This window comes from Agelaius tricolor, unplaced genomic scaffold (genome assembly GCF_023055355.1).
Source record: "Agelaius tricolor isolate 1412-34295 unplaced genomic scaffold, bAgeTri1.0.p SCAF_3, whole genome shotgun sequence".
Lineage (NCBI taxonomy): Eukaryota > Metazoa > Chordata > Aves > Passeriformes > Icteridae > Agelaius > Agelaius tricolor.
The window spans coordinates 39,515,163-39,587,251 of NW_027269263.1; the positions used below are offsets into that span (position 1 = coordinate 39,515,163).

General features: G+C 40.5%; 1 protein-coding gene across 2 annotated transcripts; it reads left to right on the top strand.

Annotated features, from left to right (window-relative positions):
* Positions 1-7,840: 7,840 nt before the first annotated feature.
* SLC38A4 (solute carrier family 38 member 4) lies at positions 7,841-41,027 on the top strand. Of its 2 annotated transcripts, none has more exons than XM_071423544.1 (16): positions 7,841-7,950; positions 23,709-23,939; positions 24,726-24,816; positions 26,101-26,216; positions 29,130-29,203; positions 29,328-29,420; positions 30,990-31,071; positions 31,163-31,245; positions 31,356-31,414; positions 31,793-32,071; positions 32,190-32,269; positions 33,361-33,461; positions 34,439-34,563; positions 37,139-37,283; positions 38,256-38,353; positions 39,747-41,027. In XM_071423544.1, exons 2-16 carry the CDS (start codon positions 23,821-23,823, stop codon positions 39,846-39,848), a joined length of 1,647 nt encoding a protein of 548 aa, XP_071279645.1. In that variant the 5' UTR covers positions 7,841-7,950; positions 23,709-23,820; the 3' UTR covers positions 39,849-41,027. The 2 variants fall into 2 exon arrangements, with proteins under 2 accessions (XP_071279645.1, XP_071279644.1); XM_071423543.1 differs by lacking the exon at positions 7,841-7,950 and adding an exon at positions 19,560-19,904.
* The last annotated feature ends 31,062 nt before the right edge of the window (positions 41,028-72,089 follow it).

Consider the following 72,089-nt stretch of genomic DNA (forward strand, 5'->3'; position numbering starts at 1 on the left):
CAGATAACAGCAAGTAATAAGTCCAAAAATCTGAGATGGCAATAGCAAAAGATTCATGGTACTCCTCTGAGCCATATAATGCTGAAATTTCATTTTTACAAAGCTGATGATTTTTCTTCCTATTAAAAAAAGTTAAGAAACTCAGTTTTAAGAAAAATAAAATGTTAAGCACTATAAAACAATAATTTTAACACCAGGTTGCAATATGTAGAGTAGATTGCTTCCATCAGGACTAAGGCAGGTGGGGAAAAGTCAAGATGAAATACATTCTTGTGAGGAAAAGATAATGAGGGAAGGGGATGTGATTTTTTTCTAATGAATTGGGTTCACCCAATATCTACAACATGTATTGCAGGAAGTCATGAGCTATTTCCACAGCTCTGTACGTGGCTGTTGTTTTGAACAGGGAAAAGGCCGGGTGTGGGAGACAGGCAGTGCTCTCCCTAGTGCATCCAGAGACCAAAGCTCTGGCCTGTCCTGGTGCCAACAGCCATTTTCAATAAATAGAAATAGTTATAAATAGAAACTCTGTTGAATGCAGGGTCTCAAAGGCAGCTGAACATGATGCTGGCCACATCACACCCATGACTGTCACTTGTTTCAGAAAATGGTACTCATTGATCATGGTAATTTGGAGAGCCATGTAGGCAGACATTTGACTCATTTTGATACAGTTTGATATAGTGAAGGGTTTAGTGATCTGGAGTTACAATAGCAAGTGCAATAGTTAATCAGAAAGGTCTCAAGCTAATATAAGAAACTCAATGCCATGGTGACTAGGCTATTTCCATCAGTTAAACTGAAGTGTGTAAACCTGGGTCATGAGAAGTAATCTAGAAGGTTATTGTTTTATAAGTAACATATTTTGGCCATATTATTATTATCATTTCAGTCATCTGAGGACCACAGCCAGCAACTCCTTGTTTCAGGAGCTCGTAAAGTTGGGATAGGTGTATTCCTGAACCAATCCGCCAGGCAAAAAACCAAACAAAAATACAACTACAAATAAGCCAAAGAAAACCTAGGAGCACTACAGATATAAAGAAGCCAAGGAAGAGCTCAAATATGCTGTGACAACCTCTGCCAGTACAGAGTCACAATTAACATTATCCCTAAGCTGAGCAAAGGGACAGTCAAAACTGAGCACAGTGAGCTGCTTAAAGGAAGTTTTGAATGATAGCTAAGGTGGAAATTATCACACAGCTTCTCAGGCAGGCATTTTGTGGCTGGGTTTCACCCGTGCTGACTGAACCACCCCTTCTCACCTGAGCAGCTGCATGTTTTGCACCAATAGTTAGCCATGACAAGTAGATAAAAACCAGAGATGAAACATAGCTCCTTGCACAGCTCATCTGGGAGGAGGCCACCATTCATAGTGGGACTATAAGTCAAACACCTCTCCCAGGCCCTGGGGCAATCGGTCTCAACTCCCACCAGGATCAAGGCCCCATCCCAGGGAGCACAGAGCCAGGGCAGGAGCTCCACCAAGCAGCACTTGGACCCCAACTCATGGGTAAGGTGAGCCCTTGAACCCCATCATAACCAGGGTTACCTGGGACCAGGTCAGGTCCCAGGTAACCCAGAAACACCAGGGACCAACCATGCAGCCACTGTACATCATCCCTTACCCCAAGTATAAATAACCGTCTGTGAAAAAATATGGTAAACCAATGGGGAAATGGTGTTGAAATAAATATAAATTGCAAATAGGGGGATGCATTTTATCAGTAGATTTTTAAACATTTTTTAACATCCTCAATGAACAAACTTGTTAGTTTATAAGAATAAAAAACATTTCCTTCCGATAAAATGTAGGTATGCAGATTGACAATGAGGTTTTTGGGCTTAATAAAATGCTTTGAAGTTTTAATTAAACCTCTGTTTCTGCTACCAAAAATATTCAAAATTTATTTAGAGTTCCTGCATTTTTGTACCACAGAGACAAAACCTTGAACAGTAATGGAAGAATGTATGGAGACAATTTTATGTGGCAGTCCAGAATACTTGTTGTCTTCTTTATCAGTCATCTCAGGCAATGTGAGAAAATTGGTGTTCCCCCTCTACAACTGAAATCTGGGGAGAGACAATAGCGCTGTTTAACATCAAGAAAAAACCCAAAGCAATATGATCACTTAGTTCTCCTTGCAGGACTCAATTCTGCCATGAATTTTTGTGTAAAAGCATAAGATACAGCAGAAAAAGCTTCATTTTCAGCAGTATAGCAACCCACTAGATATCATCAGAATCTCACCTTAGGTACTGCCCAAGTGGTTTAAAGGTGAAAGTGAAAACATTTAAGGAAAAAAAAATCAGTAAGTTTGTAAATACAATGCAAAACAAGAAAGCTAACGTGAATAAAGATAAATTGAAGGGACATACATTAGCTGATAAAATTCAAGATGCAGAGGGATACTGAAGAGGAAACAGTAAAGTGTTTAAAAGCCAGGTAAAATGTCTGTTTAGAAGAAAACTTACTTCCAACTCTAACTGTTTTCACAAAATTCTGCTGAATATCTTATGGTGAACATTAGTATTATTGCAAGATCTCAGAACATCAGCAGGAGGTGGTTCAAAACAGACAAGTGAGTTTCCTGGATTCCTATTGAGTGTAAGGCTTCACAGCAGTATTTTTGAGGACCAATATTGTGTTTGTCACTATTTTTGCTATAGTGAATTGGATAATTATCTAAGCTTATACTTTGAGCCAAAAATTGTAACACAATGAATATACCATCCAGTATTTTATAATAAATAAATAATAATAGTAATTCATATAATACAATAATATAATCCAGTAATACATTAAAATTACAGAGCATCAATTTATGCTGCATTTTTGTTATGCTGTATGGCAAAGTGTTTTTGAAACACAATTTGAATTGATAGATGTTTACCTCATATTCATGTGTATTTCTTCAGAAACATTTGCCGTATCTTAGAAGCAGCATATCTGCAATGTGATGCAGGGGTTGCTATGGTGAGTTCACATCTCTTATTTAATCCTGTACCTGAGTAAATATACATTGCAACAACCTCTGCTAAAGGTGCTTTTAGTAAAGTTATGTCAGCATTTCTATGAAAAATACTTGTTTTCCTGTTATGACTTGGCCAAAAAACAAAGTTATTCCTAAACCAAATCCCCAGAAGTCCTTTGTATTCTTCCAGTGTATTTTTAGCACAGCATCAATACCTTTCTGATGTCTTCAGTCTTAAAAATTAAATCAAAAAAAGCAATGCATTTGTTTCTACTCTTTAGTAGTTAGTAATTTTGATTACAGTTATGGTATTTCTCATTTAGAAAAATGTTTAGGAAAGTTGGGGGTTAGTTTTCATTTCACTGTTCCAGTTGGTACCAGTGGTCAATCAGTGGTCATTCACTGCCATACCAGTGATCAGGCATTCATTACTGCACTTGTTTTACAGCCCATCTGTACTGCCAGAGTCACATAAAGACACTTCTGTATAGAGGAGAACCAGGTCCTTAATTCTTGTATTTAATGATTCAATTCAACTAAATGGCATCAGAAGTATAACATGTAGACTCCAGTACATTTTTTTGAGCAATTATTTGAGTGACTTTCCAGCCTAACACTTGTGAAATGAGTGCTTAGTTGGAAGTAATTGAATACTTTTATCTTTTGGCACCTACTTACTGTCCTAATCATTTGCTTTGAAAAAGAGTGAGTAAGTTTCTGAGAATATTTTTCTCCATGAGCTACACTGTGTATGTCAGGACAATTCTTGTATACATTTTTAGGTTTACCTGATTAAATGTTTTCCTTTCATTGGCGTTTTTTACAAACTTTTGTGGGAAATGTCTATATTTGACAAAATCTCTTACAACAGGTAATAATATTTTTGAAGCAAAACTGCTACAAAAATATTTCTAAATACATATTTCACTACATTACAGTGTTCACTCAAACTGTAAGTTTTAAGGACCGGGGTGGAAAAGTCAAAATTTACCATAAAAAAAAATAAGTTTATCCAACTTGTCCATAAGGTCTGATTATTATCCTGGGACTTGCATGTATGCTTTCATGTTGACCTTGTAAAAACTGTACTTTTAAGTGAAACGCTTTCTTCTGTGCTTCATGTCAGCCAGTAAGAGTGGATGGTCATTTATGAGTGGATAAACAGTGTGGCTGAACAAACACATCTTCCTCAAAAGTCAGGAAAAACGTGGTTGGGTGGAGAAACTCAGATCATAAATGTACATCATTAGCTGGTAAGGAGAAGGGAAGGTTAGTTTTAGAGAATTTACTCCAATATTCCAAAAGGGAGAGTTGTGACAGGTTTTAGATGTTGCCCTGGCATAAACCATAGAAGCTTGGTCTTTCACACAGCTTAAATTAGGGCCCTTCACATTAAATGGAGTCATAGCTATCGTTGAAATAATGCTGATGGTGTTCTGGGGAGTGGCTCCACATTTTCAATGCTGCGACTTGTGGATGTTACTGCCCAACTTCAGTTCCTGTGTAGGATAGACCTCAAGCTCTACAAAACCAAATACTACAGCACTAGAAGATGAGAAGTCCTTTCAATCTTCTGCTGTAAGGCCTTCATTCCAAAGACAAGCCAATATCTGACATTGCACTATTAGGATCAAAAGCAGCAACACTAAAAATTTTAGAAAATACTGTTCAATAACACAAAGAAAGGAATAGCAGAACAGAGTGAATTTTACTTTTCTTGTGATATGTGCCTATGAGTACAACATGACTAAGGTACCAGCCTACCCACTTTTCAAAAGAATTATCACTAAGACTAGTAATATTTTTTTTCTTTTATTGGGATGCTGTATTCATATTTCCCATGCCAATTATCTTCAGTTGTATTAATGTACAAAGAAATCCTTCTTTGGACAATAAGTCAGCATGTTGTTCCTTTCCCTTTCTCTTTCTTTCACTTGTGCATAAAAGAACTGGAGCAAAGCAGGACTGGAATGAATGAAATAAGTTCTACATTTAAGGATTTTTATTGGAAAATTTTCACAGCCCAAAGGTGAATAGTCACTCATGTGATATCAGCAGGGTAAAGCCTGGTAGTTCTGTCCATCTCATGTATGATGAGACACAAATGAGTTTTCCAAATAACAGATCCCAGAAAACAGCACTCTGCAGAAAACCAGGGGAAAACAGCATGGTTCACCAGAGCAACGTGCTAAGAGCCACCTCCCACCATCCCTTAGGCAGTCAGTATGTACCAGTTGGAACAGCTCTGGCTTCCTTGTGGCCATTACCTTTAGAATACATTCAAAGTATAACCTTGAGATGATAAAAGTATAGAATAGAATACATGGAAGACATTTTAAAAAATCTTGGTCCATGGTTAAAAATTTGTACCAGCACAATAGCATTTGTTGTATGTATCACTTTTCTCAGTCACAATAAATTGTTTTAAGGTTATCAATACATATCCATTGCTTTTCCTTAGTGGTAAGTCCCAAACTTCTTAGTTAAATTCATTGGTGGCTAAAATTATTTGATGTTACCTTCTTTATTCTTATGACAGAAAATTTCAGGTAAAGTTAGAAACACAAATTCCAGGCCTTGGAAGCTGTGGAACAGACACCCTTGGTGCATAATTTGACATTATTTTCATCTACTACTGTGAACTATTAGAACCAGAAAGCAAAAAAAAATACTGTATGATGATTTTTATCTTCATCCACACATGTAAAGTATAGAGAAGGAAAAAATTCATCATCTTGTCAAAATTTTGAATTTCACTTTCCTATCATGGAAAACACAACCTTGTGTAAAATAACAGATGCTATATCACATCATGCTAAAGCATTCAGAGTTTGAAGAAAGAAATAAAAAATATGAGTTATGTAATTAAGAAATTTATAAAGAATGTTTAAGAATATTGCATTAAGTTCAGTTATCCAATTAAAAGATGAATGTTCATTAAGCATGTTATCCAGTCAAAAAATTCTACAAACACTAACTGATTTTTGTAAAATCATTGTGAAATGTATAGAAAATTATAGTCACACTTTCCTTCTCATCAGATCTGAAAATAAGTCTTAAAACATCTCTCACATTACTACCTCTGATGGGTCTTGAAAATAGTAGTAATAATAGTCAAGATTATCATCCGGTCTTGATGATTCAGTTTGGATTTCATAGCCACCATGGACAGTTTCTCTATGCACTATGAAACCATCAATTTGCTTCAAGGCAAAGTTTTCTTCAAAGTAAATAGAAAATTTCAAAACATTGCAACAAAAGCTATAACATCTTGTTTTCCTAGAGATCTAAAAATTGTGATTCCTAATACAGCTCATTTTATCTTTTTTTTTTTTAATTTATCCAGAAATTGGATCTAAAAATTTAGAAGTAATTTTTCAGAAATTATTGTTAAAGTCATTGCATGGGATGAGAAAAGATGGGGTAAGTTAGCCAGAACCAGAAAATTCCACTATGAAACTAGACTGATATCTAAAGAATAAACCTGTGTTCCTCAACTCACCACAAGTCTTGTTAGAAAGCATGGTTTTACCTTTCTTCTTCTAAAGCAGATTAGTGGGTAATGTTCTGATTATTGAAACTGAGAGAAGCAAAATTGCTGAATGCTGCAGGAATTTGATTTTTTTAGTGTATTTCCTTTTTACAGTAAAAAATTTGGGGACGACAAGGCTAGTCAGGTAGACCTTTGCCAGTCATAAAACCCTAATCTGAATAAACATCTCAGGATTCAGCCCATGTTTTGACTTTATGATTTATTGCCTACAAACTCCAAAGCAAGTGAAACACAGAGCAAATAGAAGTCTAAGTGGCTGATGGGCATTTTTAGTTTTGTTTGAAACAGGTGTCACAGGACTTCCCGCACCTTAAAAGCATGACTCATCTTGTACCTTTTTGTTTCTATTTTACAATGGAAAATATCATTCCTACTCTGAGAAAGTTTATTTTTGTGTCACTCAGTGTACCCTCAGATAAGATCTTTCTCCATGCCAGAGTGAAGTTTGTCACATGCAGAAATGCTGCCCACAGGAGTAGGAGGGACTTTGGGTCAAGTCCTTTCTGACAATTTACGCCATTGGCCAGTGGTGGAGGAGATGACGCCACCTCAGCTATGATCATTCCCAATTCCTTTGGTTTTGGAGATAGAATGATTGTAGAAACAGTTCTAGGAGAGCAGGAGCACTTTAGAAATTTCTTCTGCCAATTAAAGTTGTTCACTGGGTGAAGGGATTCTTATCCAGAAAATGGCAGAGGAAAGGCTAAAACAGAGTCCAAGAAGAAAGTGTGAAACGTGACTGGCTCAGGAAGCACAGATTTTCCCTCTAAGTGAAAGCATCAAACTTAGCACAGAACTGGGACATTTGAAAAAATCTCTATTACCACTGTTCCTATTCAAGATGCTGCATGAAACTTGGTGGTAGCTAGTCCAGCTGCACATATCATAAAACCCATATTAAAAATCTCAGCTGTTTACAGCTTAACATAAATCAGAACCATATTGAAACGCATTGTATAGCTTGGAGTTACAGCCTCAATACAAGAAATACTTGTTTCCTCTTCCCAAAGTGCTGAAGCTAAAGTAGCAGATCTTTAACATCAAGCCAAAAATGGACAAGAAGGAGCTCTATACACAAACACTTCTAGAAATAGAAGTATATTAATTTTCAGATAGAAATATCACTAAGCAGTACACACAGACATTGCATCTGTACACCTTCATAATTTTCTCACCTTCATAATTACATAGGACTATAGAAAGAAAATTGCTCACTTACCACAAGGCACAACTTACAATAACAAAACAAATTTTATCTTCTGAGTCTCCTTATTTTGCTGGAATGGAGGTGGGGAAAAATCCAGCTCAGTTCATCAGCATGTTTAAATAGTGTCTTTGAGAAAGGATTCAGAAGCAAATATGTACCCTTGCACTGGGCAGCTGCTCTTGTGGATTTCCAGTTAAACAAACATCTATTGCAAGGTATGTCTCGTAAAGAGGTTGCTTTCTCTAGGCTTTTTCTAGGTTCATGGTCACCACCTGGGAATTGTGGTTTTCAGATTTATGAAATTACTAGTGTATATTTGTGCACACTTGCAAAATAGTATAATGAACAATAGTGGTGTACAAATATGCAGCACATAGAAGCAGAACATCAATTTCCTGTGGGAATTTTTGTTTTCCAGGTTTTACTTCAGACTCTACTAAAGAGAGTCAAGCAGAGTAAGCAACTAAACTGGAGGAATGGAAGCTCATTTAGAATTGCTCTCTGTAATTTTTGCTGCTGGATCTAAGGAGGTGCTGAGAGTCTACATTTACCTCTGCCCTCTCCACCACCCCTGCCTCAGCTGTTAAACAGTTACCAGAATGTTAAACAATTTTTAACATTTGAGGGGAAAAAAAAGAAATGGAAACCCATGGTGACAAAATCAATATATAATACAGCTTTTTATATAATACAGCTATTTAATTTCTGATTATTTTCAACAGGAGCAGGGTAAAGAATGATGAGTCTTTGCAGGAATGGTGCCTGCTCATTGCAGTGGGCTCACAATCTTCCCTGTCATGTTCATTTAATCTGTTGAGCTACAAAAAAAGCTTTACTAATAAGTTTTGACTAAAAGAAATATTAATTGTGTACTGGAAGTCAGGAGCCACCTTTAGTACTTTGGGGGATTGAAAAAAAAAAAAGCTAATATACTGACAGATTTTTCTCATTAAGTACCATTTTAACCAGCATGGTAAATACAGTTGTTTTCAATGTCAGAAAGACAAAACTCCCCAATTTAGAGATTTTTTTTTTTCCTGAGGGCTTCTACAACTGTACAGAATTACAAGGCCTCAGCTACTGCCAAGCCTCTGTACTCACTTCTGAATTAGTGCTCAAAGTGGAGTGAAGTGTCTGGCTTCTTTTCTCTGATTTTTAGCAGCTGTGTTTGAATTGGAAGTTTGATTGACAATTATCTCACTTTGACAGAAGCTTGATTACTTGGACTATGAAAAGATTCTTTATGCTGTTTTGTAATAAAGAGTGGGTTTTTTGTCACAGGTTTTTAGCATTAACTCTTACTTGTTATTGACTAACCAAAACTACTATATTTTTAATTAAACCTAAAATATTAGGGATCTGTGCCTTAGTGTCTAGTTACTTCTTGGATTTTCTTATTTTGATGAAGTTTTAGCACAGGTAAAATACAAAATCAAATTTTCTCCAAGAGTTCTAGTGAGGAAGGACTTTGATAAATTCTGTTAATTTAGGATTAAAGACAGAACTAAAAGCCCAGAGTAAAGGCCCTTTGATAGCAGTGGGGGATGAGTAATGGAAAATGTTCTTGCTGTGGACTAATCAGAGTGTAATTGCTAAAGGAACCAATCTTTCATTAATTGCAAAGGAAGTAAACTCAATCAGTCATAATGTCAAAATATTGCAGTTCAGTTGAAGAATTTTATTGAACTAATTGATTTAATTGTTTTAAGTAATGCCATTATGAGTCATTATTAAGAAACATTATTCTCAATATAATTTTATAAAACATAAAACTTTTTATGAGGCAAATGATTTTCATTTCAAAAAAAGGATGAGACAATGGTTTTGATTTAAAAGAGCATCTTGACTAGGCTATGTTTTGTTAGAAACCACCAGTACTTGATTTTGGATGTCATCATAGATAGTGTGAAGCACTTTATAAGTAAGGGGTTCTTTAGGTACATTTAGCCTAGTTTAAACAGGTCTGATGGCACTTTCTGAGTCAGAAAACTTGTTTAATCTAATCCAAAGATAATGGACCAGGGATGTCTGCCTTGTGCTTTTGCACACCCTCCCTTCACTCCTGCTTAGCCATGAGTGTACTGCTGTACTGTACTTGTACTGCTTGTACAAGTGCTGTAATTTTCTTGCAAGTTCCAGAATTAGAAAATCCATTTAAACTGTAATAAGCAGTCCTGGCTTACCTTCCAGTACTGTGCCTGCTTATTGCCATTTGCATCTCTCCCTCCCATCTGTCAGATGTTCATGCAGCCACACAATGAGTGAGAACAGGACAACACTCTGGGTTAAAACTTACCTCTTTTTTTTCCCCTCCCATATGTATATATGACTATTTACAGTCACTGAGAAAGCAAAGAGAGTGAAAACACTGATTGGACCAGTGGGAAGTTGGCACTGCCTCTTTTAGCATCAGCATTTGCTTTTGTTGACTTAAGGGACTTGTGGGACTGCAGAATTAGCTTTACTCCTATGAGGCTCAAACCCAGCTGGGATCTGTGGAGCAAGAAACAGGAACCCAGATACGTCAGCCACAGTTCCCTTCCTCTCCCAGCAGTGTTCAGGCTGAATGAAAAATTCATCTCATTGGCACCAGTTCTGATGCAATATCTCCTAAATTCAAAGCCAGAGGGAGAGTGCTGCGTGTAACCCTGTACGAACTGCAAGTGCAGTATCCTGGCTGTATCTGTGTAATCTCTCTGTGTCTGTGACAGTGACAATAAATATTGACATCATTTCAAAGCCAAGCAAAGTGTTTGGGAGGTTTCCGTGCAGCCATGAACCCTTTGCATGTTTCTAGCAATATCCCTCTGGTCATTGAGTCACAGCAAACCCAATGACGTAAGTTTTTGAGGGTAGGTAATGTAACTTATTAGAACCAATGGTAGAAAACAGGAGGAAACAATCACATTTCTAGATGTCCAAAGGTAGAGCTAGTTAGTCTTTCAGAAGTGGTACAAAATCAAGGAGGGAGCAGCAGTGATTGAGTTCTTATAAGATGGCTTTCTTTGACTGTTATTTGTGTTCAGAATGTCACTCGACAGACTTCCTGCCATCAGGTTATGGAGTCAGTGTAGCTCAGAGGTTCAAAAGCCTTTGGCCAAAATGCCTTAAAAGCCTCTTGACTGAAATTATGCAGAAACTCACTGCAGCTGCAACATGAAAATAGGGTTGTCATTACTGTTGCTTTATCACTGCTATTTTTAGTATTACATATATGTCTCCTATGGCTTTACTTCTCAATCAAACACTATTATACTGTAACAACATACAGGCAAGTAGTACTTTTTCTAATTTGCTTTTTTTGAGGAATGAATAGAGCTTAAAACTTGGGAAATCTTAGGATTGGAAGTCATGAAGGCACGTCCCATGAAAGGCCTCTCAGGATTAGGTGTGGTACTGAGAGGGAGAGGACACTGCTGGGTCAGATACAGGCTGCCACCACACGAGGCTGCTAAACTCGGTGAATCAGTGGCTCCATCAGAGAGAGCAAAGCCTTGCAGAATTTTCACAATTTGGTCAGTGCAAAAGTATGTTTTGCACAAGGTAGCAGGAGGGATATAAAAACATGACAGTGTAATAAACATGTTTCAGCTAGTATAATAAACAGAATTTGGAGCCTTCAGAGCTGAGCCAGATTTCTCCTACAAAAGAGGAAAAGTGCATAGCCAGGCATTGTCTCATATGACAAATGATAATAATGAGCAATAACAATAACATGAATCACAGTTATAAGTCATCTGGTGATTTAATTTTTTTTTACAAACTATAAAGCATTATAGAAAGTCACTACCATGGGGTGTGGTGTACTATCAAAAGAAATATGTGGAACTGATAGAGACAAAGTTTTTCTAGCTATGAAGTTTCAGAAGAAAAAATTATAGGAACAAGAACGTGTCACATAAATTATGTTTTTAATCTTTTTTGCATTGCCTTTTGTTTCATGTGACTTTTTTACATCACTAAATAGCTAATAAATTGCAGACAGTTTTTTTTCCTAAGGACTTTGCATGCTCCTCTGCTGCTCAGCCTTGAATGTACTTATCCCTATGATGTCCAAATGAAACAGAGATGCACTAGTTTTGCACTCTGAGGGCTGTGGAGCAGAGAGTGGATTAAATTCACCAAGGACATTGCAGCACCTGATCCTGAGCTGTTGTGAGTTTATGTGAAAGGTATGTTTTGGAAGACATGCACCAGCACTGCCCATGCTCAAAGTCCAGCTCATGGAACCCTTAGTGCAACAGAGAAGAACTGAAACTTTGTCAGGCTGTCACATCCCACACCAGCAGGTGTGTGCTTGGTGTCTTTTGGTTGCGTAGATTGAACAGTGAAAAAGCTTTGACTTTAGAGAGGCTGAGTTGCCCAGGTATTGAGCTGCTTAGCCCTGCCCAGCTAGTGGCCATGCCAGATGAGACTCTCTCTCCCTGGGGAAAATATCAGTGCATAGCACACCGGAGTGTGAGCACTGGCTGCCACTCTGGTGCCTAAGCTCTCCATGAATGTTGCCTTAGAGCTGTGTTCAATAAGGAAGAAAAGTCTGCGGCAGAACCAAGAATTAAGGTTGTATTTTTTTTCCCTGGAGGAACTGCATGACCCCTGGGGAGTGCTCTGGGAGTGCAGCATATCACTCTCACTGTCAGAAGAGTGTAATGGGCTCAGGCTCTGCTGGGACAGAAATGTATTGGCTTCACCTCTCTGTCATTGATTTTAATAAATGGGAAATTGTTGTAAGGTGACAACACCCATGTGTCTCCAAAGGCATGCTCTTAGCCTTGTGTGAAGATAAACCTTTTTAAGAATCATATCTCATTGTGGCTGCTTCTAAGGAGCCTACTCTGTTTTCAGGGTTTGAGAAATATTGTTAAGTGGTGCAAAGAATTATACAGTGTTTAGACAGCACAATTAGTAATACTGGTCTCCCACAAAGTCTACTAACGAAAGAGGAATCTGATTGTTTTCTCAGGCTGGTTTTAAATGCATCTAGTTTGCATTAACATCTTGTTACTTTTATAAACAGAACTGTAGGACTACTGATGAAACTTAGTTATCAGTAGCTTTCTTTATATGTTTTATAAAACTTGTGCCTCTCTGCTTCCAAGGAGAACCTGTCTCTCTTCTCATATTCCCATTAGGTTGCTGTAGACAGCAATAATATCTCTACTTATCCTTTTTTCTGCAGGCTAACTCCTTCAACCTTACCTTGTATGCCTTGTACTCCACCACCATCTTGTACTCCTTCCTGGGGGAGCAAAACTCAAAATTGCCTGATGGAGGAGAATAATCTCTTCCACCCCTTTGACCTGCTGGCTGTGCTCCAGCTAATACAATCCAGATGGTTTCATGAGAAGTCTTCCAGGCCTTCCCTCTGTGACCATGGGGTTAGGAGTCATGATGGCCAGGCCTTCCACCCCAGCACATCATTCTGGCACATACAGAGGCCTTTGAGAACTGTACACCACTAAGCAAATATAGGCTCCTCTGGCTCACTAAACATGAACAAAAATGAATGTATATGTTCCATGTGTTCCCTATTAAATAATGAACAGTGAGCTGTGGGACTGGCAGTGCGCTTATCTCATGTAGATAACTGCAGATAGAAGCTATAGTGGACACATCTGGTCATGCAATGGGACAGGCACTGAGCTCCAGTGAAGAAGGATCCATAAGCAGGCTAGCCTAGAATGTAATACTGCTGGAAACCTTTCCTTACAGCTGAAGGGCCTCAGTGAGAGGTGGCAGCAGAGGTAGAAACCACTTAGATGAAATGTTCTGGCAGGTTGGATCTAAGCTGGGCCAGTTCTGAGGAATTATTCGGGATTTAGTAAGTTATTGCAGCTGCTGCAAAAATTAGCCTCCTAAAATAAGGATGAAGATCAAAATATTAAGCCAAGTTTAACTCCTTTTCTTTCTGGCTCTTCACGTTCTCCAGATCTTAAATAAGCAGAGGTTCCAAAGCCAAGTCTAATATGATGTTCCTAGAGCTCCTGAGTCTCAGCAACTCTCACTGCCCAAATCATAGGTGTCACACCAGTGGTACATTTGAGAGCCCAAACCACTTGCTCACATTTGGGCAGGACATGGCAGAAGCTGTGAGAAACCCCAGGCACTCTGTAACCTGCTGAAAATGCAGTTCTCTACCCTTAGCAAAAGGCAGAGTGAAAAGAGACTGGATAAATTGCAATAAGACTTCTCATCAGTACAGAAAGGGATATAATAGCTCAATATTACTCAGCTATTATATTTTAAAAACCATAGAATCATAGTTTTATACTCTGTAATATGCAGCAGCACCAATTTACTACTTTAGTGAATTCATCATTCTTTTGCCATGCAGCTTTGTTTGCTCAGCTTCCTTCCATGCAGAGCATGGACAATATGCTTTTTCTAGCACATATGGATATTTTGGAGCAAACAATAGACACAGACTCATGGTGAAAATATTCAGGTAGTCCCTGCCTTTGCTCGGGCAATGCTTGAAGCCAGGAATAATTGCCCTGACAGTGCAAGATATTCCCAGATATATTCTGAAAATAATGGGGGGGGGGAACCACTGAAGTGGGTTTTTTTAGATGAAGATGTAGAACAACAGAAGGCATGGAGTAAAAATCTAGGGGATGTTTTTCCTCTGTTCCTGACATCATTAAAACAGAAAGCAGACAAAAAAATTGTGTGGCAAATTCTTCTTTGAAATATTATGAGTAATACCTCATACCCTTCCCAAAGCCTAGACTCATACTGCAAGCCCTTAAGCAGCAATCTGAAGTGCATTAAAGAAGCTAGCTAGTGACCATAAGCCCCTTCTAGGAGGTTTGAATCCTTTTCAGAGACATTCCTATCTCCCTCTATTGAGATTATACAGACGCTGAGGTAAATTGCTTCCATTTTTAGTCATTGCATTGAATTGCCTTTTGTTAGGTGTTATGAACCTCCAGTTTTCCTTTTTACTTAAAAATATCGGGAAGCAATAAATACACTCTGCAGTGGCAGGAATCATTTCAACAGGAAGAGGTAGTAATGTCACAAAGGGAAAATCCTGTGCTGTCTGTAGTCATACTTATTATTAAAAGCATACTAAGTCAAAAAGTACAGTAGAAAAGCAGTTAATATATAGTAAATGATAGTGATGACTGAAATTTGTGTTTGTTATTAGGAATCCTATTTCATAAAATTAATCACATGAGCATTATTTAATATTCTTCTTTAGCTCTTCCTCTTAGTTCACTGTGGCCAACTGCAAATGCAGCTTTTCATTCTTGCCCTGTGAAGATCATTATTGCCAGAGAGACTGAAATAACCTTGGGGATAAGAAGAAATTCTGGTTTTGGAAAGGGAACACAGGATGTTGCAATCTTTTTCAGAACATGCCAGTTATTCTGCTACACAGAACTTAATACATTTACCAACTATCCTCAGTTTTGTTTTGCAAAATTTGTGAATATTAATATTTTAAAAGAGCACTTAGTTCTTTTGTGGGTAGTTATGTATTTACATATGTATGTGCGAAGACAAAAAGACCCTTAAGCCAAAACCTGCCCACTTTCTTCAGCAAATCTCTTCAAGAACTCAGTGGACTATTGAATTCCTCAGTAAGTCCTTTTTATAACTTGTTTCTGGCACATGGAGTGTTGTTTGCCTAATGTCTGGCCATGTCTCACCTAATTGCATTCCTGCCATCAGTATTTTTGAGAGCATCTTTAATATCTTTGTGTCCATGCCTGTGGCACTAAGCAGTTCCCCATACTCATCAAAACACTGATTGTGAGACTTGTGGAGAGCAGCTGCTCCAGCCTCCTCCACAAGGAGCAGCTGACACCAGCACCAGGTCATCTCAGACACGACTCTGCCTTGTAAAGCCTCTAAACCTTCAAGGACAGTGGCTCTGCAGCCTCTGTTCCCTCACCAACCTGTCCCAAATTTGCACTACTATTCTCCTCATGGCCAATCTGAACCTCTCACACTGGTGGCTTCTGCCCCATGTCTGGGCTTCCTGGCCCAAGTGAGAAGACTCTGCCTCTGTAATCTTTTTAAATACCCTTCAAGTAGCTGCAGCTTGCTCTTGTGCATCCCTTTATCTTACCCCAGCTTAAACAAACATCCCTTTCCCAAACTTTTCTATTTTGAAAGATTCAAATATTTCTGTCCAGCTGAAATCATGCAGGACCTTGAATTTGCAGGATCTGAGTGAGAATTCAGGTTGCTTGAGGTGCAGGAGATATCACTGTCCCTCTTGGCCTTACACTATAAAAAACTGAGAAGAAAACCCTAATCTGTAATGGCTACTTAAAAGGGTAAAACATAGCAAGAGTCAAATAATTCTGAAAATATCCCTGCAAAAAGCTTCCTAAGCATTTTAAGGTGGGGTTTGGACCTTTGTATACATGGGTATGTAGGGTCAGGTGCTTTGAATGCAGCTGGTTTATCATCACCAGGATTACTTTTACTTGTAGTGTATTAGTGTAGAGCACACAGCCACAACAAAATTGCAAAATAATCTTTGGTTTGCCCTGCACACTGTCTCAGTGCCAATGACAATGAACACAAAGTGAAAACTTAACACAGAGCTACAACAAAATCTCCTTCAACTTCAGAACATAGTATTTGAGCAAGAAGCAAACTCAGACAGATAAAGGCTCTTGTGTCAAGAGGAAAGTAGCATGAGTCAGAGAGCAATTACTACAAAACAGGAAAATGTTAACAAAAAATTGAACACGACCTCAAGCTCCATGAAAACATGGCCAAAATACAGGAAAAAAGTGTTTATTATTTTGGTAAAAAACATCTCCAGCATGTTTAGTGAATCTCATGTCATGCTGTAAAGGCTTTTTGTCAACCTAGGCTCCAGACACAGCAATGCAAGCAGCCACAAGGGCAGCACCACAGTCCTGACCTGTGTTGCCCAAACCCAGATCCTGGAGGCTGACCACCAGCTGCATGGGGGGCAAAAGCTGGGGCAGAGGCAGGCAGCAGAACATGCTGGACTTCCCCCAGCAGTGATCCCCATGTTTGGGGGATCCCAAGAACCAAGCTCTGGGCCAGCACCTCCAATTCACACAACCAGGCCATCTCTAATTACTCTTTGTCTCAAACAAGGGCTCTAAGCAATGGGCTGAGAGGTTTTGTGCCCTAAAGAGCATTATAGTCTTCAGAAAACAGAACCTGTTGTGGGAGGCTGTGCCTGGGGGACAAAGGATCATTGAGCCTTTTTTAATGGCACTGCCACCACTGCCAGCTCTAGGTTCTGCCAAAAACCTCTGCTCTGGAAACACCCTTCAAACTCTAGAAGACTCTGGAAATACACACTTATAGCTACAGAAGATTGTTCCTGTTTCCTCTGTTCAGGAAATATGGCCTCAGTCCTCAGAACTGCTGTGCCTGGACATTTCTCCTGTCAGCAAAGGCAGGTATTACTGCAGCAGTTTTCTCTATAAGACATAAGATAGCCAAAAGGCACCAGAAAAGAAAAATATAACATCTACCAAATATCATAATTTTAACTGCAATTAATCTGGCTTCTTCTGAGAAAGGGTAAACAGGGGCCTGGGCTGGGCAAACACTCCCTGGTGAGCTTCAGGGTGCTCCATAGGCCCTGAGGTGACTAACAGAGCTTGTAGTATGATCCCACAAATTAACAAAGCTTTATTTAGTAGCTTCTGGTGGAAAAGTAACCAAGAGTACAATTGGCCCTTTTTTTGAATGTAAGTGGAGCTACTCTGACTGCATGATTCTGTGGCAGAGACGCGTCACACATGTCAGTGTGTGACAAAGCTAGGTCCAGCTACCAGAGGCAAGGGTGGACATCACAATGTTGTGCTTTCTTTTGTTCACTGTTTCCAACATTCTAATCAAGAATTTAAGCCTGTTCTTCGTCAGAAAACAAAAAGAAAATGTTTTGGGTTTTTTTCTTTGAACTCTTGCACGACCTCGAGCAATACTAGCAAATACAAAGTTTTCTTTACAAATAGTGAAACCAGCCAAGCTGAAGACAAAACAGAAAGGGTCTTGAGTTAGCATGTGCCTCCCTTCAGTGGGAAGATTGGACACTGGCATTTGTGCTCTGCTGAAAGAAGACTTTTCTGATGAAAATTAAGCAGTGCTTTTCTAGTTAGGGATAGGCAAAAAGAACTGGCAGAGTCAAAAAAACCTGTGTTAAGAAATCGTGTTAGCTGCCTCTTCTCTGCAGAAAAAAAATTGCCTACAGGCATATGAATGGTTTCTGCCAGCTCCAGCTGCCTGCACACCTTGCCTGGCATCTTTGAGGCATCAGGTGCTGGGACAGGGGCCCTGCTGAACACCATCAACCCTGATGACTCCATCCCTCCATGCACTGAGGAAAGATCCACCCAACTACCATGATGTGGCTGTACAGAGAATTGTGCCACACTGCTTAGACTCAGTGGGAATCAGAAATAGACATCGATATTTGTGGTATTTGAAAAGGAAATTACCTCTAATCTTGATTATTATTTATTTAATCAGGTTCAAAAAAATGCATCAGAAGTAATTTTCACAGCTGTTGCTGATTTGTTAGTACATCTATCCCCCAATGTCCCTGCTGTTTTCTTTATGGTTTGCGGTCTTATTTTCTTTTGTTTAAAGAAATGTTTTTCTCTCCCCTATTGTTACATGAAACAGCCAAATGAGCAACAGAGCACCAAGGAGGCTGTCCATACCCACAGCCCTGTCAAGTGTGCAAAGCAAACAGGCTCAAGCAGAGCACAGCTGCCTGCCCCAGGTCCCCTGGCAGCTCTGCTCTCTTACCCTAGCAATGGCATAGGAAAACCTGGTCCTAAACTTCTGCTGAGAACTGCCTTAATTCATTCAGGACACCTATTCTTGGTCATATGCCTTAGAGGGAAAGCCTGTTTCCCTCATTAGATCAACTGATGAAATGGAAAACACAGGGAGCTTTCAGACTCAAAGTCCATTCAACCAATCTAGGCCCAAAAATTTCTTCATTTTTCCAGCTATGTTTAAATCAAGATGGGACCTCTGGCTCCAAACCTTGCACCTCTTAATCTTTGGATTGCTCTACTTTTGGCATCGTATGGCATGACTGGCCTTACAATCACTTGTCTTTTCATGGGAATGCACAACTGAGGAAGACAGAGCTTATTTTTGTTAAACCATTTGTCTGAGTCTATATTGGAACTCAGATTTCTTTTTGGGGAGGAACTCTGGAACCAGCACACCATAGCCAGTTCTGGCAGCAAACAAGCAGAAGGCCTGGTGACACTGAAGCAGGGTTGGGTTCCCACAGGTTGTCACCCAGCCTGAGCTAAAGCAGTCTGAGTGCTCCACAGGAAACTCTAAGAATTAAAAATTACATCCCCTCACTTGCCCTCCTGCCTTCACAGTCAGGCCAGTCTGAGGGCTTTAATCACAAAGCCTACATGGGTGAGAGGCCTGGGGGGGTAGATGTGGGTTTTAATTATGGTCATTATGTAATTGGATAAAATTCTACAGTAAATTCTGCAGTATTACAGGCAAATCACAGATAATTAAATACTTCTCCACAGGCCTATATTGCCATCAAATGAATAACATTTGTCACTGGACATATATCTCCTCAGCTGACATGACACTAAATATTTCAGCTGGGAGACTAAGGCACAGGTCAAACAGCCCCTTTGAAAGCACACACTTCAGACCAAGTCCAGACAGGCAGTGCAAGATATAGCTCTGTTGTCACAGAGATAAGAACAGTGTGGGAGCAAACAGGTATTTCTTCCAGAACTTATTTTCCAGGCTCTTTATTATTGTGCTACTGCAAGATTAATGCATGCACATTATTCAAAACTCCAGACAGTCAAATGAGAGTGTGATCAAGCTTGGGTGGTGTGTTCTGGGGAGAGGCATTTTGAAATAGGGCTCAGCTCAGCGAGCAAATAGCTCTGGTAACTGAGATGTTTGCCCTCAGTGTGCTCCAATAAACTGATTTACCTTTCTTCTTTTTTTTCCCCTTTTTTTTTTAAGAGCTGACGCAAGTTTGTCAAAGGGAGTTGTTTGGTGTAGCAGCTGTTGATTGGTTCATCCCATACACTCCCATTTGTCTTTAAATCACTGTTCAACTGCTCTAGATTGCATATGAGTAAACTTTTTCTTACAGGTGCAATTCCTAAAAGATATAACCTGTCTAGCAAGTGAGGAAAGGAACCCACTTAACTCAGAGGTAAACTTTCTTTCTTTATAAAATTTTATCAATGTATTTTAGACACTGGCCATATCTTCAGAAACTGGGAATTATAAATTTAATTAATCTGTAAATATAAGTGCAATATGAAGGATGGGCTCCTTAAGATTTACTGACATGGTAATTTGTACTGGCAAATATCTTTGATATTTCTTCAGGAATGAAATTTAGACTTCTCTTTTGTACAGAAAATCAAAATCTTAGCAACCACAGAACAGCAAAAGTATTCAAAATTTCCCAGTCAATTAAGAAATGAATGATTGCTTTCCTTTGCAGTCCTTGGCTATCTTCTGTGAAATTTTGTCCAGGCTCTTGAGTTACTTGGCTAATGTTTCTTTGAACAAATTAATTTGGGAAAGTGGGCTTTACATTTTAATTATTTATTTGACAGCTGCAACACTTATTTCATTTTGAAATAGCCCCATAGAAAATAACCTTATAAGGTCACTGTCATGAAGACGAAGAATCTGGCAAAATCTGCTACATTGGATACCATGGCAGAGATTACAAATATTGATATTGCAAAATCCATGAAAGTGTTAGTCATATCTGTGACCTGGCATTATTTGCCCAGTGGTTGTCCATTCGCCTGATGTTCTAACTGCAGACTGGACAGAAATCAATAACCTTGTGAAATCAGATGCCAAAAATTTCATAATTTTCCGAATCATTGCTGGAAACCATTACTTAATAAATGATGCAGAACAGTCCCCTGTACTTGAAGAGGAAAACTAGTTTTATAGAGATAAATAAGTGTCCTCTAATAATAGGTAAATTTCTTTTGCAACAAGTATTTCCATTTTAATACCATACTTTAAGAAAAATCTTTTCTGTTTAGCCAAATACTACAAGAGGCAGCAAAAATATCATTGTATTGAAGGCAAGTTTGAGGAACACCGGGAATCTAAGAGATTTCTCTTGTATGTTTAGGCACCAAAATCATAGCTCTGAAGCAGAAAACATTAAATCCCAGGGAAGCTAAAGCAGGAGAATTTTGGTGGTTTTCTTCCAATATTTTAGGCAAAGCTTCTGGCAGGGCCCAGGCCTGCCCAACCTTGGTGGCTGTGCTTTCACGCCATCCCTGCCCTGGTTCCTGGCTGTCCCCCCAGGAGCAGCAATCCACCAGCAAAACTCCTGAAGGGGTGCAACTGAGAGCCCAATGTCAGTGCATCTCCTTTATCTAAATATCTTGCAGGCTGAGTAACAGCTTCAGAGGTACAGGGTCACCCCATGTCCCCTTCAGGTGAAGAAGTGACAGCTCTGCCTTTTCTCTGTTACTTGTGGGGAGAACATGCTACCAGTGCCTGTACATCTCCCAAAGCCCTCAGTATCTGCAGTGCTAGGAACTGAAGATATGGATTGCCACTGACTAAGGACCAGCCCTGCCAAGTTCTGCTGAAGTTCAAAGGCACCATTGGTCATAATCACAGTTCTTAGTGTTTGCAATATTCAAATCTAATAGCAGTCCTGTTTTATGGGTCTCATTCTCCCCATATTTATGCCAATGGCTTTCTGCTCATGGTTCGTAAACCTCTGGAGTTCTACCAACCTCTCCCTAAAAAATTACAACTGCAAGAAGGCAGGTTCTCAATAGACTTAATTTTGCCAACTGAATCTTTGTGCTTTCACCAGAAGACTTTTAGGAATTCAAAGATTAAAACAATAAAATAAAATAGAAAATCGTTGCTTTATGCAGTGATTACACAGCCTCTTGAGATGACGTCCATAAATCAGACGACTTGCGTAAATGTTTGACAGGGCAATGTCCAGATGATTTTTATGCTGTAACATGTATTTTCAGTCAATTTTTCCATATTGTTTGCTGTGCTGCACAAGCTTTCATCTTCAGCCTAATCTTTGTTCAGCTTAACTCCTGGCAACTTTTTTGCTTACTTTTCCTCCGTTTCCCATCTCTTTGAAGATCTGTATTTTTTGGACTGCCACTTCTGGAAAAGACATTTTTCCAACAAAAGTTAGGCAGTGCACACAGAGGAGGTTTTACCCTTTACCAGAACAGGGATGAGCACAGATAGATTTGTTTTCCTGACTTCTACACCACAGATTAAAAATAAGCATCAAGAATTGGAAAAACACTCTTTCTCAGACAGGGCAGTGTCTGTGTTTGAAGACAGTTCTGTGAATGAAACCACAGTTGTCAGGGCTCTGTTGGGGGTGGAGGGGTGAGGAGACTGTTACTGTTTTTTATCTCATGGAGTTATTAATATCCTAAGCAAGCAGAATCCCCCAGGCATTGAAATGGGAGTGCCAGCAGCTCTGTCCTGATGCCTGAGTCACTCATCCCCCCACACATACAAACACTCTGCGAGGCAGCAAAAAGAATTAAAGCCAGCCACTCTCTCTGGTAGGAAATTTCCTAATGCACTGTGATATTGCTTCTCCTGCTCAGTTGTCTAGTCTGGGTGAATGCTTTTAGTAAGAAGCAAGGAATTTGACATTAATTTCTGGCCTGGAGTCAGTTTTAACCTCCAGGATTGGTATTTAAAGTTTATATTTGCATTTTAAACACATGCACTCCAACATCTTGCCACTACAGATATGCTTGTAGATGTTCCTAAGAACAGCATATAATCAGTATCAGAGGACAGCAAAGGTCTGGTCATTGAGCTGGACCTATACACCCATAAATGCAAACCCAGGAGAAAGGCTATTAAATAATTGCAGATTTAGTGTTGCAAAGAGCCAGACTTAGAAAATTATTTGTTGCAATGTTTTCTGATATTGTTATGGAATGCTGAGCTGCATTTGACATGTCATAAATGAAAATTGTCATTTATGAAAATTGTCATAAATCTGGCCAGCGTGTCTGATTGCAAGGCAGCAGGTAAAGGTCCAGGGAACTGCAGCTGTGGCCCCAAGTGTGTGCTCTCTGATCTCTGCTCACTCCCTTCACTGGTGTCCCCTCAGCTGTGGAATGGACACACAGAATGCAAGAAGGGAGAAGGATTGCAGAACTGCAGCATTTCTTGAACAGTGTTTTCCTCTTAAATCTGATAATAAACAAATGAATTCACATGTGTATCTACAGATGAGTCTGTAGCACACAGCTGCTGAAATCCCAGAGGTGAAGCTCTCTTTGTAAATTTGGGTCGTACAATTTCATTTCGTCCGTAAAATAAATAAAGAGATGAGCATTTATTCATATGATTTTTAAAAGGCAAGAATTTTTCTCATGGGGTAAAGATAATAAGTCTAATATCCCTGTAATAATCCTGTGTGAGACAGAGCTTCCAGTGATGGGTTAAGTAAGAATTAAACACCGGTCCCCTTAGAAACTGGCCTATCAGAATTGCACCTCCCAGTTATCAAAAAATGGTCATACAGAGATGCTCACCTCTGTCAGATCCTAGTGAAAGGGACAAATCTACAAAACATTTAAACCTGTGACAACATTGATCTTCCAACAAATGGGAAAGCCTATATACTGCTATACTCCTGTTTTTATCAGAAAACACTTCTGCATCACCCTCCCCTAGAAACTCCAAAGCAGCAGTTCAGGAAATTATTTTCTGCTGGCTTTGTATTTTTTCCAGATGCTGGATATCCACTGTGCATCTGTTGGCCTCTGCACCCTTTACCATTTAAAGGGAGACAGGAGAACCAAGAGCATATAAAGAGACTTTTATCCTTGCCCAGAATTTTCCCAGTCTGCAACAGTTTCCCCTCTTAATGCTGTTACAAAGATCAAACACAAACCAAACAATTCACACTGGTTTATCTAATTTGAAGAAAACTCTAATGAGTTCTGTTGTGTTTTGTTTGCAGAACAGAGTGTTCTGGCAGTCCCTGCATGACAGAGAGGACCCACAAGCAGACGGCACAGTGCTGTTTACCCTGAAGAAGCGAGTGTGTGTGCTGGAAAGCGCTGACCGCTCTAATGGATCGCATGGAGCTGCAAAAAGTCAACATCGAACCTGATGATCAGAGCAACAGTGGGGAAAGCCTCGAAGACAACTACAGAGAGCCAGCTGATTCAGAAAAGGCTGCAATTAGCAGGTAGGCATTTCTCTGTTCTGTTAAGGCTAGAAAGCAGTAATCACTAAATAATCTTCACTAATGGCATCTGGGAAGTTTCCCCACAGCACTGACCCTCCTTGCTCTGTGCTCTGGAGGACAGTGTGCCCAGAACAACAAGGCAGCCCAGGTCCCCCCTTGCCTGCCACCACCTGGACTGATATCTTCAGGCTCCCAACACAGACTAACCCTTGGCAATTTCCAACTACTTCAGTCGGATAGTACATGTGTAATTGATACGCTCTCAGAGAAGTTCAGCCTGGGCACATTGAGGGGGAATGTTTCCCAGGGCAAGGTATGGAGGGCAGCAGGGACAGCCCACCCTCAGACATTCCAGCAGAACCCACCACAGCACTAGCACCTGTGTGGCTGGAAAAAGGCATCTCAAAGCCAGGCATCAGTCTGCTGCTCTCAGCTTGCTGCTCCCTCCAGCACGTATCTCCAACAAGGGCCTTTGTTCCCCAGACGTGAAGCACGTGCTCAGCTTCAGCGTGTTATTGACAGTACAGATCTGCTTTCCAACATCTGCAATCAAGTGTAATTCAAAGATTACTGGGCCTAAAACTAAATTCAAAATCAAAGCAAAGATCTACTAAACATGCCATTGGATATGAGAACTTTACAGGAGAACAGTCCTTTTTTTGATGGATTTTTAAATATTCAGAGCAATATCAAAGGAAAGTTTCCACTGATGACAAAAAGCACCACTCAAATAAAATGTGTATCATAAGCTTTATCTAATGTTTTCTTATTTTTCTTTGTGTTCAGTCCCTTTGCTAGTGATGATGCAGAAAGTCAGAAGTTCCTTACAAATGGATATCTGGATAAAAAGAAATTGGAAGACTATAATGAAGAATATGTAAGTTTTATTCTTTTTAAATGAATGAATGATTGATTACAAAGTAGATCTTATTGACCTGATTTTTTTCTTAAAGTGTCAGTAAGCAAAATTACTCTGGAGCCTGGCCAGCATAATCTTGGCTTTCAAAGAATAAACACATTTTCTAACAGTTAGTGCAGCAAACCCTTTCTGTTATCTTACAAGTAAAATTCAGTCTTTCCTACACAAGTAATCAGAAAAATTCCTTAGATCACACTTGAGCTTCAGTAACATCTCCATTAATCTCAGCTGAGATGTGCAGACAGTGGGGCATTGCACCCATTTTCCTGACAGGACATTGGGCTCAGAAAGAGTTTGTTGTTCCTACAGCCAGGTAGATCTGTGCCTTAGTGGATACATGCTTGTATTTCTAGTTTCCAGCATCTGTGCAAATGAATCTACATTCAGCTGCACTGCTTTAAAGAAAGAACCTTATTGTTTTGGCTTTATGATGCTGAGCTCTACATGGTCAGCACATGTCAACATGACAGCTCCACATGCAAGTGGAAGCACAGGACCAGCTCCTGGGGCATGCATGTGGGTACCTCTCTGCTAGGATTTAATGTTACTCAATTGTTAGTGAATTTGATGAAATGAAAAGCATTATTTTATCAGTGGTGTTACAGATTTTATTAATGAATGATCACATAAAATCAAAAATATTATTTGTAATTGTAAACCAAAATTAAGAGCCATGTTCCCTTTTTCTTTTCCACTTGGCATCTGTTGTAACCCATTTACACACCATCCTCTCTCTCCTAGGTTTTGTTCTCTTCCATTCTTCTGCTTCCAGCCACACAGCACTCCTTTCTTTCTTCCCCCCAGACACCTTTTTAGTTCCCCCCCCAAAAAAGTGCATTTTACTTGGAGACAAATTCAATAATCTGTTGTACTCATTTTTTTAAAAAGTCTGAATATTTAAGAATTGGTAATTGAGAAACCTGTTTGATAAGAGCATGTGTTTCCATGGAGGCTGGCCAGCATAGCCAGTGTAACTGTGTCACCTAAGTCACCTGTCAGGAATGCAAGCCTCCTCCTGACTGAGACAATGCAAAAGTGGGAAGAGGCAAACACTACCAGCACAGCTGTCTTTGGGGTAGACTCCTTTTGGTGGCAAATGCCTCTGGGCTTGGGAACCTTGAAAAAGCTCCACCTCTAGGCATCAAGGGAGCAGTATAGGGAACACCAGCAATGAGGATAATTAGCCAGTCATGCTTAGTAAAATGCAAATGAATTGCCATTTTCTGTTCTTGCACCCAACAGCACAGGGGTAGAACTTCCTTTGGAATGTCCTCGTTCAACCTCAGCAATGCCATTATGGGCAGTGGCATCTTAGGGCTCTCCTATGCCATGGCCAACACAGGAATTATCCTTTTCATGTAAGTACATAGAAAAATAAGCAAATAGAATATAAGCAGGGGGCTGAAGTTTTTATGATTAGAGAGGTATGTTAAGCTTGGTTTCTTAGCTGAAGATTCTTGTAAGATCCTCTGTAATGAGAGCATTTCAGCTTCACCACAAGGAACCATCCACTGCTGAAAATTCACTGCCAAAATTTTAAACCTCCTTTGTGTTAGAAACACGACTGCAAATTGGTACTGTGCAGTCAAAAATCAGAAGGAAAGAACAGCATGCTGGTCCTAAAATAACAAGACCGATCTTGCCAGTTTACTATGGGAATCCAGCAAGGAAATTAAATCACTCATAAATATGTTTACATCATCCCAATCATCTAATCACTATGTAGAAATGGAAGAAGAGCATTCGATATCATCTGAAATGGCAACATGCTTTGGGTGCAAGGGCATTCACAGATCTAATCTTGTTGGTCCAAGTCTGTCTGTACCCAATGTGCACAAAGGACAGCATTGGTCTGTGACTGACAAACAGGATCTACACAGAATGGGTTTTGATAGACAGTAACATAGAGCCATGGGAAGATTTTTAATCTATGGCTAACATCTGGCTCCTTTTAATGAGATGAATTCTATTGAAAATAAATTTGGGGTTTTTTTTTAAAATTATTGATTTTAATTTTAGCTTGAAGCCTTAATTTTATCCTTTCATGAGACTGGAATAAACCATGATATTACTGTGTGACAATTAGCCATTTTTGACATTACTGAAATCTAGCATGTTTTTATAGAGCTTCTTGCTTGTGGGGACTGTGTAACTATAACAGCAATAGCATTTAAAATTTTACATGTAGCTTACAGTTGCTAAGAAACATCTCCTGTTTTGCCAATATAATTTTTAACTGAAAATTAGCTGTAGATTCAAATGCTGTTCTGTATAAGCACTTCATAACACCTGCATCCAACTGGTTTAGATATAGTACGTGCAGAGCAAAAATTGGAAGCCAGTTCTAAAACTGACATTTTGTCAGAGTCAGAAAAATGTAGGATTTTTTTCTCCTCCAACTTTTTCTGAGCACTTGTACTAACTGGTATGCTCATAAATGATCACTGGAAAGAAAACTGTGATATGTTAAGCCTCGCTAACAGGGAAAAATATTATCTTTATAATATCTTCATTTTGAAACTCTGATCATACTGATTGGTGGCGAAAAATTCTGATACAAGCCTAATGATATAAGCTCTGTTGGCAGTGCTAAAGTAGGGAGTAATGCTAAAGCAAAAAATCTCCCCCCACAGCTCACTTTCTTTGCTATGCTATTTCCATATTTTCTGAATGAGAACATTCTCCCTTTTGGTAAAGGAAGGAATTTTATTTAGAAGTATGAACTTGTGTGTAGATACTGTTACCCCTACAGCAGTTATCCAATTGCTTGAATTCCTCTGCTTTCACATCACGTGATGTTAGTGTTAGTGGGACAGAAAAATCCCATCTACTAAATGGAAACTGCTGGACATGAATTCTAATTGAGATGATGCTGGCAGCATTGTATTTACTCTTCTCATGTTGCCCAAGTGCTTTCTTGCTGGAAGGTGTTCTACAGGGTGAAGGAAAATAGAAGGCTCACAAAATTCCAAAAGCAACACTTCTGCTGCCCAGCATGATTTAGCAAGTGCAACCAGGAGGACTTTGGTTTACCCCATCTCATGTGTCAGGACATGGAGACCATGTCTCTGAACAGCAGGTGTATGGGTGCCCCTGATCAAGGAGGGTGCCACCTCAGCAGACTGCACTGTCACCTCAGACATGATCCCTCCCCTTACCATATTGCATGACCTCACAGCAGGAGACAGCCCTGCCCACACCAAGGTGGTAGCACTGTCTGTCTCTCTTGAAGAGGGAAACTTCAGAGGAAATTCTGATGGTCTGGTGGTTCATCACTCAGCCCCAGGGCCTGAGTCTGCTCCTAGACTCATTTATGAACCTGGCTGTCAGTGTCTCCTATATCTGTACCAAACCTCGTGTTCAGGGGAGTGGGAGCTGTGGGCACAACCTCCTGTTCAGCCATGGGATAAAGTGCATCCGTGTTTTCTATCTCTGTCATGTTATTCTCTTCCTCACTAGCACTTGGGCAGGCTGGTGACAAGATGGTTAAGGTAATAAGATATGTTGTGCATAGTGCTGTGCCCCAAAAATCTCATACAAAGCTACATTTTTCACAAGCAGTTTACAGGAGGCAGATAGCTGAAATCACATAGGATGCACCAGTTGTGTGGCAGAAACATGGCAGTAGTCAGAATTACTGAAGTCAGGTACCAGTATCTTCAGGCAGATAAGACTACAAGCTAAGCTACCCGTGCTCCAAGAGCAGGTTTTCCAGTGTTGTGCCATGCTTTAACGTGATGCAAGATTTCTAATGTACCTACACAGCAGGCAACTAAGCTCCACTGCACAGTGATAGGCCAGAAGTCAAAAGCAGTGACCAGCCAAGCATTGAAGTTGTCCCAGTCACAATTTGCTTTTGGGTTTCATTTTTGTGGGGTTTTTTGACAGCTCTGATTAAGGAGAGATTTGTAAATGAGAGGTCAGTGGGCAGGTGAGAGTCCAAAGACCAGATTCTTGCATAGAAATCTGTTTACTTTAGTGGGATCTTGTTAAGATATAAGATTTTGTCCTTGTGGACTAGCACAGAACTAGCACTTACTGGACTTCAACAAGCCTTCAGGGGCACTCAGAGTGTATAAGGTGCAACTTTACTCACAAGGAAGCTACAGTTGACACTTAGCTCTGCACTTAGCACTGGGAGACCAAAGAACAAACTTGCTGAAAACTATTTAGGACATGTTGAACTTCATGAGACTGAGCAGCGTATGTTCAAATCAAGGGAGTATCTCTGATGTCCTGCTTAGGATTCTGATTTCTGCTTTGCCTTGCAGAGTTCTGCTGCTCAGCGTAGCAATATTGTCACTCTACTCGGTCCACCTTTTACTGAAGATATCAAAAGAAGGAGGTAGGAGGCTGTGATTGACAATCTGTATTGCATGCATGTATTTTACCTTGGAATGTAATTTATCAAGTATGTCCAATGTAGTGACCCATATTTTTGTTTTGATTTTTTTGGGGGTTTTTTTCAGGATCATTAATATATGAAAAACTGGGAGCAAAGGCATTTGGCTGGCCTGGGAAGTGTGGTGTTTTCATTTCAGTCACAATGCAGAATATTGGAGGTAAGAGACAAAAGTTTTCTAGCTTCCAATGCTCTTTCTACAAAACACAAGTGATTTCATTCTCTCCTCTGTCTGGCTAAATGGTATCAGAGATGAGCCAGATACAGCATACATTGTATTGTAAAAATTAAGGATATGAGGAATTCATCTCACTATTTTCAGTGTATGGTGAAAGACAGTTACCTGGCATCTCTCCATGACCAGTGAAGAGGCTTCAGTGATGGCTAAAGTGGCCTGACTGACTGTCCTCAAGGAACTGGCCATTCTCTTTATTGACTATGGCTCAGTCTGTCCTTAGCATCTAGTTGAAGCACCTGCTTCAACTTAGAAAAGATTAGTCAGACCTAAAAGGAACAGCACAGGGTTCTGACGTCTCCATAAAAGGCTTTGAGTGGTTCATTTTTCAGCTGAATGAATATATTTGAATTATTCCTTCAAATAAGAGTTGGGTTGTGTTATTCCTAAAATGCATGTTTAAAGTAATTTTTGAATGTACTCACCCACAATGATTCTTCCTGTAAAATATCTATCAAATAAACTCCATCCTGTCAGAACTGGTGACTTACCAATCTAAACAGTAGTGATAGAGTGTACATTCATTCAACAAAGCTTTTTTCCTCTACTATCCTGGAAGAAGCCTTTTAGGAGGCTGAAGAATACCTGGTCTGAAAGCAAAAGGGAGTTTGTAATTTTTTACAGATTACTTAAGGAGAGGTAATTAAAACTTAAATTAAATGTGCTATTAGTCAATTAAATGTATGCAGGTTTTTTGGTGATTTCTCTATTGGAACTTGCTATGTTTGCAAATCTCCATCAATAGATTAATACTGTCCTGTTATAGCTACTTTGCTACACAAACAGAGGTAGTTCACATCTCTGTACTGCAAAAGACTTTTTGATTTTGTTCATGAAAGGTGTTATTCTATGGTATTCTTTTCCTTCCTCAAGCCTGGATATCACATTGGTTGAATTCAGAAATTAAGTATGCTTCCCTATTAAAGAGGAATAACTGCTCCTCTACTTCTTGTCTAGATTGGTCCATAGGTCATTAAAGACCTCTCTGTGACAATCGTAAAACAAATTTAAAAAAGCATTACGTCTGGCAGTACATTTTAAATTATAGAAGTCCATTCTTACATCAGGAATCTTGACAACTAGTTGATTTCCTTATATATAGAGAAGACACTGGAAGAAAGAAGTTGAAAGTAGAAAGGATAAGGCAGCTGAAGAGATCTAGAGGAAGTAAATCTAAGGTTACTACAGAATGGGGATGGACAGCATCCATTGGAGAAAAAAAAATCATATATAACAAAAAAGCAAAAGGAAAAATTAGTAGTCATATAAGTATGCTACAAATTCAGTAGTAACTGTATTGTATTCTAATACAGAATGCTAGATTTCATTCAGAACATGTTCATAGCAATATAAAGGCTTTATTTATTTAGTCACACTGTTATTTAAACAGAACTCATTTCTCTACTTTAGCAAAAACTTTTCTCTTTGTTTGGAACTACAGTTTTGGAAACTCAGTTCTCTAAAGGTGTTTGTTTTGTTTGGGTTTTTTTCCAGCAATGTCAAGCTACCTCTTTATTATTAAATATGAACTTCCTGAAGTCATCAGAGCATTTATGAAACTTGAGGAGAATGCTGGGTAGGTGCCTTTTCCCAGCCTGAACCTGAGATGAAAAAATTTCACTTTGATGTCAGTGATGATTATTTTTACTTTTATTCTTCCTCTTTAGAGAATGGTACCTTAATGGGAACTACCTCGTCATACTTGTAACAGTTGTGATTATTCTTCCCCTCTCCCTTCTAAAAAGCTTAGGTAAGCTTAATGCCCTGCTTAAGCTCATTTCATTAGTCCTTTTAGGATTGTGAATTTTTATGTAACTGAACTATTTTGTTCTGTTTTGTTTTGTTTTTCTTGCTGCACAGGTTATCTTGGTTATACGAGTGGGTTTTCGCTGACCTGTATGGTTTTCTTTGTCAGTGTGGTAGGTGACTGTTTGGGTATTTTGTCCAGACAAATACAGACTCTGTAAACCTTAAACACTTTTATACTTGATACCGTGACAATTTTATGTTAGAATAGCCCCTGCAAGTGAATCAAATCAACAACCTATTGCTGAATGAAGTCAGAATAAAAAAATCAGTTAAAAACCACTTGAGAATAAAAAATAAAGCAGGAAAACAGCAGAGGCAGAGTAACAATAAATACTTGCAGAAGAAGCAGAATTGGTAGCACTTGGTTTCTTGCTTCCTCTCTTTCTCAGTGTCTGTTTATACTTCTGTTGGAATACCACAGATGTGTAATCTCCTGTAAAAATGTGTAATAGTGGCGCTTTTCTGATAACATTGTCTACTTTTGGTAGGTGATCTTCAAGAAATCCCAAATACCCTGTCCTCTTCCCATCATGGACCACGGGGTTGAAAACTGGACCGCCACCAATAGCACAGTGCCAATGCACCTGGTCATGTTATCAAATGAGTCACTCAGTTCTGGTGTGAATTTCATGATGGACAACACAGCTGGGCATTTCCCAAGCCTTGAGGAGCCAAAAGATATCTCCCCGAAAAGCAGTGTAGAATACGAAGCACACAGCGACAACAGTGACAAGTGCCAGCCAAAATATTTTGTGTTCAACTCACGGGTAAGGGAGATCCTGTAGAACTTGCCTTCCACCACTTGTACCACAGCTAAACTGCTGCCTGCCAAAAGTCAGAGGTACAGCCGTGACCATTCTTACTAATGGGAGCTTTATTTTACAGACTGCCTATGCAATACCCATCCTGGCATTTGCATTCGTATGCCACCCTGAGGTGCTACCAATATACAGTGAACTCAAAGAGTAAGGTTCTTGAATTTTGTCCAATATTTCCAGTTAACCATAGATAGAGATAATCTTCTACCTGTTGTCCATTGATTGCTGGTGTGTGAACACCCACATGGTAGTGAATTATTGCTTTCCATTGTAAGCAGATTTTGGCTTTGCTTTGGTCTTATAGTCAGATATTGGTGACAGAGAACCACTGCACTGATCAATATTACTTAGTAAAGGAGGAATCTGGAAAGTCCTTCAAATGATCTGAAATAAACTGGGAAACTTGGTTGCACTGAGATAATTCTGGTTTCTAATAATACCTAAATGTGTTCTGTGTCTGTGTCAGTTGCGCTTACTCCTAAAGTTTCTTCGGATGCCATTGGTTTGGGTGTCTTAGGTAGGCTCTTCACTTAGCCTGTTTTGCTTAACAAATATCAAAAATCCAATATACTTGCTTAAAACAGCACAGAGTTAATAGCTGGGAAGGGCTAATAAAAGGCATTTGCTGAACAGCAAAAATTGCATTACAGGGGAGTGTGTTGCAAAACTTAAGGAGGCTAAGAACCATTACCTCCTGTTTCAGTAGGTTTAACCTCAGAAGACATAAAAATTCTAATATGACTTGGGAAAATGCTTGCAGGTCCTATAAGATGAAGATTTTCTTTAACCAAAGGATTTATGAAGGAAGGATGTGATCTGCAAGGGGTTCTTGAACCTGCAGAACAGCCCTATGTAGATATAAGGGTATGTTCATATAGAGTTGGCTGAAAACTCTTGTCTATTATTGTCAACAGACCTGTAATTCTCATCCCTCCATTTTTTTTTAATCTAAAATATACCTTTTGAGATTGACATTTAATAAATAGTGATATACAAAATAATGTGGCACATTTTTATGTTGCCACAGAAGAAGCACTAGAAATGCAGTTTCAACATATTTTATAAATACGTGCTGCTCTGCACAGAGTTGTAAAGCATCAAGAGCTCTGTGTAACCAATATAGTTGCTATGAAATTTCTGTCTGGTGAGGGTGTGTCAGAGAGCCAAGACCCTTCAGAGCACTTCTTGTACAAATAGAGGCTTTATAGGACTGTTACTCTCTTTCTTTTGTACTTCAGTCGCTCCCGAAAGCGGATGCAGAATGTCTCAAACATCTCCATCACTGGCATGCTTATCATGTATCTTCTGGCTGCCCTCTTTGGATATCTTACCTTCTATGGTAGGTCAAAACACTGTTCTCTGCAGAATTTTCCCTCACTTTTTAATGCAGGCGGGCTGGTTCTATCACAAAGACTCGAGTATTAATGCATTTTCTGGGGGCCTGAATCCAAGTTTAAGCAGCATTCGATTATAATACACAGTGTGTAACCTTCTGAGTGAACTGTGGGACTTGGCTAACTGTCAGGCCTCACCTGTGGAGACTCCAAGGCACCTACTGGGGGGCCAGTTTTGTTTCCCTTGACTTTGTGAACTCAGACAAGAAGCTGCTGTAAACTTGACTCTTGGCAAAGGCCAAGAATACTAAAAATAGTCCAGTGCTCAACAGTTTTACATGACACTATTAAGTGCTATCCAATCTGTCTCTGACGCCACTAGTTCAGTTTCATCTATGCTGAAAAACAGGTGCAAATCATTCTAGTGTAAAAAAAATCTGGATGAGCTAAACTAACCGATGGGCAAACAGAGTAGTCCCTCTATTAGCACACCATTTTGTGCAAACGCCACCTCTTTTTACCTTGTTAGTCCCTCCATACAGCAGAGAAGTGAATGATACAGCACACTCTGCTCCCCATCACTGAGGCAAGAGGGCTCTGCTTGAGAGCTGAGACATCTGGGTGGAGGTCAAAAGGAGCTGTTACCAGTTCAGTAACAGTTCAGTGAGTTGTTTCGTATCACAGAAATTATCTTCACTTCAGGTTGTACATCCACTTAATGATTTTCTCAAAGTCATGTCAAAGATGCTAGAGTACAAAGCATCACCTCAGAGCTGCATTACCCTCATCATCTCTGAATGATGAACTAGTATCAGTCACAGTGGGAAAATTCCTTTTTCATGTCTAGCCCATAACTTGTATCTAATGGCAGCAGCTGGGCTAAAGTTAATCTTATCTCTTATCTGGCTGCAGTACAAAGATCCTTTTAAATGTGCAAGGTACTGCTTAAATGATTTAACTCCTTTTTGTTTCCTTTTTGTAGGAGAAGTTGAAGATGAGCTTCTTCACACATACACTAAAGTGTACACATTTGACACCCTTTTGCTGTCAGTTCGCCTGGCAGTGCTGGTGGCTGTGACCCTGACCGTGCCCCTTGTCCTTTTCCCTGTAAGTAACAGAGCTGAAATCAGGGTAACCCATATTCACTGACTGAATGTGATCAGCACAGATTTTAACACTGAAGAAAAGTAAGCCTGAGCTTTTTATTTAGAGAGGTCTGTTTTCTCATTTGACCAAAGCATGGACCTTAGGCATTTAGGGTTGCAAAATTTGAAAGATTGAAATAAATCAGTCTTTATAAATATATCAGGAATTACTTGTCTGTCTCCCTGGGTCTTTCTGTACTTTATTTGTCAGAGCAGTCCTAAGTACCAAAGTCTTGGAGATAAACTGAAACTACTTATGAGATTTCCTAATACAGACACAGGCACCTACTATAGCATCCAAACTTAGGACAGACACATGAAACTCAGGTCACACTGTGCAGGACTTCCACACTGGGCTGCTGAAATACAGGGACAGAGGGCCCTTTGCTCACTTTACAGGCTTGAGTTTGTGGACAGGTGAGGAAACTAAATGCCAGAAAAAAGTATAGAAGAGCTGCACAGTCAGTTGTCCAAGAAAGTTTGGAACTTCTGTGTGCCCTTCAGTGGGAAAAACACAATAACCACAGTAGCAGGGACAGAAAGACACAGCTAAACAAATTGCTCTGCAGAGGGACTGACCCTCCTCAGGGACCAATCCCCCCAGTGGGCAGAGCTCCAGGCTCCTGAATGTATAAGACTGAGCTTCATGTCTTCCCTGAGCTGCCAGGCAGCAGAAGAGAAAATAGCTGATCCTCATAATCTGGTGTTGGGAGGCTGGTGTCTCATGAGTACAGCATGTACAAGGCCAGCATCATGCTGCAGGAGGGCTCCCAGCAAGCTGCATCACAGCACAGTGTTCCCATCTGAGTAACCAGGGGGTCCTGTTGCTCTGTTGTCCTGGATGTAACACACACTCTGCGTAGGTACTGTTTCCAGGCTTGCTGAAAAATGCCTAAGTGCAGTGATCACTGCTCAATGTTGCCTACTAAAATTAAAAAAACAGGTATATAGCACCCTGACTGACCAGTCCTTCTAGCTTGGGGAGCTCCAGTGCTCTGCCTTAAAAATCATGTTCAAACCAGTGGCTAAATGTTTAAATTATTTTTAACAAATTGATCAGTCTTCATGGGAAAACAAGCTAAGGGCATTGAAGAAACCTGTCTGTCAGGTGTAGCATTTTGTATTTTTAGATTTCTGTATAATCATTTTTATATTTGAATAGTTAGCAGTTACAAACCACAACACTGATTTTTCCATTAAAATTACTCTTGAGGAAGTATCTTTTTCTTGTAAACCAGAATATCAAAGAGCTTTACACATTCTATCAGGACAGCTATCTCAGCAGATCTTACTCCTTCAAATAAGCAGTATAATTATATGAACTACTTTTTTAAATTAATCATCCCATTTGTATTTTCTTAAAGTAGTCAGAGTCTTCTATTTAAAAAAAACGTCATTGCATTGCCAGAAAAATAAGTTAAATAGAGATCTATATACCATTAGTTACTGTAAAACTTCAGCTTGATAACTTCTTTTTAAGGACTCTATCACAAAAGGAATAATGCTCAATATGCTGACAGTAAGCTCACAGGAATGCAGGCAGAATTTTTTTTTGTGTAATAAACCTATCTTACACCAACTCAAAAACTGAACAAAACATTTTAAATTTGCCTCCCTCTTCCTAGTGTTGGTTTACATCAACCTGAAAAACATAAAATACAAAACTCATGGTGTGTTTTCAAGTGATGTACTACACTGAGAGAACCCCATATATTTATTTAATTGCCAAACTCACCTGCAAGCAGTTATATGTTACTTTAAAACAACCAAACAGAAGTGCATTTGGAGTTTTTGGAGTGTAAAAATATTTTTGTTCCATTTCTAAATACCAACTTTTAAGTTAATTTTGGTACTTGAGAATAGCATCATCTCGAGCTACCAAATGGATTTGCTTTTGGCCTTTTTTTCTACTTACCATCTTTTATGTTGTAAAAGCAAAAAAAATCCATGATGTGTGAGAAAGTCAGTGAAGCAAAAAAGAATCCTCTGCAATAGGTTTTAGGGTTATAATTTCCAAGTGGCATTGAAAAATATGCTTTACTTTTCAGCTATGTATATTTGATGATTAAGTACAACAGCTTCCTCTATCTCTCAGAAAAGTAAATGACAGAATTCTTGTGGGATTTTCATCAGGTTCAGGAATACAGCAAATCATATTTCACACATGCTCTTTTTTTGCCTGTTGATTAGTACTTATAGTGGGGACGCTCTTTGAGGATTTTTTTTGCTGATATTAGCATCTTTCAGTTGAACAGATTTCATGTCCCTGATTTTACACCCTATTTACTTGACTTTCTCCTACACTGCAAATATTTGAGTTTCTGCATTAAACTGTGAACCCAGTTCTCAAAAACCTACAGAATGAGGTTATATTATGGGAATCAAATGAGACTATATTATGGGAATCAAAGACTGAAAACTCATTTTTTCAGTCAGAATTTCTCACAACAGATGTAACTAATATAGATTTTTTTTTAACTGAAAGCAAAGATAAATTAATTGTTGTTTTACTTTCCCTGTTGTCTTTCATCTTGCAGATTCGTTCATCTATCAGTGCATTGCTGTTTCCCAAAAGGCCATTCAGCTGGATAAGACATTTTCTGATTGCAGCAGTAATTTTGGCTTTTAATGATCTGCTTGTAATTTTTGTCCCAACTATTAAAGACATTTTTGGATTTATCGGTAGGTTTCATAAATACTTTTTGTTGACTCTATTGTCCCTTCTACAACATATTTACATTCATGGACTGAAAGTCAATCTCTGTTTGAGTCTTACAGTAGAGTAATATAAACACAAATTGAATTTAAAGGGGATGTAAGGATTCCCAAACAGCTGACAGACAAAGCTATAAGCTACCCAACTTTGTTGTTACTTTGCATGAGGCACAAGGAATCCAATAATCCCGACATAAAAACTGGTAAGGAATTCCCTTTTTGACCAAAAGGGAATTTAATATATGTGGAGGAGAGGGAAATCAGCTTTGGTTTTCAAGCAACTATAGCATGAAAAAATGTATTGATTTCCAAAGTGTTGTGCTAGAAAAAGAAGAAAAGTGACACATTTCATTTGGCATTAACAGTCTCTCCCTACCACTTTCTTTTGGTCAGTTTTGGCCTCTGACCAAAGAGCTCCATGAAGAGTCTCCATGCTCTGAAGTGCTTGAGGACTCAGGGATGCAGATCCCTTGAGAAAGGTATCTCAATGGGGTTTCTGCAGCTGGTTTGCTCCTCCCTGCCTTTTATACCCAGGTCTTCATGCTGGACCCTGCTGCGCAGAGAGGAGTCGACACTTCTTAGGCACAGATCATCCACTCTATTCAACACCTGCTTTCCAGGGTCATCCTACCCTGGGAATGTCCATTTTTCCTTGCTTCACCTGACAGCACAGGCTTCAGCTGACATGCAGACATCTCCACCACAGGCAGCCAGACCACTTTTAAAAAACCCTCCCAGTAACAAGTGTCTCTTCAGGCCCCAAGCACCCAAATGAGTGTTCGGGCATCCACAGCTCTCCATGAATGTAGTCTGCAGAGAGAGCCCTTTGTACAGTTGGGCTCAGAATGGCAGCTGCCTCCCCACAGGCTCTCTCTTGCAGGTGCACCACTCTGCTTTTCTGTCAAACGGTGCAGCACTCAGCTCTGCTCTCTCTTCCAGGAGCCTCTTCTGCTACAATGTTGATTTTCATCCTCCCTGGTGCCTTCTACCTGAGAATTGTTAAGAAGGAACCCCTGAGGTCTCCTCAGAAGATTGGGGTAAGAGAACTGGGGGCAATTGCAAAAGAAAGGGTGGGAGGGTGTGTGATTTCCACTCTTCATTAACACTCAGACCATTGACTTGCAACATCTGCCACTTGCTCCTGAATGGTAGTGTCTCACTCAAAATACAGGTTGAGCAGTGGGATTCATCTGATGCTCTTCAAGACAAAGTCTTTAGAGGCCTACTGCTCCTGACTCTCACCTAAGTATTTAGGATAAAGTGTGTCTTAAACCACTAGAAAAAGAGATTTACTTAATCTGATCTAAACTCCAGTTAACACCTGCATTTGCATAAATAACACCAAGACAGTCTATAAGAAGTTGTTGGTTCATGCTAGAAGACCACTGTGGATTAATAGGAAGATTTGAGGTCAAGGTTAAGAAGGAAGTTGCACTGCAGAGATAAATAAGTAATAGCGAGCTCTCCTCTGAGACAGATCCACAGCCCTTATATGAAGGTCAATCATTTACGCACAGCATGTGTCTATGTCATGCTGGACTGCCACTGCAATGCCTTTCCTCCTGAACATCAATAACTGTCTGCAGATTTAACTATCACTGAGGAAATGTTCTTTGAAAATGCAATTAGAAAAGTTATTGATGAAATATATATGTAGGCACATAATGTAAACAGATGGGCATATATACATCTATATATATATATATATATGTTCACAAAAGTCAGGTGAGTGTAACTGATACATACTTCTAGAATAAAATAAATTTATTATGATGAAATTATTTCTACAATTTTTTTTCCAGCTGTTATTGTAGAGAGACTGTGAATATTTTTTCATGTGTCTTTGTTCACTCTTCATGTTGCTCTGTGTTAGGCATATCTAGAATTTCACATCTTGCTCTGAGATCACATACAATATTCATCTTTATTTTACAAAGACAGAGTATGGTTAAGTGTGGACAGATTATGCTAAACTAAAGCTCCACTAAAGCAAAGGGTAACTACCAGCATCTGAATCACTTGAATGTTTACAGAAACACTGTCGGATAAGAGATATGGGCTTACCTGTTTGTCTAATAAGGATTCAGCAGATTAACTCTGAAGTTGTGCTTAATTCTGGAGACTATGACCATTGACTGAAAATCTGTCATTTTTTAACCATAAAAAACAAAGCTGTTTCTTTGTTATATTTTTTTATTATTGTTCACAGTACCAAAGTGGGTTGTTTTCAGATCTCTCTTGGACTGATATTTACACAGGATGAACTCTGATTCATGTATCCCTGTACAACATAACTTGGGCTTTAGTCACATAGAATAAGGCAAACTTAGGCCATGGGTATTACAGTAATGCAGATCCAGTGAGGCAATCTATGAGCTACCGCCTCTAAGTCACTTGCTTTATTAATTAAATTTCATTTTCCAATTGCAGGCTCTAATTTTCCTCATAGTTGGCATAATCTTCATGCTTGTGAGTATGACTCTTATTGTAATGGACTGGATTTACAATCCCCCAAGTTCAAGACATCATTAACCTGTGAAGACAACCAAGTGCTTTTTATAACACAGATATTTGTATTGTGTGCTCTGAAGAACATCTGAATGGGATTGTTATTCCTAGCTAGTAACTGCAGTACTTTGAAGACAGTTTCTGGTAGGGTCACAAGAACCCAACGGAGTCTACATCATCCTTGTCAATAAGGATTGTTATTTATGCTTTAGGAACCTGAGCTTAGCATTTCTGGCCAGGTGAAATGAAAAGTGTGGTGGGAATGCTTTCTGTTTTCAAAACCAAAATAACTCTGTATATAGTCCTCAAAAATAGCTTGGTGTCACCCCTTTCAAAATCTCCTATGATGATAGTAACCTTGGGAAGGTAATGGCCAGAAAACCAGCCAGTGCCTCATTTTCAATCTGAAGGTCATGGGAGTGGCTGCCCGGGTCCAAGAGAAAGGCTATGGTTTCTGAGATGATCTGGAAGGTGATTCCTCTGCTCTGTGCCTGATAGACTGACCTGCCTATCAGAAAGACATTGGCTTTGACAAGCCAGTGGACAAAGCTGAGTGTTAGATTTGTTGCCCAGATTCATGACCCAGCTGTTGTACAGAATAAAGCTCTCTGACACAGATTCTCTGTTGGGGCTTGAAGAACAGTAGAGTATTCTCATTTTGTTTTTAAAGACGCCTGTGCTGGAAATATCAGTCATTTCTGCAGTAGGTTTTTTTTCCTTTAATTTTTAATTATTGTGTGAGCTTACATCACTGAACAAGTTGTATCCTCCATAAAAACTTGTCTTCCACTCTCACAGGAATTTAAGGAGACCACAAGGTGTGACAAAGCACCCTATCCAGTATTGTTCAGTACTTGTGTATTTGATAAATGTTCAGTGCAGGAAACTGTAATTTGCTATATATAAAAATATATGTATTTATGTACATAATTTTTTGTTTTCCTCTAGTCATAAAAATGTTATCCTGTGGTATATGATTTTTAATTTTTTTATGTGTCACTCTGTTTTCATAGCCACACACTTAATATTATTTTGAAGGAAACATATTAAATTGGTGGGTTTGTAAAAGGTCTGTTTTTATTCACCAGTGGCTGAAAGATACCTGTAGCAAGCCCTAACTGCTACCTGTGTAAAAACACATTCATATGTTTACTACTTACGTTATAATAAATTTCAAGATGTTTTCCTCTTGAGAATTCTTAATGCATGTCTTGAAGTTTTGTGTTGCCATTGTACACCACAAATTTGAATACTTGCTCAATTGCTGTACCTCATCTTGTCTATGCATACATCAGCATTTAACAACATCCTGTATGGTTAAGTCATGCAAGGGTAACAGAATTATTGACAATCTCAAGTGTATTGAGCTATACAGCTGTGCAAGACAAGAAAAAAAGCATTGCATTCCATGCTGCGTTCATGTTTAATTAACAGTCAAATCATGAATTGGGCTGTGTTGTGGTGTACTCACTACATATGCTCGCTGCACACACCAGGGAAAATCAGCCAGAGGGGTCTTGCTGACTCCTTAGTGGAGGGAAGGAGTGGGAAGGTGCCACTGTTGGGTTTATCACACTTACACAAATCCAAGCTCATGTAAAAGGAGTTTTCATTTTCTGACTTGGAAATCTGTTGAGTAAACAGATTTTACTCAAAAGCCTGCAGATTCAGAAGGCTGTGAAGTACTCAAAAGTTGTCTGTGCTCCCACCTTGCCTTCACACAAAGTTCTGTTTGTTTGTGTGTCTGTGTGTGCATAAATTGTGTATACTTACAGAATAACTGGAAAGGAATATATATATTTCATGTTAAATGCTACCTTTCTGAGCAGTATTATATGCTCACTCAAGTGCTGTATCCTTAATATACTGGGAAACACCCTCTTATGAATGCTAAGTCTGGCTCTGCATTTTTTAAAGAAAATAGTGCCAATAATATTTTTAGTTTAAGCAGATAAATATAAATAATGTTGCTTTATTATTGAAGAGAACTTTAACATGGACCAGAATTAATAGTAAAACACCACCATACCTCTCTTCCTGTTACTATTACTGAGAGTTGTATGTATGAAATTGTAAGTGTATCTTTACTTCAGAGTTAAAACATGTATTGTGACTACAGCTGAGTGTAGAGACTTAGGAATTCATGTAGTCCACCCAAAATAAACAGATGACCTCAAGAAAAGTAACAGAACTATGGCATAACTCATTGCCTTTTTATGAAAAAAAAAAAAAAAGACAGGGGTAGAGGGGCTGTAAAATGTTGAGGTTTTGAGTTAAAATATGTTGGTCACAGTGATATGCTGCTGCTGCACACTCTGAGAGTAAGGGCAATATTGCTCACTAACTATTAGCACTGCTGAGAATGCTGGTTGTTGGAGTTTCTTCATTTTGCAATGTTGACAAAAGGCTTGGTGAGGATTTTTATTATTAGACCATCCATGAATGTATAATAAATGAATTTTTTGAAGACAGCAGATTATTCTTCATCTGCTTTAGTCTAGCAGGAGAAGAATTTTTGTTTGAAAACCGAGCAGGGTCAACGTGGTAGCCTTAACACAGGTATTGCTAAAACTTCATTCCCTTTTAAGAGAGAAATTTGTGTATCCATGTATTGGCAGATGAGCAAGATGGCAGTCCCTTCATAGAATAACCCTTTGGCAATTCCCTGTTTTCTGTCTATTCATAGAGCTGCATTGATGTCATTGGGTATGGTGAATGGCTGGTGTTAAAAGTGGGGTTATCTGTGAGATATTGAATGCCTCATTCTTTGGATTAGCTGGGATACATGGTATGGCAACTAAATATAGTATGGGACTATATATAGTATATCACTAACTATAGTATAGGAGCCCACACCACATGGTACCACTATGTATAAATACTTCCTATCATTGCAGGTGCAGGTTTTCCCACTGTTACATATTTGTCTGATGCATACTCACAGCCCAAAATATACTGGTCTACATACAGCTCCAGCATCAATGAGCTCATGTGAGAACCATGCCCATGGCCAGCCAGCATTTGCAGCCTGCCTGCTAATGAGGGAGGCACTGCAGCCCCAGACACATGCTCAATACCTATTCCACAAACATCCACCCTGACCTCTCCTTCCCCTCTAGTTAGGCAGCCTTCATTCCCTGCAGCATCAGCTCTGCTCTGTCTTGATGATGCTTGAGGTATAATTTCCTCGTGTCAGGAGGCTATTTTAATTAAACAGTTACAGTTGTAGTAAATGAATGAGGGGAGTTAATGAAAAGTAAAAGGTATGTCTTCCAGGAGAAAAAAAAAAATCAATGAAAAGGTTAGAAATTTTTGTGGCCATAGAGGTATGTCATTAAATGGATGTTTCAAGAATGCCAGAAGTGATACAGAAAAAAACAAAAAAACAAAAAAAAACAAACAAACAAACAACAACAACAACAAAGCCAAAAGCCAGAAGTAATGAATATTTCAGCTCTGGATGTAGTTAGTAAGGGGCAAAAAAATGGGGTGTTCTTTAGAGGGCAAAATCATCTCTAGTCCACAAATAATCAAAGGTTCTATTCAATAGCGTCTATCTGAAAGAAGCCCAGCAGGCCTAGGTAATCAGAATAGCTGGATCTGGTGTTCATTTCATTAAACCCTCCTGGTTCTTAATGGTTGACACAATAGTAAATAAAGCTAGTCAGCAATTACTCACTAAGAGGTCTAGGAGGTGCTATAGATGGAATATTTCCATTCATTTGACTTTAAATTTCAATGGAAGTTTTACTGAAATTGTGCAATTACGACAAAATTCTGGCATAGCCCAGTTTGTTCCCATTAACCTGCCTGGCAAAGTGCTGTGGGCTCCAGGGGGACTTTACAGTTCTTGGCCTCCTCCTCTCCTGGCAATGGGCAAGGGCCACTCACACCCAGCATGGACAATGCTTTGGCTGAGGGTCCAGGGTGACCTCAGGGTCACAGAGTTTCCTTCTGTGGAGCTCAGCCTTGGTGCTGTAGTGGCAAGACTGTCAATACTTCCATGGCATATTGTGTTGCCTAGTACCAACCTGGAAAAAAGAAAAACAAGCATGGCTTTAGTTAATTAAATCATCACTTCCTGAAAACACTTAAAATCTTGTGCTAAATCTGGGTGATAAAAATTGTTCTCTTAAGAGGATGAGATATATGAAGATGAAAGAGATCTCAGGTAGCCGCCTATTCCACAACTGGGTCAGATGATGGCAGTGTTATTATTAGGCTAGTGTTTAGGCTAGTGTTTGAAGGCAACAGCATTGGCTTCAGCTGTTCATTTCCAATTAAGTCAAAGAAAAAAATTGGATGTGTCAACTGGCTCACAACCATTAGAGTGTGTGAAAGATGTTGTTTCCAGCTATGCAGGACACATGATGGATACCTCAGTACCCTCTGGACAAAGAGGTGGTGGGGGCATTCACAGTGCTGCAGAGCTGCTGCCTTCATTGGCACAGCATTAGCGCAGACAAGAGTTATGTCCTGTAGAGCCTCCCCACCAGGACTCCCCTTGCCCACCAGGTGAACCAACTTCTAAACCCAATGCATCCCATAATGATAACTTTGGAAATCAAGATGTCGTAATTTTGCTACATAAAATGGGCAGGAGACCTTATGTTGTAACTAACAGCGAAACAGAAGGTGTTTATCTCCCAGCAGAAGCAAAACTAAACAGAAAATTATGCTTGCTTGGCTGCAGCTCTCCAGGACACTTTGAAGTGGATGTTTCAAAGCTCCACACACTTGAATGGAAAGTGTCCACAGCATTCATTCAGCTCTACATGCAGCACGCACCTCTTCTGGCTCATTTATTTTGAGGTTTGGGAAAATTATCCTATCCTCAGTACCAGATTGCCTACACATAATTTATTACCTGTTTATTCCCAAAAGGAGGGTCTGTACCTCCTCTCAGGGGGAAGCTTGCAGACAGCAGGAAGCAATGACTGCATACCATCAGCATCACGCTTCTTTTCACTCTCTGACCTAGGTGGAACTTCTGTCCTTTCTACCACAGACTGTCCAGTCTTGCCACCCTTTCCTTCCAAGACGGCTGAGCTTAGGTTTTTCACTAGCAGCTCAAGCAATTGAGCTAATTTCCAGATTGCCACAGTCAGACTAACCCAACAAGCTCCACATGCAGGAGTTAATACAAGTGCTCATAATAGGATTGACACTTCTCCTTCAAATCCCCACCTTTAACTGGGTCTATCCAAAGCAAAGTTGGAGGACTTGGCACAAAACATTCCTGAACTTCCCAGGAAGAAGCAGCTGCTGAGGCAGGCACCTTTTCATATGCCTCACCTTATTTACTGTTTCCTATGTGTCACTTGATGGCCTCCCCTTGGCTTGTAACACCTCCTCACCATTCAGAGGCACTTCAGCCTAATATATCACTAGTGGGCAGAAATAGGTGCCCTACTTACATTTTCAAAGCCCTGTTTCAGGGGTTAGGAGCCACCTGTTTCCCTTCTTCAGTTACAGAGAAGTTACATCTATCTAGAACCTGCAATGAACTGATATAAATCTTCTGACGGTGCCTGAGCTGTCTTAGTTTACCCCTTTGCTCTTAATAATTATTTCACACTCTAAATTTCTTCTTATAAACCTTCTGCAAAATGGCAAATAGCCCTTTTTACAATCCAGCCTCAAAGAAAACAAACATAATAATTACCCCTGCTTTTACACCTGTGAGTAACTGGGCAGATACAAGCCCAACAGAAAATTATTTCCCCATTATTTTCTCCAGGAAATCAGATGCCAAACCCTAGGCTGTTGCAGGAAATGTGGTTGTTCCTGGTATTGCTCATTAGGAGTCTACAAGATGCTGAATACTCCTTCTAACCTCACCTATATCAAGCTGGGCAAATGTACACACAATTTGTGGCTGAAACAGCTGGCAATTAAAGCAGCTGTGCTCCTAGAAGCTATTGAGAAATCAAAGAAAAGATTACCCAGAAGGCAAGTTTCCCTGAAATTGTCTCCAATGCCCAAGACCTCATAGTACTACTACATGAAATACATTGAATTGCATTCAGACTAACACATTCCCAGTGGAGTGACTCAGGCAACCCAGTCTGGGATGACTCATTTTCCTACATAAAGTCATACACATGGCCAAAGCCATGAACATGTATTTTGGTAAAATGGGAATATTCTACCTGGCTTCAGGTACAAAAGAAAGACAAGGACAAGTTCAGTATTCCAGTAAAACAAACAAACAAAAAAAAAAAAAGTATCACAATTATCCTCTGGATGGGACTGAAATTGTTTCCCTCCCATAGACACTGTGCCACCAGCAGCAAAGGGATCAACCCTTAACTTCAGAAATTGGGAGCATGCAGTTAACACCACCTCAGTCTGTACTCCAGCCACTCTGAAGCTGGAGTACAACCACCACCAGGGGTAGGTTATTTATGCAGCAGAGGGAAGTTTTGCTGAAACACTGGAGTCAACTAAGTCCCACAGTCCTCAGTCAACATCTTCCAGATTCAATGCCAGATCAGAGAAAGACACAGCTATGTGCACATCTGAAAAGTTTTTTTGTAGTACTTAGTACAGCCTGATGGAATATTATGATTGGTTATCGCTGCAAACACCACAAAGCAAATCACTAGAATGAGAATAAGAAAAGTCTCCTACAGTCAAACTAGACTACTTCCCTGACAAAGGGGATTTTTTTCAATTCCATGTTTGGTTTTTCTATTAACCAGATGCCTCACCATCATTGAATAATATGGACTAAACCAGTGTATGGGTACTAGCAATAAACTGTAAATCCCAGGAGCAAAGGCTCTGAAAGACTTTTTGAGCATTCCCTTCTGGAACCATGAAGCCAGGCACAGCATTTTTTGTTCTTTAATCAGCAGTCAGTAATAAAGGCAATTCTTTTGCCCTGTTGGACTCAAAAAAACCCCCACTTCAGAACAGATACAAAACCATTCTCCTTCAGTTGGAGTGAAGAAGGCAAGGAAGTAGGGAAATATTAACTTTTCTACAACATCTGCTAAAGTATCACCCAGGTGTTTCACTTTTCTCATTCCTGAACACAGAAATACTTTGTTCATGACAATTCTCCCGCAAGGAGATGACCTGAAAAGCACCGATGTGCAAATGAATTCATCAGAATGATTGCTGCTGCTTTGAGGAGACTTGCAAGCTGTGACAGACAGTACACATTACTATAGCAACACTTACACAAATATATATTTGCAGAAAGGTCCAAACCCCAAGGGACTCATTCAAGTCTTCATGAAAAGTTTCAGCTTGCCAGCGAGAGAGCAGACACAATCCCATGAGATAGAGGCAGCCAATGCACCATGTATTGTATGAATTACTGGTCACTTGGGGCTGAAACAAGTGATGGGAAATAGTTTGTGAGAAATCCAACATTCGAGTGAAACCCTCCAGAACTGAGGAAAACAAAAGTATTCATAAAAATACATTGTCTTCCTATGACAATGCACATCAGTTAGGAAATATGGAGTTAACTGTTTGCCCTGAATAGTTAGATAATCTCTGCTAAGGTATGCAGAGTTGATGCAACATACATCCATCATTGGCTGGCATGAATTTGCTCCATTAAAAGCAAGCAAAAAGATTCACATGCACCCAATGAAAAGTGGCAACCAAAACAGGAAGGAACATATTCTACATATTCCTGAAATTATTTCCCTTCTTCTGTTTTAAGGATTCCCATGTATTAACTTATAATGGAAAACAATTATGCACACACTAAGCATGTGGTTTATTCATAGAGTCTGTCACCTCCGTATAAAATATCAATTACAGCATAATCTGCTGAGATTTCTTCTGGGGTGTCACTGTTTTCTGATTTTCATTGAAACCATGAACACAAAATGTAATATGCCAAGCATGTGACGTACTGAACAAAATGTGCAATATTTTTAATATGTGGGTTAAAATCACCTTATATTTACATTTACTCTGCACACAGGTACTTGAATTGAGTTGAATGTGAAGTGATACATTTGGATTCAGTTTCCATTGATCTACTGATAATATTAACATGTCCTTTCAAAGCATTCTGCTTAATTACATCCAAAATTCTCGTCGATTTTAAGCTCAATGAAGTAGATCCCAGTCAGAAATGAAATGTGTAAAGTTGCAGTAGTAGTAGTCGTAGTAGTAGTAGTAGTAGATGAAATTTTGTCCCATCTTTAAGAAAATGTTAAGAGTTGCCCTCTGTCATATCTGTGCATAGTTACAGTCTTACATCTGATAGGCAAAAAGAAGGAAGGCAGGGGTGAAACCCAACAGCAAAAAAAATCAAGAATCCAGTCCTGAGATTTATGCAATATAAGGAATTGCATTTTGCCTTTTCTTTTACAGTGTCTGTCATCATACTGATGAGCCTCAGCCTAAAACAATGTCATTTTTAAGACCAGCTTATGTGGGGAGCTATTCTAGCTACAAAGCTGTGTATTGGAGGACACACAATTGGAGGAAGCTGTAGCCATGTGCCCAGTGTATTGTTGACACAAGGCAAGATGTCTTTGTTTACTAGAAACTGATTAGATCTTTTTTTGTGTTAAATGCGCTTTCCTAATTGGCACTGCTCACTGGCATGCTTCCATGCTAGACCCAGCAACAGCCTTTAGTCAAAGGAATCAGAAACAGCCAGACACTTGCCCTGACTGGTGCCTGTGGATAATTCTGCTGACACTTCTGCCTGGAGAAAGCATGCAGCCACATATCTCTGACAAGAGTTTTCAGCATTAGCAAAATCTTATAAACTGCTAATAGTCAGACACTAAATCTTTCCAGAAGAAGGAAGAGAAGTGGACCTAGTAACAGCAGACACAGCTGCTTGCTGGCCATCAGGATCACCTTCCCCAGCCCTGCACCCAGCAGTGGCCAGGCATCCTCTCCAGGGCTTGCTAGAGCAACTTGAGCCCAGCAGGCAGATCGTGCTCTGAAACCCTGGATGAGCACTCACACATCCCTTCCAGTGGCTCTGCCATGGGACAGCCTCTCCAGCAAAGAGCAGTAATATGGCAGAAGACAAGTGTTATTTCAAAGTGCTGAAGTCCTTTCTCCAGTGAACACTCATCTGTCATATGTAGGGTCGCTGAAGGCAGCTGTCTGGTATCCTTTAACTTCCAGGTTATGAGTAAAATTGATGCTAAAACAAATCGACTGATACCTGTTCTCTGAGTTAATTTGTCTATGTTAACCAACAAAACTGCTTCTGCTTGCATTTGATGTTCTGTATGAGGAAAGAAAATTTCTCTGACATTTCTGGCAATGTTAAATAGCTCTGCACTCAGTAACCCACAATGTGCACAAGAAAAATGTGTATTTTAGAATAATCTCTACATTGCTGTTTCCCTATTGCTCATGCTTGTGTAAAGAGCATAACAGGTTCTTGCTCCTGCAAAGCATGACATACTAATCTTCACAAATACCACTAACTAGCTGAGGAGGATTTTCTGCCATACCCACCCCTGTCTTTTAAAACATCACTCTCAAATTGATTGAATAAGAGCTGACTATGGAGACAGATCATACACAGTCACTATTTGCTCTACGCTACCATGCATAGAGTAGTGGTGTGCTGTCTGCCCAACTCTTTGACTCATGTTTTGAGGAAGCCACCACAAGCTGTTGCATGCAGAATAATTTCACATGATTCCTGAGGTATTAGGCAGTCAGCAGAAGTGGGGACACAGAAATAAATCTGACTTTAAAATGACAAATTTCCCAGAATTAGATGGGGAAAAAAAGTGTTTTTCCCAATTACAGCTGAGGGAATGCCAGGCAACTTCTTGGGTTAATTTACTTTTGAACTGGGAGAGAGAAGGTGCATCTGTCTTGACTCTATAGAGGGAAGACAGATTTTAGCTCATTGATTTCAAGAAGAAGGAAATAAGGAAGAACAACTTCAGATGGTATTCATAGGTAGGAAAAAAACATAATTGGCATGGCCCATAAGTACAAAGTTTCAATCATTAAAGCTTTAATTACTGCTGCCATGAGCAGTAGGAAAGATAACAAAGCATGAAGAAATCAAGTGCACAAAAATCCTGTCTTTGCCTTTACTGGGAAAATGGCAGCACTGTGTTGGCTGGAAAAAGAAATTTTGCAAATAGCATTGAACCCCTAAGGAAATAAAGCTAGATTCATCACAGGACTTAAAATGCTGGGAGAAATTATTAACACTATAGCAGAATCATCTCATTTATTGCACAGGAAAGAGGATTCACTCAGCCACCTCTGAGACTTCCCATGAGGTGCATCAAGGGTAAGTTTGGAGGGGATTCTAAGAGGCATGCGGATGGGGCAGCAGAAGAAGGGATCCCTGAGCAGTTCAGCCCTTGATGATTACCCAGGGCACCAAGCCAGTGCTGCAGTTCATGGTGCTGGAGCTCACACTGATACCAGCACCTGAAAAAGTAAAGCTACGTAAGGTACGGTCAGGCTGAGGAGAAGAAAGGCTCTGCAACCTGATCTGTTCCATCTGCTCTCCTCACCAGCCAGCAATTTAATCCCTCTGCAGATAACACCTCACAGGACAGAAAGAACAAAGCTGTCTCTACTCAGGTAGTGTGGCTCTATGCAATACCACACAGATCATGTCCATATGGGCAAATTTACTTTTAACCCAGACTAGGATGACTATGTCCATTCTGCCTCCAGCCCATGCTCTCCTAATTGTCCCTGTCCATCTTGGTCTGCAGGAGAGTTAATTAGCACAGAGGAAAATCAACTGAGGAGTGTGTGAATAATTAAGGATGCCTGTCAGAGTTTATACTCTGGTCCTAATATTTTTAGTATGGTTGAGGCACCCAAATCAGTTTTATTTGGTTTGGGCACAGCTCTGTTCCCACTGAGCCAGCTGGAAGCATCACAGAGCACAGCACCAGGAGCTGGTACACTGAGCAGGCTCCATGCCTGACTCCCTCCTGCTTCCTGCTCCAGGAGCTCAGGAGCAATGACCCTGAGCCCACCTCAGCTAGCTTCCAGCGCCCATGGGACAACACACTATCATTGGGAAGACCTCCCTGAATGATTTCACCTGACAGCATCATGCAGAAATTCAAGCTGGCTGTTTGCAGAGCTGCCTTGGGAAGCCATGGTATGTCTATGACTCAGATATTTCATCCCCACTTTCCCCTGGATAAGTAGAGCTGACAGACGTAACAGCAGTAAGGAAACATGCAAAAGCTTAGACTACAGACTATCATCTAGGAAAGCACAGATAATAGCAGGGAAAAAAATGAATTTGCACTTTTAGCTTGCATTGCAGGACTTTCTTTGGTACGGTTTCTGTGTATTTCACATGAATATTAAATGATGTTGAGCCTGATCCTGCAGCTTTTACACATTCATTTATTTTGAGTTCCTGCTTATGCAAGGAGGCCTGTACCTGCAAGACTTAAGGTCTAAGTGATCATTTCCATCTCCTTCTTTGTATACTATTGATCTCTCTGTACTTTTGCCTTATTTCCCCTGGCAAAGCCTTTCAAAGTCAAAGGAAATGAAACAATACTTCCCTCTACTGGGAGACCCTGGAATTCTGGAAATTAGTGTGAAGTGTTAAATTTTTCTGAGCTACATTTGCTAGATTGAGGAACAGGCCACAGCAGCAGAGGACAAAGACAGAGAAGAGGTAGAATTTTTTTTGTTTTGTTTTGTTCTTATCTCTGGATTAAAGGTTTGGGGAGTTCTTATATAACTCATTCTTTTTCCTGCAAGTTTTAGTCAATGTGCCAGGTTTATTTTAATTATCAATGCACCTCTGAAAATCCTTGTGCCACTCAGGAAATGTGCTAAGAGTTTTTAAGTCTTACTGTGCAATTTTCTGGATCTGTTGCATAGTTGTTAGATTTTCTCAGGCTGCAATTGTGTGGCCTATTCTAGGACTCCAGTGTCAGTTTTGGAAAAAAAATCAATCACCATCAATGAACATCTTTGAAACTCCCACTGGGGGTATGATTCAACAGCAAGCCAGGGGAAGTCTCCAGAGGACATGGAAAATTTCACTTGTGGCTTATAGATCTTCTGAGAAGGCTGTTCCACAGGGCTGGAAAGGGTGATTCCCACTGGAGTCATGGGAGCCCTGAGATTTCCAGCTTTTTTTATAAATCAGGATCAAGTAAAGCAAGGTCAAGCACCAGCTGTCTCATTCCTGATTTCCAGGCATCATCTACTGGCAGCTGTCCATAAGCTTTTCTATAGATAGAGAGATTTCTACTGGTTGTGGAGGCCACAGGGAAATTTGATAATAGGGGGGATTTATACCGAGTAATTCCCAGATACCTCTGTTACTAGTTTTGTCTCTGTCAGGTTGCCTTCCAGCCTCTCTCAGGGTCCTGCACAATGCTTATGTTACCTTCCATACTTTCTGATTGTTCGTAACTCTGCAATCAAATTAGGGCCACAAATGTAAGTTTGTTCAACAGCCTTAACATCTACAAATATGTCCTCATATGAAATCTGAAGAGTCCTGGATTGCTCTTTAACTGACTAAGTATCATCGTCTAACACCTCTTTAACCGATGAGATAACAGATGAGGTAACAGATGAGGTATTTCAGCTGCTAGAAAAAGCTACCATTTCTGGGCTGAAACACAGAACTACACAACAGCAAAACTAGAGGCAGGAAAACAGCCACAAAACAAAATTTTCAACCGAGAACAGGAAGAATTATAGGTAAGACCTCCATGGTCAGACCCTGAGACCATCTTTGGTTTGCATCCACGTGTTATTGAAGCAAAGCTTTTACCAAGTCAGTAGCAATTGCTCAAGGATGGCAGCTCTAATCCGGAGTTAGCATTTTGCCAGTCCTCTGGAATAAACAAACACCTGATGCTTTGGAAAAATCACAGTGGCATCCCTCAAGGGCTACAAGAGGTCAGACTGCCCTTTCCTGCCTCCTAAGACCCACTTGAATCACAGGTTTAGCACGCTGGCTAAAAAAAACCACCAAAAGATAATAATACAACTTGATTCATGGGCTTGACATGCTCAGCTGAGGACTCTTGCCCCACTTTTTGCTCAGTTAGTCAGTTCCTCTTTTTCACATGGAATCTTGGATACTGTGCTTCTTTCCTGTGTCCAGGAACATACTTGCCCTAAATCTGAAAAGGAAGGAAAATGTACTGTTGCTAAAAATGACCATACCCTCATTGCAGGCAGGTCATGAGCTCTTTACGCCAGCAGCTAAGCAGTCATGCTCAGCTAGCTCCATTTGATGAAATCAGGTTGCATGTATGAGTAACTACTTATTCAGCCTCATATTGAATTCAAGATTTGGTAATTTTAAGTCAGAATCAGAAATCAAAAGACCATAACGGATCACAAGGCCTAAGTCACATTGTAGGAAAGGACTTTCTGTTCTTAATTATTCAGAGCAGTGGGACCTCAGGACTTGGCATCTCACATTGAGGGGAAAAAATGGTCCCTTTATTTGCTAGGAAAACAGCACAGCAACCTCCCAGAAACAACATAGCTGGAAAGAATAGAGCTGGGAGATTTCCTTTTAGGGCAAATCTCTCAACCATTCCCTGATTTATTATTAACATTTGTACTGCTGCTGTGCTAAAAGGTCCCGGCTGGCGTGGGCTCCTCTAGGCTAAGTACCATGCTGATGGCTTTATCTGTAACTTGAGGCTGCAGTTCAGCCTGTAGCCCAAAGACCAAGATCAATGATACTTCACACAGCTGAAGGGTGACCTGCTTGTCCTTTAAGCCAGAGAAATGTGGCAGAGGAGATGCTCCCAGGTGAGGGCTGTCATTGCGGGTAGAGTGGTCACTACTGTCTAAACACTTTTCATTTTGAAATTGAGACCAAATTTGAGCAAAATAAATGAGAGTTCCAGCCTCTGCAGACTTTCACATCTGAATTTTCAGACCTGTATGCCTTGCTACTGAACACAGAGGTCCATCATTCCTCATTGCAAACAGGCATTTGCAGAATGGGGAGGAATTTCAACCAGGTTTATGAGATAAACCTAAATGTGGCAGCAACTGCTTTTAAAAGGCCTGACAATAGTACACTGCATTTGCAGCCCTGGTCTCACACTGCCTTTGCTCACTGTGGGTAACAAAGTTGTAAATTCAACCACTGCAACAGGTTTGACTCAATGATCTAAGAGATCTTTTCCAACCTTAATGATTTTGTGATGCTTTTGGGTTTTTTGGTGACTCTTGCTTCCTGCTCTTGCTCTGCATACGGCTGGCTGCTGTTTGGTTTACACTCCATTATAGCCCCCAGATTCCCACAGATTTGCTTTGTTGTGGCATAAATGCCTGCAACTTGCTTGTAATCCTACATCTGATTTCACTTCATTAGACACAGAATTTCTTACCTGATGATCTTAGAGATCTTTTAAAACCTTAACAACTCTATGATTCTGTAAATCAACCAGCTGATTTTTAATACTGACATTTCCCCAATGGATTTTACTTGGACTTCTCCTACTCTCCTCAGTAAACCCCATCCATCTTAGACTGATTAGGCCTCGCATTTCTCCACTAGCTCATGATAAAATTCATCCGTCCCTACTAAACCAACTCATTTATCAAAATGTTTGCTGTTTTAGTGCATGTACAAAGCCCCTCATGGGTAAAATTATGTTGGAGCCAGAAATCTGGGAGTAAAGAACCTAATGTGGATTATTTCAGACCCATCTTATTCTTTGTAGACCGGTCAAAGGAAAGAAAACAGGTGTTGTTTTGACACATGAGACATATTTCTTTCTAGGACAACAAAAAATCTTCAGACATGGACAAAATATTTTACATCTGGTGATTTTAAACCTGGATAATCTGACTACATAACTGTAGATGAACTAGGAACACAGCTTTTTTGCTGGGTCTATTACAGTTCACCAGTCTTCCTCAGTGAGAAATTAATCGACATGCTTCTTCCTCTACTTCAACGTGTTTCTGGAATATTTATGTAATCGCTAAACTGTCCCTCATTTTCTCCTTATGTTCTCCTTTCTCTCTTGTTTGATCCTGATTTTAGGCTAGGGATTTCTGTGTACCCTCTCCTCATGTCAACTCAGATTAGAGGGTCCCTGAATTCTTATGGAGATAAAAAAATCAAGCCCTGGGATAAAGATTTCTAGTGCTGGAGTCTCTACCACTGCCATAACTAAGCAATTCCAACTGCCTGCCTCATGGCAAGTAAGTAAACAGTGTTTAAGAGTTGATTTAAGTGTCCCACAATCCAATAACAGTATCAGGAGGAGAGCCCAGATACCTTGTTGGCTCAGCCTCCACCTCTCTCTTCAGCACCTCTGAAAATCTAGTTCTTTCCAATGTGCTTCTTTGGCTGTACTTCTACATTTGAAGCTGAACACAACCTACCAAACACTATTGATTGAAACATTATGTTATCATATTACTTTCAATAGCACTCTACTCCAACCCAAAATAGCATTTGCCTTTGATCCTCTGTACCAGATGTTTTCACTGAGCTATCCAAAATGACACCTGATTTCCTAAGTGACTAAAAATCCTTTCCAGCTCAAATTACTCTTTCCACATGCATATGCAGTACTTAATATGATGTTGTATCATTGTGTTGGGTAGCTGATTTTGGTCCATCTGACTAGTGAGTCACACTATTTTTATTAAACTAGAAAAACCACTATGTGCAAGATTAATGTCTGATTTTCTTCACTCCCTCTTCCACCAGCTTATGAAGACAAATAGTTTTAAACCATCACTCAAGACAGATCTATGTGTTATCAGGTCAGATCCTTCTGGTTTTTTAACCAGTTACTTGATCAGGCCTGACCTTCGTCCCTTTGTTTACTGAATAGCTAATTGTGGGAATTTTTGTCAAATCCCTATTCAGAAGAAAACATATGCACTATCACTATATCACCTTGTCTCTCCAAGAAGAAAGGTGACACCACACTAGTAGAACAGCATGAAAACTTCCCATTTCTTCCGAGGCATCAAATTCTGGCACATCTCCTCTATGATACGGGGAGGGGGGAAAAAAAAGAGGTGCTTGGAAAGATAAAGCCATACAGGACTATTAATTTGTCTTACAAAATAACTCTTCAGAACATAAATGCAATTTTTTTAGGTAGCCTGAAGCAAAATGTCAAATTAAAACTGTGGTCCATCAGTGCTATTTGTGTGCGGGTGCCTCAATACACTGAGAATCTCTCACAATGGATCCATTGGAAAGCTCCTTTAAAGCTTTTGAACTCTGGTCCAACAACAAAAGAATTTGAGCACATAAAAGTAGGATCTAGACTCTCCAGTCACAAAACACATTTCTTCACATCCCTGTTGAGCTTCCACGTACCCTGCCATGCACAAAGTGAGTGGAAGTGAGAGCTGGCCAGAGAGCTGCTACTCTGCTGTTCTCTGCAGGATCATGGGGACAGCATTGCTGACATTCATGGCCAGCATTGCTGGTTGGGTGGTAACAAGGAGTAGCTGGTGGAGATGCATGAGGGCATTCAGACATGCTGAAAGTCACAGCCTGCAGTTTCACAAATCACATGATCTGTTATATATTTTCACTACTCAGATTGGACTGATAGGATAAAAACCTTCCTGTCAGCCTGGGTTCCCACGGAAATCAAGAATTTCTAATTTCTCTTTCTCTCTCCATCAGCTCTTCCTGCAGTTTTCTGGACCAATTTTTGGCTTGTTTTAATGCAATCTGACATGACCTCACAGTCCTGAAAAAATTAATGTTTTTAAGAGTTGCATGAAAATCAGCATCTAGAGAGAGAAGAGATTCAAATCTTCACCAGAGGAAAATCACTAAATCAAGCATTCTTCCTCTGGCCCATTTGGCTGTTTGGCCATGTCTCCAGCCAGACAGAAAATGTCTTGCCTCTGGCTCAGCCAGCAGTTAGGTGAAAGAGCAGGAAGATATAGAGAGGTTTAAAGAACATACTGGAAAAGGCAAAGATTGATAAGAGTTACAAGGAACATAATTTCTGCAAATACAGAGGAGCAGTTCAATTCAGTTAGCACAGAGGCAGATGCTCCCAGCTCCCTGGGGCTTCCATGTACAGCAGCAACTAGGAGGATGTGAGTCAAAATACCTCCAGTGGAGCCCTAAAGCTGCCTCACTGCCTTCTCCTAGTGTGATCCCTGCCTTTCCCATCCATTCCTGGGGCATAGATAATGCAATGAGCACCATCTGAACCAGCACCAATCTTTTAGTGACATGGGAAAAGTTGGGGTTTGCCATGCTGTTTGAAGGATTGGAAGTGGATATTCCTTACAAGGGAGAAACACAGAGGGATGACGTGGTGCAGAAGGGCCAGACTGTTCACTTCTGCAGCCCACTGCGACAGGCAGGTGATGGAGTGATTGCTGCCACTGGCAATGGCCAGACATGAACTCAGCATCTGTCCCAACTTACCCCTAAGTGGCAGAAGGCAGCAAACCTGTATTTACACAGCTGTGGCTTGGTCCAACCAGTTGATAAGACCAGAGGTGTTTTACCATCTCAGGTAAAACCATCTGCCATCCTCAGCAGATCATCTGCCTGCGTCACCAGGGTAAAGAGTCAGGCTCTGGGTTTCTCCCAGTGGACAGCAGCTGCTGATTCCCTTCTAGATGGATCCCAAGAGCAGCCTTTAATTTTGAAGTCATTAAGCCTGTTTTCCAAAGTGGTTCTGCCTTGCAAGAGAATTTCACTGAGACCAGAGAGTGAGGAAGTCCCAGGTGGCTTAGGAGGTTCTCAACACTTCATAAGGCTGGGACAAGTTCTGGGTTCCTGTACAACCTCCAAGAACTGCCTCTGCATTTTATCCAAACAATGCAGATTATTAAAGAAAGATTATTAAAGAAAGTTTATTAAAGAAAAGATTAAAAACAAAGATTATTAAAGAAAAAAGCATGTTGGACATGTTCAGACCAGTTTTTCTGATGCAAAACGTTGTGTAAACAAAAGTAGAAATAAGGTCATTTTGCAGTCTTGATTTGTCCCAATAAAGTGAATAAAACCAGCCAACCAGTGCCATCTGAAAAGCCTCAGACATTTTATAGAGTCTTCTTTGCCCTTCAGAGACAGAAAAAAAGAAAGGAGGGGGGAAGGAGGAGGGAGGAGAGGGGAAGAAAATGTCTTTTCTGCATCTGTTTAAGGAAAATACTAGACAGTGCTCAATTTCACATTTCTGGAAGGATGATTATGGCCAAAGTTTTGATATGTGGTTTTACAGGACAGAAAGATATTCTGGGGCATTTTACAGCCACTAAAAATGTTGTGTTCTGGTATGGATAAACACTCCATTATCTGAGAAGCTGATTCATTATTCCTCAGTGGTAGTGTCATGACATATTTTTAATTGTGAGCTTGTGGTGATAACAACTAAAAGTGCATCATCTTTTCCAGGAAGCTCGTCTAATGCAGAGATCCATTTGATCTGATTTCTCTATCGACTTGTGCTGCATGCCAAAATAACAAGTCATGCCTTCATGTCACCACTAGAAATGAGCTTAGCCAGAGTCCATCTCCAGACAGAAAACATACCCAGAGTCTGGAGGCATTTGAAATCACTAAATCATAGATCGGGAAATAGCTTCCAACAACAGAGATCAGAAGAATTTGGTAGGATGGGAATAGAGGTTGGGGAAAAACAAAGAGCTAGAAACTGCAATAAAATTTTAGGGATCAATGCAATAAAATTTTAGGGATCAACGCACTTTAAATGCAATTTTGTTATGATACTTTAAGTAATTAAAGGTTCATGAAGAATTTATGCCGACATGCTAAAAACATGAAGAATGAGTGTGCTATTCCCAGAGACACAGACGAGAGATTTTGGGACCAGTCTGATAGCCCCCTGAGCACTGCTGCTGCTGCACCACAAAACTGGCTCCCAGCCAGTGGCAGGGAATCTGGGGGCTCCATCTCACTGTTACAGCTTAGCCACTGTATCTTTCACCTAAGTGAAGCTGTACACTCTACCTTAAGAAAGTATCTTAATCGTTCATTGTGAAGAACCCTGAAAATTTTCGGACAGTTTGTTCACCTATAAAAATATCTTGAAATATCTTACTGACAGCACTCTCCAGAAGCCTTTTTTGGCATGTCTAACTCCAAGGACAGGAGCAGATGGCAGTAACACTGTGACTTACTTGGCTAACACATTGCCACACATTCTATTCATGGCTTGGATGACGTGTGCAGTAGACCTCTTTTCCCCAAGATATTTACTTCAAGGCCACATCCTCCTGATTGATTCTCCTGGAGCCAGGCAGAGGGTCCCCACGTTCTTTCGTGTGTGTGTGTGTCGCAGGTTTGCCGCTAGAGGACACTGAATCAACATGAGACCTTGCTGAGGGCTGAAGTGGGGGATGCTGCTAGGAATGGGGTGGGGGGGCTCTGTGGGCACACACCACTGCCTTCTCCCACTTACAAAAACTCTGGGAAAGCTGGAAACTGATGGGGGTGGGTCTCAGCTACAGCAGTGGTGGTTTGCCACTTGAGGGTATGACTTTCTTGGATGATTTCCATCCCTTTGGGATTCTTTCATTTTATATTTGGGGTGCATTTTTTATACCGCTGGGGAGGAAAACTGGGAAATCAATGTTATTTTGCATTGTGCAAAGCTCTATGTGTTTGTTTATGGTGGGCTCTTTACTAGGGAGCCCATTCAAAAGGAATTGTGAAAGAAACCAAACAGGAAAGGGTGGAACAATAATCTCGATAAGAAGCATCACAGGCAATGCTCAAACACAATAGTCAGATTTACAGCCTGGAAGATGTGAGGGCTCTGCCCCAACCCAATGAAACTGTTGTTTTTCCAGGGCTGTAGATCCGGAGATCAAAGGGTAAAGATCAAGCCTGCAGAAGATGCAGGAGAGAGGAGGATGAAAAAGCTCTTTTAGCCTCCTGAGGCTGACAGATGTTCTGACTTGGCCTCCATGAGAACAAAGTTTCATCTACTTGTAGAAATAATTCTTCACTATGAAGAAACTCTTTGGTAGGAAAAAACCCATAACTGTCCATGCCTTCTCCCAGGAGGGACTTTCTACCTCACCACAGCTGTTGGTTTGTCATGGATACCACTCTTCATGAATGAGGATCCAGGGAAATTCTTAGAGGGGCCTGCACCAAATGCCAGCACACCAACAGTGTATCCCACACAGGGCTGCTTCCTGGTATAGACAGAACAGGCAACAGATTTCTTGAGGAGAGCAGAATGGATCAGAGCCCCTTTGTCCTTGGCCTTCCTCAGGATAGCCAGGGTACCTGCTGACACCAAGGGAAGGTTAAGCCAGGCAGGAGAGTTAACAGCTCTCTCAAGGATTCTGCCATGAAAGACACTCTTGCTCCCCCCACAGCGCTTCTCACAGAAGCCCATGCAAGGAGGGTCTGTGCCTTTCCAAGGTCCTCCTCATGACATCACCTGCCTGCTATACCTTTCCCAGTTGCTCTCCCTTTCCAATGCAGGCATCTTAATTCTACAAGAGATGGAAGCCATCAAGGGTGGCCTAAAGCCAGCTGCAAGCAAAGACTTGGCAAGGCACCTGAGGAGGAGACACCACCAAAGTTAAATCACCATGGAAATGACATCAAGGCACCACCACCTCTGGGAAAAGGGAATAAATAGTTCCTCCATGAAAAGCATGGCACAGACCCTGTGCCAGTGGAAAGGGACAAGCATGTTTTCATGTAAGAGGGAACAGCCACTGCACCAGGGTTGAGCTACACTGGCAGTGCTGCCAATAGGAGAGAGGACTGGCATCTGTCATATTCCAGCATGGAAACCCATGCTAAGTCTGTGGGAGTATTCATAGCACTGTGGTGGGTACACAGTGTCTCAGAGCTGATTTTGGAAATACAAAGTCCCTTATGACACTTCTCTCCATTTTTCTTCTTTGGACGAATACATTAGGGCAGAGCCAATTCCTGTTCATCACCATTAAACACAGTATAGCAGTCTTTGCACCAAATATTGCTACTGGCAAACATTTTCAGCTGCTAAATCCTGCAGCAGGGAATGGAAGGGCAGTTGGAGCATGCAAACAGTACTGCTCTTCCCAGGCTGTTCTTCACAGAAACTACCCATAGTGTTTCTCATGATGGGTGAGAGTTGAGGTACAATGAGAACAGAAGAATGGAAGAAATTTTTTTTTTAATTGATTACAAACATTAACATTTATTGAGTTACTGTATTTTCATGCCACTAGACAACATGCTGTTACCCCAAAGCTGCAGGAGACTTTCCACCCAATTTCCTATTCCCAGTAGGTAAAACAAGCTCACAGAGGGGAAACAGGTCCAGTTCAGAGAAGGGTTGTAAACCACCATCTCAGGAAGAATCCCTGCCAGATTAGCAGAGGAAGTTTGGTGGGAGAAGGAAGAGGTTGACTTCACCAGTTACCCCCTAAGCCTTTGGCTTCTTTTTTTAATTGTTCTATGCAGCAAATCTGGTTTCTTTCTGAAACATCAAAGCAAACCATTCATAACATTATGAGACATTCTTCTCTGTTCTTTTAATCCATACTGTTGCCAAGTTTATCCCCAGTCCATAAGCAGCCCATGATAAGCTAAAGTTGCTTTTGGAGCAAGCTATTTGATGAGGAAATAAAAATCTGGCGGTTTTAATATCCAAATGGGTTTTAAGACAAGCAAGAGAGATTTATTTTTTCAGAGACAAAAAGGAAAAATTTTTAAATTAAGTATCTGGAAAACTTGCCCATGTCAAAATCCTCACAGCCACCAAGAGGCAAGAACACAGCTCTAAATCACAGCATGAGACAGGAGGGGCTGCACATCCTTGTTGTGCACAGCCAAAATCAAGAGCCTGAAAGGAATCTAGATAAATCCCATATTGACATAACTCATACTTTCTTTCACCTCTCTGGCCCCATCCCTTAGGATTATATCAAGACAGACTGTCACTGAGTTATCCAAACTCTGCATTACTCAATTCTATGTGGGTGCAACCCCCATCTCACCTACCCCTCACCTCTGCTCTCTGGCCCTGACCTCCATGGGAGCTCAAGGTGGAGTCTCTCACATACCTCCAATCTCACTCCAGAGAGTCTTATGACAACATCCAGTGCTTGTTTAACTTCTGGGATTGCCAGAAAGAGCTATATTTAAGAAAAAATCTGAAAAGTTACCCCTTTGTCTTGTGCTTTATGGAAGTTCCTGGCTCCTGCAAGTCTCCCTGTACCAAAGCTAAGTATTAAGCTCTTGTTATTGCAGCTCATTTCAGTAACAGCAGTTGCCCAGCAAGCACTACATTCAAACTGCAAAAACCTTCTGGAATTCATATTAACATATAAAGGACATTTTGTTGTATCAAAACACTTTCACTTTTTAATTCTCTTCTGCTATTCACATACATGAAATGGGGATAATTAGCAGCCAAAAATGTTTTACAACTTCTAAATGGTAACAGTTGTATCAAGTGTGTCAAATGCCTTCCTAGCAGCATATGTGTACATATTTTTCAGTATTCATTTCTGATTTATTTTTTAAAAAATGAATTGAAATTAAGACACCTGCTGGTATTCAACCTCTACCTAATTTCAATTACCACAAGCACATAATAGAAGAGCAAATACAGGCAATTTCAGATAGATCTATCATTTGCCATCATATTCCATCTCTTGTTTAAAAGAGCTGTTATGGCCTATTTTGATGGAAAAAAGTTAATTTTATGTTCTGATTTCCTTTTTTGTTGAAGAAGATAGAGATATACAAAATTCCAAAGACTCACAAATTTAACAGTTTTACAACGCTGCAGCACAATCACAATCTCCATTCCATGCATATTCAGAAGCAACAAGCAGAAGATTTTGAGTGATAACATAGAGTTATGGGATGAGCTTTTGTAATCAAAACCATCAGCTTGAAATTTTGAGTATTATTCATTCACTGCTTGTCCCAGTACTCATGTTAATGAAAAGAGCTGTGAAAATCCCTGTCCCAGCTGATTTATAATAAAGGTTTCAGACAGGAACATCAGCATACGTTATATGTTAAAGATATACAAAAATCTCAAATATTTTTATATTCGTTTTTGTGAAAGTATGTTGTGAAGAATAAACTCCAACTGTGGTGCAGGCTGCAAATAAGTAATCCAACCTCTTAGGTGCAAACTCCTTGCAGTGGACCACCTTTCTAACTCGGCTGCACCATCAGGAAACATCACTGAGCTGGAGCACAACAGGATCTTGCTGGTGTTGCTTGTCATAGCTCCAAAAACAAGGAACCTGGGAGCAAGTTGGAAGAGGTCAGGTTTAGGTGTTTAATACCTTCTCAAACATTTAAGTTTTCAAAATAAACATGTTGTTGTTGTTGCAGTTGTTGTTGTTGTGTTGTTGTTGTTGGTTTTATTATTATTATTACTACTACTACTACTGCTAGGGGAACTCACGTGTGGAAAGTAAAGCTATGTGCCATTGTACCATGAATTCAGCTGCCAGCCATGGGTTTTCTTCACCTTTTTCAAATCACTTTGCAATTTTTTTCTAACATATGAATAGCTCAAACACAGCTCTTCTGATGCCCAAGGTAGCCACTTTCACCTGGAGTCAGGCTCAATCCTAGTGGTACCTATTCAGGGGCCCTACAAATATATATTAACTTACAGCTGAGTGCAGAGTGGTTTTGAGAGTAAAAGACACAAGTCCTACTGTGGAAGAGCAGAGTATGGCTGGTCTGACACCTATAAACATCTGAGCAGATTGCACACCTCCTTTCCTTGTGCCAAGCAAGGAAATGCAATGTAATATGGTACAGGCCATGTACATCCAAAATCCCACCTTTGCAGTCCCTGCCACAAGCCTCTTTCTTTAGCAAAGTAGGAGTGGAGGAGAAAGCAGGGCCTCCTGGTGCTGAACTTCCCCAGACAATCTCCAGCAGGAGACAAGCCCCAGGTTCAGCACTGTTGTGAGATCAACCACAGCTGTCCAGGGACACCCTGGACCAAAGAGAGCTGGTCTGGCTGCAGGAGAGCAGCAGCAGTGAGGATCTGAGCTGGAGAAGTAGAGGACAGGGGTTCATTAGCTAACAAGCTAATAACAAATGGGCACAGAGGCAGCCCATGCTGGGACTGCTCAGTGTATGGTTTGAACCAAAAATATCCAGAAGCAGATGGATCTGGCTTGGAAATCCCAAGGTACATCCATGCCCAACACTGCCTCACTAGACTCAATTCTTTCTAAAGTCTCTTCACATTGAATGTAAAATTCAATTGGAGGTTTTTCAAACCCATGCATTTATTTTCTCATTTAACAGCTATTCTTTTCCTTTTTGTGGCATGTCTGTTTAAGAGGGTAAGCTAAATAAGTACAGTTTTAAGGGATTCTAACTTTCCTACTTACAGATATCTCCTATTCTCCAGTTTCTGTGAAATGCTATTTTTTACCATTAAAATGTTCTTTATGTCAGTTTTTGTGATGTGAGCAGGACTTCCATTCTCACATTGGCACATGACAGCACAGCTACCCGACATGACTACAATGAAGAATCTGTTCAAGATTTACTGCAGCCTCAATGAGGTATTGGGCTTGAAAGGGCTTAAGGCCTCTGCAACAAACAGAAATAATTATCAGGGGCAGGTAAAAACCTTTACAACTACAGACTGTCTATATTTTCCCCAAACCAGCAAAACTAAGTTTTATAAGAAGCAGTAGGTGGAGTCAGCCCCAGTCAGATGCACATTAGGAGATTACAGGGTATAGGTATGCAACACCTCTCCAAACAAAACTCTTTCAAAGTACATCTACAGTGCGACGGGCAATCTATCAAAAAATACCTGGGCCTTAAGCCTAAAAAGACAAGATGGGTAATGAAATCCCTAAGGCCTTTTAAACTATTTTGGAAAATTACAGATTAAGCAAAGGAAAGTATTTTAAGCAGAATTTTAAACCATTTATTAAAGCAGGATAAACCTACTGGATATAACCATCATCAAAACACAGGTCTGCCTGCAACTCTAAAGGTGATGGGGGAGGGAATTACTGTGGACTTTTTTACCAGAAGAAGAATAAAAACTAGCACTTAATGTCCTTTTAAGAACAGAAGGAAATAGAAATTGAGTTCTCAGCTCCTGGTTCATAGGGTCTCTGCTAAATTGCAGCAAGACAGGATTGCCCTCTGCATCTGTCTGCCTCTGCAGCACTTTATTGCTGCTTTTTGCTGGAAGTTGCCACCTCACAGTTTACAAGCTGTGACAACCTGCTGCATAACCTTATAGAGGGAAGGAGACAGGTGTTTTAATATTTTCTGTGTTGGTTATTAATGTTGTCACAAGCTAGGCATCTGGGAGACGATCCAAAGATGACCTTTGTTTCTCATCATCTTAAAGGCATACCTCCTTTTTTTTTACTCAATTCCCATGTCATCTAGCTTACACTGTTCAGTTTAGTTTCTCCAATCCTGGAAAGGGCTCAGCATCCACACAAGCTCCCAGATGTCGCATCCCTCACTCTTGGTAAACAACCAAGAACGTGCTACATTTAATCTCCCCATTTCAAACCACCACAACAGAAACTCTAGAACTACTTGCTTGGGTCAAATGGATAATTTAGGAAAGCAGCATGTCTGGCTGTCTGAGACAAATGCCACACAAATTCCATGCCTTCTTAAAAAGTATATGGAAGATTTCTGTGCACCAAATGCCATCATTGCACCTCTTCTTGTTGCTACACCAACATGCTGGTTGTGATTTTGAACACTTAAAGCACAGAGGAGCTGGCAGCAATCTTTATTCTCTGAAGAAAACTCTCCCCTTCCACATGTTCACAAGTTAACAGCACTTCAGAAGCACCATGATGAATTTGAGGAAGCCAGAAGCACATTCAGTTTTGGAATGGGGAGACACTCAATTCCTCTGCCTTCAGTTGCTCAGTGGGAGTCGGGGGGAGTATTTGATACCCTCACTAAGTCTCTTTTTTTGGTGAAAGTCTTGGAGTCTCATTTGCTTTGTTTTATTTATGACACCACATTGGTCTAATTGAATCCTCTTCAGCAATGACCTGATACTTTCCAATGATCCGGTATCACATTTCACCTTGCCAAGCTCATGGCAAGGGAGCTCCTCACATCCAAAAGCTCTGGGTTCGTCAACAGTTTTATAATCATTTACAAAATAGAATCGCTCTTGAAGCTCCTGCATAAGAGCCTGGAGTACCACTGGCTTCCCTCACATCTGCACACTTTCAGAGCCTGTTCTGAGAGAGACAACAAGTTCTGCTCAAGGCTTTGCATCCTCCTCTGAAGCTCATCCCTCACCCGGGATTTCTGCATCCTCTTCTTCCTTTCCAACACCTGTTAGTGTGCAATAATTGTATCTATCATTGCTTTGTGTGCCATGAACTAAAATTTTATGTTGGTCTCATAGTCTAAAACACTTTTTGAGACCTAAATTGTCCACTAGACATGCTACATTTCTTTAGCCATCTTTTATCATTAAGGCTTTTTTACAAAGATAATCCATTAAACAATAGTCGAGGAAATAATTTCTACCCTGTGTCTCAGGGCTCATTTACCTGAAAGCAGCACACATCACAACAGCATCACACACTTAAACAGCCTTGGCTCAAACATGACTGTCACCAAAAATGGCCTCTTTGTCAATGTTCTGGTAGTTATACACAGCAGAATAAAAGTCACATAATCCAGGACTCAGCGGATATTCTCAGTCAGTCAAATGAATTATTCTAAGGTATCCATCCCACAACATTTAATTTTCTAGAGCTGCACATTCCTCTTATAAGCATATACTCTCCTAAGAGCAGATTCCAAGTCCATGTCACTGAGGATGACATAATACAGCTGACCTTTCCCTGGTCAAGAAACACTGTCATTTCTTTGAGATATCGTCCCTCCTAGGTAGGAAGTCTTCATTAAGGCATTGTTTCACTAGGCTCTGCAAAAGCCAGCTGATTGACCAGCTCTCCATACCAGCTCTCCATACCAGTGGATCACTGCATTCAAAAGGCATTTGTCTGTTTTTCATGAATGAAAATAAACAAGTCATTGTCCACACAGTTTTAATGGCTATCAGAGATCACTAAGTAGCACTAATTTTGCTCGCAACTACTTCAGCCTCCCATATTTAACACAGCACAAAATTCTAATTGTTTAATCTCTACATGCTTTTGCCAAAATTATTTTAAATTGGAGGTCTTGTCAGGTTCTGGTGACAGCCCTGTCCAGATGTGTCAAAGCCTTTGGAAGGACTTCTCTCCCTAAATTAAAATCCAGACCAGTTCTGACTCAATATCAACCATCACTTAAATTTCATGAAGAGCTGAAGTCTTACCAAAACATGATGAGATTTGCTTGTTGGTTTGTCTTTTTTACCAGACAGAACCTGGGAGCAATGAAGCCTGGCAAGCCAATGATGAACAGTCAGAATGTACTCTAGTTATTATGTAGTATAATTGCAGCAATTATTAATTACCTGCCATTCTACTGTGCCAGAGAATTTCCTTTTCCTGACAGTCTCTTCCCCTTGGAGCTTATTAATGACTTCTGACAACAAACCTCTCCTGTTTTATCCTTGCTATATGAGATTCCTTTCATATCAAAAACTTTTAATAAATTATATAAATGCTTTGACAAAGGCTTCAGAATATATAAAACTTCCAAAAAGCATGCTTCAATTTATAAATCCACAGAGATCAAAATTACAGTTATAAAATCCCTGCTGATCCTAACCCACAGGCATCCTCTTTCTCTCCTCAGCACAGTGGGGAAACTTCTGTCTTACTTTGTGTGTCTGTATCTCTGCATTCCATGGGTACCAAGTTTACACCCTGCAGGAGAACAAGGCAAGCAGAGCAGGGGGGTCTCTCAGCCCCAGTGTTCTGCTCCCTGCAGCACTCACTCATGGGGGTGTTCTGCTCCCTGCAGCACTCATGCCCCTCACACAGGCAGGATCAGGGTCCCCACCACACTGGCAGACAGGTCTGTAGGATGCTCCCTCTGCACCTCCCAGAGCAGGTCCTCTATTCTCAGGCAGAGAGATTTGGGCAGTTGGAAAAATGGAGAAATGTCTACAGACATTGGCAAAAGTGTCTTCACCCCATGAAGCTGTGTCTAGAGTACACACACACGTTTTACTCACACTCATGGAATTGACTTCTGAGGTAAAGGTAAAAACCCCAGCATTTTAAAATACACCAGTGCAGTCAACACAAGGAAACACACAATTTCCAAGCATGACCTAAAAAAAAAAATCTCTGTCATGTGATGAAGACATGCTAGAATGTGACTTTTTCTTATTTTCACCCACTCATACACAAACGTTTTGGCTTCACTAACAATAATAACAGCAGTAATGAGCATTACTTCCCTACCACCAAGTTTTCTCTGCTTACCTAAACAAAACCAGACATGTTTTAAAATAAAACTCTGTCTCTGTATTAAACAAATGAGTGCTTAAAATGAAATTATTGGCAAGGGCCAGTGAGCTTTCCCATCCTGGTTGATGTATCACCCTCCAACAGAAAAACTGAGCTCTTTCTTGAAAATATCCTGAAAACAAACAAACAAGCAAGCAAACAAAAAGAAATCCAACCAACCAGAAAAAAGCAAGGTATGTGCATAGAAATGGAGTCATTAAAGAAGAACACATGTATTTTGCAGCCCATTAACAGTTCTATTCAACATATTGTCTGACATAAATTCAAAGGGCAGCTTTAATGCCAGGAGCTGTTTCAGGAGGAAGCATCCTCTATCCAGTCACTGCTTCAGTCAAGCCTCACTGTCTGCCATGGGCACATTTGGAACATCTCTGAATTACCTGACGCACTACTGATAGGAAAAAATTATGCACTCAGCCCTTTCTACACACAACTTCTCATATATGAATTCAAGTGCTTATTTTAAAAAGAGTGAGCTTTTAATTCTTAGTATTTTGATGGTAGAGAGCATTCATAAGATTTGTTACAGAGCCATATGATGGGCCTTCCCATGCTTCCAGCTGGCCTCCCTTCCCAGGGTGTCAGGCCCTGGACCACACAGACTCACTTCAGTGTCTGAATTCCAAACATGAAAATATTTCTTCTGTTGTTAAAATACACTGAAGTGGACAGATACTGCCTATATCACCATAACAATCACCACTTTAAAAAAACCAAGACACTTTAAACAATGGGGTTTGGGGTTTTTTCCATGGCACATTTTTACTGATTTTTAAGATTTGATTGGCACTATACTCTCCAAACCTTGCCAACTTAGAGTCAGATATTCTTTATGCAAGTTGTTTTTTCCTACTGTAGTGTAAGCAAGAGCTGCATGTGTCACCATGGGCATATTTACAGCCTCCCTGAAGTAAGGAAGGGCTCTTCAGTGCTGCCCAGTCATGGCAGATAAATTAGTGCCTGCCAGGTCAGGTTCAAGGAGTCCAGAGGCAGCACATTATTCCCAGCCACGTGGCAGAGAAGCTTTTATCTGGTGTTTTTGTTTAAAGTGTGAGAGACTACTTTAACCAGCCTACTTAGTTGAGCTGTGTAGTTTCTTTATAAAGTCAAAAGGCTTTGAATGGTATTAGACACTTTGGCAGGCACTTCAGCTCCTTTGCTCCATAACAACCGTCTTTTCTTCCATACACAATAGTAGATCTCCTTCAAACTTGATTTAACAGATACATAAAGGACACCTCTCTCCTTTCAATCACCCTCTTTCTTTAGGTTCATGAAACCTTGAAACAGTGCCACAACTTGTCACAAGCAACCAGCCCTGGCTGAAGTTTTATTTGCCATCACAGGGACAGACTGTTCCCATGCCTTCCATGGGGATCAACCCCACTGCAGCACAGCAGAGCTGTTGCTGGTGAGCCCATGCAGGGACCACCTACCTCCAGTCCCTCCTTCTGAATCCTGCAGGAACCATGATGCATGTTCCCATGGCCTTCCTGGGCTCTCATACTGGCACTGTGTTTGCAGAAAAAGTCCAAGTAAGTAAAGGGCAATCTCACCTAATTTATCATGTTTCCAACTCCCTTTTTAATTCCTGTAATGAAGCAGCAGCCAACTCTGCTGTGGGTGGAAGCAGGGAATTTGGACATCTTTTTCCCAGCTGCACAGCAAAGCGATCTGCAGAAAAAGCAGTACTTATGGCAGAACAAAAAATAATTTCTTCTCAGGTGAGAATGCTCCTACCTACAGGTAGACTGCAGCCACCTCCATCCAGGGAGCTCACTCCCTGGCATTACCAGACCACGCCTCATATTTGAGGTAAAGACCATCCTCTGTAACCTACTAAGGAAAAGCATAATAAAGAAAAATGAAGGGTGAATATTTTCTTGGTAAAATGGCACCCCATGTTACCAATCTGACAGTGCACTCAGGTGGGCCTGGGAAGGCTGGTCCCCGAGCCAAACAGGTGAGCACTGCGCTGGCGCCACACCCCACCTTGGCACAGCCCCATCAGCAGCATGGCTAGGTGTGCCCAGCCACAGATAATTCACAGGGGATGAGAAATGGGGGAGCTCCAACTACTGTCAACCCCTTTTTCAGTCCTAGTTACAGCCACGATGATCTTTTGTAAGCGTTAGTTACTTGCAAGGCGGAGTCCATATGTAGTTCTGGGCAACATCTATAGGAGAACCCACATGGGGCTGAGCACTGTCTCAGGGGGGGTCCACCACACAACAGGGTGCCCAGCCCCATCATAGAGATGCCCCATGGATGCAATACAGGCATTTGGGATAGAGGAGGTACAGAGCCCAAAGGCTGCCCTAGGGCATGTGTCTAAACCTGTAGCTTTTAAAAGCCTATGCCTATTGCAAGGCAAGAAAACATTGTTTTGAAACCTCTCCTGCAGCCAAAACTTTCTTCCTCAAAAGAGAGCTAAGCAGGCCACCATGCCTATCAGTTCTTGGCAGATTAAAATAAAAATATTAAAATATTCAGTTGGTCCTGGGCAGATCACTTCTCCTGTTCAGTGGAGGCAGAGCAGTGCTTCAGCCCCTGTGGCAGTCCCCAGTCTTGCAGTGCCAAAAGGCCCTAGGCCCTGCAGATGCTGCTGGTGCTTCTGGGGACATGTTCAGCTGCCCATCATGAGCTGCCAGTCAAGACACTGCCTTGATAGCCAGGGGATGTGCCAACCACTCCTGTGTCTGCATCCAAAATTCAGTTTTGCATATTCATCCCTGCCTGTCCCAGCTCTCAGAGGCTCAGCTGTGCTATGCTGCGCTCACCACAGATGTTCTCTTCCAGGTGCCTCTCCTGGCACATGAAAGAACCTCAGAGCCTGGGTTTCACTCAGCTACTCAGGCACTGGTCTCTCAATTAAGACACAGGTGGAGAACAGAGCAAAATATCCCAGTACAGCACTGCTCTCCTCAAATGGTCGAAACTCCTGCCTGAGGCCACACCTTTCAGCTCTAAGCAATTTTTTTTGAGAGATATGCACTGGCAGAGGAGAAGCACACCACTCCTCCCATTGTTACTCTTCAGTCTCGCTCAAGTTTTGTAAAGGCAGCGACCTTCTCATCCATCAAGGCTCTTGGGCACAGGGAAGGATGATGTTTGTCCCCCTCAATCCTGCCCCAACAGAATGGTTTATAGCACAGTGAGTTGGGACCAGCAGAAAGGAGTAGGCTTGAGAATCCTCTCAGACAGTGAAGAGACCCAAATCCCTGCCTTATACCCCACAAGAAGGTGTCTAGGCATGGAGCTACTATATACTGATGGCAATCAGGCATTTTATTGTAAGACAAACCTCTTTCCACAAACACTCAATTCTCTCCCTGGAATAGGAAGTTAGCCCAGGATGACTAGCCAACATGTTGGCCCCACAACTGGGGAGCTGTCTCCAGATTTGATGCTGAGCCATGTGTACAAGGTCTTGGCTGGGAGAAGCACCTTGCAGCCTGTCACTTAGCCAGCAGGGCATTGATGTCATGTGCTGTGCTGCCACCAAACTGAGAGCACCTCTAGGAAATTGCTAGTAAAAACTAAAGCACCTCTGGGCCAATGGATTTTGTGGCAGTTTTCAATTAAATGTGCCTTCAGGTAGGATTTAGTTGTCTTTGTGGCTGTAGTCATTGTCTAGGATTATAGACTCCAAGTGCAGAAAGGTGAGAGCTGCATTACCATGATGCTCTGTGTGGGTTTATGAGCCTTTCTATGCAATAGAATGCACCTGCCCCAGCACAGTACCACCTACAGCACCCCAGCATGAAGCTGGCTCACAGCCAGCCATCCCTGGGAGCAGCACCTCTCTCAGCTCCCTGGCTGCTTGCCCCCCCACTGGTGGCATGGCAGCTACCCCTTACATTCTCTTCTGTCACTCAGAAGTTCTATGCAATGCTCAGGAGACTTACAGTCTCCAATAATTTT

Bases quoted from the DNA above. Each gene is read 5' to 3' on its own strand.
- SLC38A4 (XM_071423544.1), top strand. From the start codon at position 23,821: ATGGATCGCATGGAGCTGCAAAAAGTCAACATCGAACCTGATGATCAG. The intron at 24,817-26,100 runs GTAAGTTTTATT...TGCACCCAACAG, and splicing joins AAGACTATAATGAAGAATAT to CACAGGGGTAGAACTTCCTT. The intron at 31,246-31,355 runs GTAAGCTTAATG...CTTGCTGCACAG, and splicing joins CTCCCTTCTAAAAAGCTTAG to GTTATCTTGGTTATACGAGT.